Source organism: Hyla sarda, chromosome 5 (genome assembly GCF_029499605.1).
Source record: "Hyla sarda isolate aHylSar1 chromosome 5, aHylSar1.hap1, whole genome shotgun sequence".
In the NCBI taxonomy this organism is placed as follows: domain Eukaryota; kingdom Metazoa; phylum Chordata; class Amphibia; order Anura; family Hylidae; genus Hyla; species Hyla sarda.
Window position 1 is genome coordinate 159,834,912 of NC_079193.1, and position 72,089 is coordinate 159,907,000.

General features: G+C 43.0%; 1 long non-coding RNA gene across 1 annotated transcript; it reads right to left on the reverse strand.

Moving 5' to 3' along the window:
• Positions 1–13,873: 13,873 nt before the first annotated feature.
• On the reverse strand, positions 13,874–55,126 carry LOC130273556 (uncharacterized). The gene is made up of 3 exons (XR_008844041.1): positions 55,044–55,126; positions 15,912–16,159; positions 13,874–14,072 (listed from the first exon to the last, which is right to left on the reverse strand). It is a non-coding gene; the product is annotated as an uncharacterized LOC130273556 (long non-coding RNA).
• Between the last annotated feature and the right edge of the window lie 16,963 nt (positions 55,127–72,089).

Sequence of the window (72,089 nt, forward strand, 5' to 3'; positions counted from 1 at the left end):
GTCTGTGTTTCAGCTTGGACAAAGCCATTCTTTTATAAGCGATGATTTTTATAAAAAGAAAGTAAACATTTCTTATAAAGTATATTAGAAAGGTTGATATTTTGCCAAGATGTACAACATATAGAAAGTTTTTGAATCTGACGGTGCCCATTTAACGGCACATCTGTAAGCCTTAAACAGATTGATAAGTCTGATAAGCATATTACAGGGCAAGAGGAGCTGGTCAGATGGACATGAAAGTTATACAGATCCTTTTTCATAAAACTTTAGGAATCCAGTAAATAGCTTTTATAAATGGTTGACAGCCTTCCCAATATAAGTTTGCCTACAGAGATAAACTTGCAATCACTGCGAAGAACCACCCGCTTGACATCTAAACCTAAAATGAGCATGGATTTATGTTAATAAAATACTGAATGTTTTCCCTCAAAGTTTTTTATATGCTGTACCCTCCTCCTGCTCCATAACATACTACCTGCAGGTTGGACAGCTTTTGACTCTGAGGGGGTTACTTTACAACAAGTCCGTCAAACAGTCATGTTGTAGAGTAGCAGTAGCTGAGTAAATCAATATTTAGTTGTGGGAAGAGACTTGGTATAATTTGTAGTCCCCTCAGTGAATGTGCGAGCCAATATAATAAGATAGGTTTACTTTAAAGGGGTACTTTGGCCCTGAGACATCTTATCCCGCTGCTGGAAACCCCTCCAATCTTGTATTCGCCACCCATGTGTTTGAGCTGCACACCGCGGTGTCAGCTCACAAACAGCCGGGTGGCGATCACGGGGGCGGAGTCGTGACACCACGATACTCCGGCCCTGTGGTCGCCACCCGGCTGTTTGTGAGCTGACACTGCGGTGTGCAGCTCAAACAGGTGGGTGGTGAATACAAGATTGCGGGGATCCTCAGCGGCAGGACCCCCCTGGTGAAACATCTTATCCCCTATCCTTTGGATAGGGGATAAGATGTCTCAGGGCCGGAGTACCCCTTTAACTTGCTTGGTCTTTTCAGCAGGCAATGTAGTTTGCGCAGATCTGTGTTGTAGCAAGCTCCCACACAGAAATCTGATCTGAAGTCTATGGAATGGAAAAAAACTAAATATGTTACTGGGAAAACTAAAGTAGAGACACTAGAGGATAAGTGGAGGGAATGATGGACCTTGTTGTCAATATTGTTTCATTCTTTAATGAGATCTAATAAGGTGCATCTGGCCAGTTGTAAAAATAGCTTTCTTCTTCTCATTTATCTAAGCACTGAATTCTTCAATTTACACTGTATATGGATATTTTCAGGTGTGGGATTCAAATGATTAACAATAGGTTTCCTACTTAGACAACAAGCATATACCTGAGGGTGCCTGTGATGTAGCACGAAGAGAAAATGATTACAAATATCATTTTATAACAGAAGAGTTGTGCAGCATGTGCAGGATGCCACAGCAGATCTCCTAACTTTCTGATACCCCCCCCCCCCTTAATACAAACATTTTAAGTACATTTATAGAGAGCCATTAGCGTATATATATATATATTCGAAAATATATATATATATACATACACTGCTCAAAAAAATAAAGGGAACACTGAGTCTGCTGTGCTGTGCTGGGTCTCTTCATCCAATCACTGCAGGCTGATCTGTAACTTATCCTCTCTGTTTTTATGCTGCAGTCTAATAGGAAAGGAGTAAGCACAGAGGAGTGCTAGTCCCACACTCACTTACTGTAGCTGAACAGGATTATGTTCTAGATGGTATGGGGACCCCAAGTGGTCTTTTTTTTTTTTATAATGCCCTGATTTCTATAAACAGGAAATAAAATTTTCTTATGAAGTATAGTAGAAAGGTTAACCCCTAAGGACTCAGCCCATTTTGGCCTTAAGGACTCAGACAATTTAATTTTTACGTTTTCATTTTTTCCTCCTCGCCTTCTAAAAATCATAACTCTTTTATATTTTCATCCACAGACTAGTATGAGGGCTTGTTTTTTGCGCAACCAGTTGTCCTTTGTAATGACATCACTCATTATATCATAAAATGTATGGCGCAACCAAAAAACACAATTTTTGTGGGGAAATTAAAAAGAAAAACGCAATTTTGCTAATTTTGGAAGGTTTCGTTTTCACGCCGTACAATTTATGGTAAAAATGACATGTGTTCTTTATTCTGAGGGTCAATACGATTAAAATGATACCCATTATTACATACTTGTTCTATTCTTGTTGTGCTTAAAAAAAATCAGAAACTTTTTAACCAAATTAGTACGTTTATAATCCCTTTATTTTGATGACCTCTAACTTTTTTATTTTTCTGTGTAAGCGGCGGTATGGGGGCTCATTTTTTGCGCCATGATCTGTACTTTTTTTTGATACCACATTTGCATATAAAAAACTTTTAATAAATTTTTTATAATTTTTTTTAAAATAAAATGTATTAAAAAAGTAGCAATTTTGGACTTTTTTTTTTTTCGTTCACGCCGTTCACTGTACGGGATCATTAACATTTTATTTTAATAGTTCGGACATTTACGCACGCGGCGATACCAAATATGTCTATAAAATTTATTTTTTACGCTATTTGGGGGTAAAATAGGAAAAAACGGACGTTTTACTTTTTTATTGGGGGAGGGGATTTTTCACTTTTTTTTTACTTTTACATTTTTAAAATTTTTTTTTTACACTTGAATAGTCCCCATAGGGGACTATTCATAGCAATAAAATGATTGCTAATACTGATCTGTTCTATGTATAGGACATAGAACAGATCAGTGTTATCGGCGATCTTCTGTTCTGGTCTGCTCGATCTCAGACCAGAGCAGGAGACGCCGGGAGCCGGAAGGAGGAATGTGAGGGGACCTCCGTGCGGCGTTCTGAATGATCGGATCCCCGCAGCAGCGCTGCGGGCGATCCGATCATTCATTCAAATTGCGCACTGCCGCAGATGCCGGGATCTGTATTGATCCCGGCACCTGAGGGGTTAATGGCGGACGCCCGCGAGATCGCGGGCGTCGGCCATTGCCGGCAGGTCCCTGGCTGCGATCAGCAGCCGGGATCAGCCGCGCATGACACGGGCATCGCTCCGATGCCCGCGGTTATGCTTAGGACGTAAATGTACGTACCACCGCACCAGGACGTACATTTACGTCCTGCGTCCTTAAGGGGTTAAAGGAGTACCCAAGTACAATAAAATGTTCCTTTTCAAAAGATAGAGGATATGTTTTAGATTGCGGTGGGTCCAACCACTGTGACTGCCAGCGATATCCTGCACAACATCCTAGATAACACATCCTAGATCTGAATGAATGAACTAATTGTATGAAATACTTTTGTCTTTACATAGTTGAATGTGCTGACAACAAATTCACACAAAAATTATCAATGGAAATCAAATTTCTCAACCCATGGAGGTCTGGATATGGAGTCACACTCTAAATCAAAGTGGAAAACCACACTACAGGCTGTTCCAACTTTGATGTAATGTCCTTATAACAAGTCAAAATGAGGCTCAGTAGTGTGTTTGGCCTCCACGTGCCCATATGACCTCCCTACAATGCCTGGGCATGCTCCTGATTAGGTGGCAGATGGTCTCCTGAGGGATGTCCTCCCAGACCTGGACTAAAGCATCCGCCAAATCCTGGACAGTCTGTGGTGCAATGTGGCATTGGTGAATGGAGCGAGACATGATGTCCCAGATGTGCTCAATCGGATTCAGGTCTGGGGAACTGGTGGGCCAGTCCATAGCATCAATGCCTTCCTCTTGCAGGAACTGTTGACACACTCCAGCCACATGAGGTCTAGCATTGTCTTGCATTAGGAGAAACCCAGGGCCAACTGCACCAGCAGATGGTCTCAGAAGGGGTCTGAGGATCTCATCTCAGTACCTAATGGCAGTCAGGCTACCTCTGGCAAGCACATGGAGGGCTGTGCGGCCCCCCAAAGACATGCCACCCCATACCATTACTGACCCACCGCCAAACTGGTCATGCTGGAGGATGTTGCAGGCAGCAGAACGTTCTTCACGGCGTCTCCAGACTCTGTCATATGTGCTCAGTGGAAACCTGCTTTCATCTGCGAATTTGCCAATCTTGGTGTTCTCTGGCAAATGCCAAAGGTCCTGCACAGTGTTGGGCTGTAAGTACAACCCCCACATGTGGATGTCGGGCCCCCACACCACCCTCATGGAGTCTGTTACTGGCCATTTGAGTGGACACATGCACATTTGTGGCCTGCTGGAGGCAATTTTGCAGGGCTCCTCCTGCTCCTCCTTGCACAAAGGCGGAGGTAGCTGTCCTACTGCTGGGTTGTTGTCTTCCTACGGCCTCCTTCACATCTCCTGATCTATTGGCCTGTCTCCTGGTAGCGGCTCCATGCTCTGGACATTACGCTGACAGACACTGCAAACCTTCTTGCCACAGCTCGCATTGATGTGCCATCCTGGATGAGCTGCACTACCCAAGCCACTTGTGTGGGTTGTAGACTCTGTCTCATGCTGCCACTAGAGTGAAAGCACCACCAACATTCAAAAGTGACCAAAATATCAGCCAGGAAGCATAGGAACTGAGAAGTGGTCTCTGGTCACCACCTGCAGAACCACTTCTTTATTGGGGATGTCTTGCTAATTGCTAATTTCAGAGTTGTTTCCTGAGTGGACAGTGTGATTTCACAGAAGTGTGATTGACTTGGTGTTTCATTGGTGTTGTTTAAGTGTTCCCTTTATTTTTTTGAGCAGTGTGTGTGTGTGTGTGTATATATATATATATATATATATATATATATATATAGCACCAGAACCAAGTTCTGTAGTATAGAGAACAGTTGCTGACTTTTAACTTTTAAGTTACACCTCCCAATGTGACCTCCAAGGTCAATAGTAAGTAAAACTGAAAAGACAGGAAAAAAGAGGAGTGTTAACCTAATGTATTATCTCGGGTAGCAAAATGTATGGGAAATAGGAGATTAGTTGTGCTCACCAGAATTGGTTATGCTCAGAGCATAACATCTAAAACGGCATGTCATTTGAGTGGGTCAGCAGCCTTGGAGTACCCGATCCTCTCAGGATATCAACAATTAGCTGTAGTCTCAGTAAAAGAAAAAAATTCTCCAGTGCAGGCGCTTCTCCCATGAAATGGTTTTCTTTATTCCTTCATCATACATACAAACAAACGGTGGTAGCACTTTCAACGCGTTTCTAGGTCGGACAGAGCTCTTTATCAAAACGTGCATCCAGGTCTTGATAAAGAGCTCTGTCCGAGCTAGAAACGCATTGAAAGCGCTACCACCGTTTGTATGTATGATGAAGGAATAAAGAATATATATTATGGGAGACTAAAGTCAATAGTAAGGGTATTCTGGGAATTTTGGTAAGGAATGTTAGCAGCTTGACTTTTGCATGCCATCAGCAGGTTGGCATCATGACATCATTACAGTGCCTTTGTCACAGAAAAGGTGAGAAGTGGTGAGACAGAGAGGCAGGTCTTAATAGGATAATGCAAACAGGCAAAACACAATGCAATATAGAAGTATTGCCCCCTAGTGGTTTATAAAACATGTGCAATATAATTTAATAAAAAGTTAAAAATGTACAATCTGTGAATGCTGTAGAAAAAAAAAAAAAGAAAATTCTACCCTATAAGCTTTTTGTTGCACTTTAGTTGATGTAGTGTGCAAGAGTCGAGAGAGAATTTGTTTATGGTCTGAAGTTTATTATTTGTGTTAAGGATTTTGTACATTTAAATATGCATAGTGGATGAAAATGATTCACTCAATGCTATAATACATTTTATTAAAATTTCACAACCTTATTAATATCCAATATTATTATTGAAGAGCTGAAGTGGTCTTCTCATCTTGACATTCATAAAATATCCACAGGTTATTCCATTAATGTTGAGAAGGGAATAATACCCTTTGAAATCGTTAACTATGTAATTGTAAATGATTTAGGAACATTATCAACCAGTTATGTATGTGTAAATAATGATTCAAAATGATACTTAATTCGGCAAGCTATAGCAAAAGCCGCTATTACAATAGAAAAGGGAACATATTGAAAATTTAGGAATATCACAGATACAATAACACATAACAATTTTCATACAATTATAAGTGGTATGTTCTTAAAGGGGTAATCCGGTGGAATTTTTTTTTTATTTTTTTTTATATCAACTGGTGCCAGAAAGTTAAACAGATTTGTATATTACTTCTATAAAAAAAAATCTTTATCCTTCCAGGACTTTTTAGCAGCTGTATGCTACAGAGGAAATTCTTGTCCACAGTGCTCTCTGCTGACACCTGATGTCCATATCAGAAACAGTTCCTGACACGGACAGAGGTGTCAGCAGAGAGCACTGTGGACAAGACAAAAAAGAAATTCAAAAAGCAAAGAATTTCCTCTGTAGCATAGAGCAGCTAATAATTACTGGAAGGATAAAGATATTTTAATAGAAGTAATTTACAAATCTGTTTAACTTTCTGGCAATAATTCATGTAGAAAAAAAGTTTTCCACCGGAGTACCCCTTAAAATGGAGACCATGGTAGCATAGGACTGTGAAATAACAAAAGGTATTGTACTCACCTTGTCAAGTCAAGTGCTGCTGCTGCGGTCTGCCTTAGTATCACTGTTTACTTACCATGAAGAGGCACTCTCCCTTCTCTACTGATTCTAAATACACTGCAGCCAGTAAGTATTCAGTGGTACTGAGGTGGACCAGAGCATTGGCGCTGGATAGGGCGAGGTGAGTCTTTAGGTCTTAGGTAACAATACAGGTACAGATATTGGTGCAACCCACTGAGTGTATATGATATAAAGGAAGGACTACATAGAGTAACTTTGGCACGGCATTGACTTTAAGGCAGAAATAGAGGTGCTAATCCCAAAAGGAGGTTAGTTACAAAACATCAAGCAAATGATATTCGGGAGGCACTCATCAGTACAGTTGAACTGCAATCTTTATTATTCGTGCATAAAAAAAAGCAGCTTGGTTTAGCGAGGATGCAGCTTGGTTTAGCTGGACCTCCATACACTACTACCCCCAACATGGAACAGACTCTGTTCCATGTTAAGGTAGTAGTACAAGCACTACATTAGTCTCCCCAGCCGCCTGCATACTCTCGCAGCAGGGTGAACTACTATTCCTACAATGGAAAGGAGTATTTTCCATGATGGGAGTAGTAGTAGTCCTAGCTGCCGGAGTCTGTAGGGAATGGCATCCCTTTGCATCAGTTTGCATCCGTTAGTAGTATGCTCCGTTTCTGCAGTATTAATGGGAGAATACCAGGACGGGGGGCAACGGCCGTGTGAACCTAGACTTAATAAACAGAAGCACTGGGGCAGCCCGAAGCACTGACGCTGGACTGAGAAAGGTGACGTAAAGATATTTTGCCATTTTACAGCCCTAGCAGGCTGTAGTTCACTTTTAAATTAAATTCCCTTCAAATATTTATATATACGAGGGCCTGTCAGCTCTGTTGACATGTCTGTTGTAGTAAATATGTATATTTTCTATGAAATAACAATACTGGATCACCTATTCTCAGAAATTTGAGTTGTGCCATTCCTCTGCTAGTGCCTCTGAAAAGTGATAAGTTGGCAACATGGCATTATTATCCCACTGTTTTATAGCATTTGTCCTGAAACAGTCTGATATAGGTAGTAATGTTTATAGATTAGTGTGTGAGTCTACTACATGGAGTCCTCAATGGAAGAGCCTGTAGGTTCCAAAAGGACAAGATATTACAGATCGACAGTGCAGTCTGGTAGCTTAAGTCCTTCCAATCTATGTGGTTCAGAGTAGTCTCACACAAGGATCCACCAAGGTTTGTGGTATCCATAGCTTTCTATGACACCTAACCATGAGATCCTGATTGCAGCTCAGCTGGTTGGGACTCTGTAAAGAGGGGAAGAACTCCCCTCGAATGCAATGCACTAGGCTGTCTGCCCAATCAGAGAATAGAACCCTCTATTTAAATTCTAAATTAAAATGTTGTACTTTGCTGAGAACCTATTTCTTCCTTGTTTATCTTTTGTTTGATACAGCCTACGTCTGTCTTTTGTTTGTGACCCCCACTTAGCTTGTCTATATTGTCATTTAGTTTCCTTCATAGTTTTATTTTGTTACACTTTGTGCGACCTTGTACTTGTTCATGGCACTGGTACTTCTCCATTCTGACACTGACTACTTTTATTGACCATGTTAGGCTTTATCCTTCAGAGCTGAACTCAACTTAAAGGGGTACACCGGTGATTTTATTTATTTTTTTATTAACTGGTGCCAGAAAGCTAAACATATTTGTAAATGACTTCTATTTTAAGGACTTAATCCCTCCATTACTTATCAGCTGCTGTATGCTCCAGGGGAAGTTTTGTAGTTATTTCCAGTCTGACCACCTCTTTTCATGTCAGGAACTGTCCAGAGTAGAAGCAAATCCCCATAGTAAACCTCTCCTGCTCTGGACAGTTCCTAACATGGGCAGAGGTGTCAGCAGAGAGCACTGTGATCTGACTGGAAAGAACTACACAACTTCCCCTTTATCATACAGCAGCTGATAAGTACTGGAAGGATTAAGATTATTAAATAGAAGCAATTTACAAATCTGTTTAACTTTCTGGCACCAGTTGATCTGAAAACATTTGTCGGTGTACCCCTTTAATCTCTAATGACAAGGCTAGATGACTTTTAGACTGTCATTGCTTCTGGCAAACACTTGCTTGCATTTTTCTTTCTACTTCAGCTTCATCAAGGCTACCCAGAGAATCAATTATCAAATAAACCAACACACACTTGACCCAAGGTACGAGGGGCTCAAAAGGCGCAACATGCAATTTGAATTGATTCTTTCTATGGATATTATGGAACACGACTGCTTACAATCAGGCTTTCAATCTGTCATGTCATAACTCTGGTGAGTAATGTGATGTATAAAGTATTTATAGAATATAAGTACCGTATTTTTCTTCCTATAGGACGCACCGGCGTATAAGAAGCACCCAATTTTTAGGGGCAAAATCTAAAAAAAATAAAGATTCTGAACCCAATAGTGGTCTTCAACCTGCGGACCTCCAGATGTTGCAAAACTACAACTCCCAGCATGCCCGGACAGCCGTTGGCTGTCCGGGCATGCTGGGAGTTGTAGTTTTGCAACATCTGGAGGTCCGCAGTTTGAAGACCACTGCAGGAGGAGGTAATACTCACGTGTCCCCGCCGCTCCAGACCCGTCACCGCTGCCCTGGATGTCGCTCCATCGCTGTCGCCGTGTCCCCGTCGCTCTGGAACGTCTCTGCTGCCGGCCGGGTATCCACGCTCTCCGTCGCCGCCATCGCGTTGTTACGCACGCCGACGCACGTACGCGACGACGTGATGAAGGACGTGAGGAAGGAGAGCGCCGGCATACAGGGGATCCCTGAACGGAGAAGACACCGAGGAGGCAGGTAAGGTCCCCCCCGGTGTCCTGTAAGCACTAACCTGGCTAGTAAGTCGGGCTGTTCGGGACCGCCGCGGTGAAATCGCGGCGGTCCCAAACAGCCCGACTGAACAGCCGGGTTAGTGTCACTTTCCCTTCAGACGCGGCGGTCAGCTTTGATCGCCGCGTCTGAAGGGTTAATTCAGGGCATCACCGTGATCGGTGATGTCCTGTATTAGCCGCGGGTCCCGGCCGTTGATGGCCGCAGGGACCGCCGCGATAGGGGTGTATTCGCCGTATAAGACGCACCGACTTTTTCCCCCCAGTTTTGGGGAAGAAAAAGTGCGTCTTATACGGCGAAAAATACGGTATGTCATAATTCCAGGACATGCACAATAACCACAAGGTGTTATCTCATAAAACTGCAGATAGTTCTTATAAGCCATCCTCAAATATTATTTTCAATAATTGTAAATGGGATTATGCAGTGTCCATGACATCTAGCTGAAGACATATTATCAGATCTTAGTCTCTTATTTACAAATGCAAAAATGATGTGTCAAGCCAATGATTTAGTGTATCCAGAATTGCAATGACTGCATCCCATTGGGGCTGATTTTGGGAATCCTGCAAGCAGCATGGAGGCTGACTAAAGGTCATTTATGCACTGAGATGAAAATCACAAAACCATCAGTAACATTAACCTGCCTCAGCGGGCCCCAAGGATATTGAGTAGGTTTACTTTAGAGTATTGAAGACACGTTCTACATTTTTAATATGAATTGACTTAGGACGTCAGCAGATGAATAAATAATGACTATACTTCTGATGAGGCTAACTACGAAATCATTCTTTTTATATTGCATCATGGATCAATTCAATTCAATACTTTTTTTTTTTTTTATAGCACCATTGTCAATATTGTATAAATCTATTGGGCAAAGTGTCTTTACTTTTGCACACTTACTACTATACATTGTCAATACAGATTTCTTAAGAACTTTTTACAGCACATTTTACAGCACCTAGATTTTTGGAAACTAACATTCACGTTTGCCTTTTATATAAAAAAATGTTTGCAATCCAGTGAAGTTCAGTTGTTTTATTCTTTCAAGATGATTGATAAAAGTGCAGCTATTATAGTCTTAAGACAGTGGTACAGTTGAATACAGTAGTAGGGTTTGCCTGTCTAATGTAAAAGATGTATTGTCATCAGTCAGATCCATGACGTTCAGCTGATCAGGGGGTGAAAGGCTGTCCTGGCACTAGTGGGTATGGTCACCAAAGAGAAATTCATTATTACATGAGTAAGTGAAAAAATAATGTGTAATATAATATATTACACACCAAAAAACATACACTAACAAAATAGAATCCCAGCAAGCGGAGAAAGAAAAACTGTGGCGGCTCACCAACTTCAGTCTTGGCTTCCATATTAAATTGCGGGTGTACAGGCGGGTGCAAACTTACAATAACAGAGCGACGTACGTTTCACACAGAAATGTGCTTCTTCCGGCTCTACAAACATAGTCCACATGTCCCAGGTTATATACAGGTAAAGAGCTATAACGTGTGCTGAAACTCAGGCGCAGAGGGATGACGTTGTCATCCCCCGCGTCTAAGACAGCACTTAGCCATACAGGTTTGAGGCTCTGCCGTCACCCAGGCAACCCCTGGGCACCGCCGCTCCACAGGAACAAGCATACCTGTCCTGGGGCACGGCCGTCATACCCAGGAACGTCCACGAGTGGAGGGGCTCCTGCCCCTCCGTGTAACAGTAACCCACCGCTGTGTGCCACCTCTCTGCTCATCATCGCAAGTGCCCGGAGATGCTGAACCGGGCCCGATACCATCTCCAGGACCAGGAGCCCTCCGGCACCTTGCGGGAAGGAGACAGAGAAGATATGGACAGATACAGCTAGGCAGGTGGACACGATCGGGCAAAATGAAACCTAAACAGAGACATAGAACCTATACAGAGGGACATTATGGACAAAGTAAAACAATAGTGATAATATAAAAATGAAATAATATGTTACAAAACCATAAAAAACTATTACAATTTTACAAAAAAACACTCATATCCAATTTGTCGTTGAGACCTAGTGGACCCATCGCATTGGTCTTCAGGAACAACTTTGCCTCACGCTGTAATAAAGCTTTATTACGGTCACCACCATTTTTTGGACAATGGACCACTTCTATTCCCGCAAATGTTAATGCTCCTACATCTCCTTTATGGTCCTTCCTGATGTGTTCAATGAGACGTGGGCATCCAACTCCTGTGGCAATAGATTTGATGTGTTCTCTTACCCTGACGTATAGATTCCTAATCGTTTTACCTAGGTAGAATCTCCCACACGGGCATGTCAGGGTGTAAACAACAAATTTTGTTTTGCAAGTAATAAATTGCTGCACTTCCCAATCCACCCCACCCAATTTCAGGAATTTCGCTTCAAGGTTATGGCAGCAATATGCACATTGTTTGCATTTATAGTTTCCCTGCAATCTAAGCTGCCGTAGCCAATTATTGGTAGGGGTGGAAAACTGGTTGGAGCCCAACAAACTGCCTAGTGTCTTGTTTCTACAGTATGAAAAAAGAGGTTGATTTAATGCTATACTCTTTAAATCTTCGTCATTTTCAATTAGATGCCAGTGCCGTCTGATCGCATCCTGTACGGTGGTATCCAACGGGGAGTGGTTAAAAGGGAAGACAAGCCTATCCTCTCTTTGTTTCTTTTTGAACTTTGTGCCTTCCCAGTCTCTCGCTTTCCGATAAACTTCCTCCACCAGTTTACCAGGGTACCCTCTGTCGATCAGACAACCTGTAAGTTCTTTTGCCTGCAGATCAAAAGATTCAGAGGTAGTATTCAATCTTTTAAGCCTAACAAATTGGCTGTTAGGCAGGGATCTCTTAATGTGAGGGGGGTGGAAACTCTCATAATGGAGTAAAGAATTAACTGCCGTGGGTTTTCTAAAACCCCTCGTGATCCATTCATGGTCTCCCACTTCCACCCTCACATCAACAAACTCCAGCGACGAGCCCCCAAAAACCGAGGTAAATCTCATATTCATGTCTTTGTTATTGTTGAGGTATTCAACAAACTTTTCAAATTGCGCCTGTGTCCCTGACCAGACAACAAAAATGTCATCCATATAGCGAGAGATGGCAGTGACAAGACCCACAAACGTGTTTTTTACGGTAAAAATTTATTTTTTCTCAAAACCAGCTAGGTATAGATTAGCAAATGAGCATGCCACCGGCGTGCCCATTGCCGTTCCTGAGTCTTGTCGGTACCATCTCTCGCCAAACGTAAACGCATTGTGGGACAAGATAAACTCCAATGACTCACACATAAAATTGGTCAGTTCTTCATCCTGTTTGAGGTTGACTAGAAAGTCCCTAACCACCCTGACTCCCACAGACTGTGGGATCCTGGTGTAGAGACTTTCTACGTCAATGGAGGCTAGACTTAAACCTGAATGACAAGGGACTGATTTTAAAGTTTCCAAAAATTGACTCGTGTCCTTTAGATAGGTTGGTAAACCCTCCAGCAAGTGCCTGTAGATCCAATCTATATACTTCGACAGACCTTCAGTCACCGAGCCAATCCCCGAGACGATAGGTCATCCCAGGGGTTGGCTCAGTGACTTGTGGATATTCGGAAGGTAATATCAATAAGGACGCTTCGGGTATTTTGGGAATAATCTAACTGCTGTGTTGTTGGAAATAACTCCCCTTTCCACGTATCTCCTAAGTAGAGATTGCAGCTGTGACTGGTATCTAGAGGTGAGATCATCTAGAGGTGGGATCTTCTTGCAATATAGTATACACCCGTGAGTCATTCAGTTGTCTCATCGATTCCTTCCTATATTGCTCCCTGCTGAGCACTACAATATTGCCTCCTTTATCTGCTTTGCGGAAAATTAATTCACGATGCATACGCAACCAGCGGAGGGCTTTCTGTTCACTAGGGAGCAAATTAGGGTTTACCTAGGGGTAATGTAAAGATTTAACATAATTTGTAACTAATTTAGTGAATAGGTCCAAATTCCCCCCCCCCCCCCCCCCCCCCGAATCTGTGGGGGGAGGGCAGAATGTGGACCTATTCCCACCCCTAAAGGCCAGTTCCTTCTCAGACACCTCTAACTCCAAATTAGAACCTTCTACCTCATTAAGACTGAACAACAATTCTCCATCCGTAATGAGATCATCACTTAAATTGGTAGTTACACTGAAACCGAGGGGGCCCACATTTAGTGGTTTTCCCCCGGGTTTCCTAGCCCAGTGGGTTGTTCATTTTTGGAGAAGAACTTTTTAAGTCCCATTTTTCGGACTGATTTGAATAAGTCAATATAAAAGTTCAACTCGTCAAAGGCTTCAGTTACACAAAAAATCAGGCCTCTATTCAGGAGGTTGACACAGTCTTTTGGTAAGACAGTCTCAGTTAGATTGATAATGTTATTTATAATTTTCTTACCCTCTGTTACTGCCGCCACGAAACTTGTTTCCGCTGCTGGGATCTTGTGGCTCGGGCAGGTCTTTTTTCTGCCTCCTCTCCTAATGCGCCTCCTAAAGGGCTGGCACTTTTCTGGGTCGTGACTTTTTCTCCAGAGGGACCAGACTGGTCGTCAGAGCGACTTGAGTGGTCCACAAATCGTTCGGCTGTTTTCTCTTGGATCTATTCTTGCATATAGAATAAAACACAATTATCGTTATTATCACAAACATATTTAAATGAACAACAAATATGCACTAAAATGGTGCCAGCACACATAGTGGACATAAAAAAAGAAAATTCCATATACAACGTATCTGAGTATAAGATATATGAGAAAATGTGTGTGGGAAATCAATATAGGTGTTAGGATTCGGCAGGCTGGATGTGGATCCTCTGTGTCAGCGAGGGATTGGCGTGGACCGTACCGGTGGACCGGTTCTAAGTTGCTACTGGTATTCACCAGAGCCCGCCGCAAAGCGGGATGGCCTTGCTGCGGTGGTAGCAACCAGGTCGTATCCACCGGTAATAGCTCAACCTCGCTTACTGCTGAGAAAGGCGTGGGACTGAAGGACTAGACAGAGGCGAGGTAAGACGTAGCAGAAGGTCAGGACAGGCGGCAAGATTCGTAGTCAATGGTAACAGCAGAAGGTCTGGAAACACTGGCAAGGCAATCACAGGAACGCTTTCACAAGGCACAAGGCAACAAGATCCGGCAATGCTGGGAAGGGGAAGTGAGGTTATAAAGGCGTGGAGCAGGTGGGAGCTAATTACACAGATTGGGCCAGGCACCAATTAGTGGTGCACTGGCCCTTTAAATCTTAGAGAGCTGGCGCGCACACGCCCTAGAGAGCGGAGCCGTGCGCGCCAGGACGTGACAGCTGGGGACCGGGACAGGTAAGTCGATTGGGATGCGATCCGCGAGCGGGCGCGTCCCGCTGTGCGAATCGCATCCCCGCCGGCAGTGTCAGTGCAGCGCTCCCGGTCAGCGGGTCCGACCGGGGCGCTGCAGAGAGGAGAACGCCGCGAGCGCTCCGGGGAGGAGCAGGGACCCAGAGCGCTCGGCGTAACAATAGGTAAAGCTATTGGCCCACCTATATGTACATTATTATTTTGTTGTTTGTGGTAGGCTGTATATATATATATATATATATATATATATACCACCAGGCCAGAAGTTATCCACCCCCTGATGAAGCGCTCAACAGCGAAACGTGCGTTGGGATAGGAAGACGTGAGTCTAGCCCCACATGGTTTACATCTATTCTATGGGTTTTCCCAGATTTATTTATGCATTTATTTATGCTTTTATTTACTTGCATGTTGCTATCTTATTGTTATATAGTGTTGCTATCAGCACCATTTTGTGGTTTACAAATAGCTGTTCACCATGGAGGCGAACCTCAGGTGCTCAAAACAACAAGAGGAGCTCAAAAATCACATGGTTACCACTGTGAAGGGTTAATGTATCCAACTGTCCTAGCTAATAGGAGTTACATCTCACATCAAGGTTCATCATAAATTTTTTAAGAAATAAACAGTTCTCTTGCTTGAAGAGGACATTTTTTTATGCAGTTAGCTTGGCGGGAACTCAAGGAAATGGAAATCCAATTTCCTCTCTTCATTTAGGATTCTTTCTGCCTTAATGGTGTTAGTCGTGTAGCCTCAGTCTGTCATCACTTCTGGGAAGGAGATTGATGTGATTGATATTTTTTTTAGCTATCTGAATTGTGTGGATTGGCCTATCAGTAGAATATAGGCCTGCAGCCAATCTCTCTGAAGTGTTTTATTGTGGGATCATATGACAATCCCACAATTATATGTAAGGCCAGATTTATTAATTTGTCTGCGCAAAGCATGGTCATTTTATAGCGAGTACATGCATTCACTAAAACAGATATGACATGAGAGCTGACAAGTCACTCTTCACCCCTTTCAGCCGTGCACTGAAAATGTATGGTGCAGTGTGTGGGTAGTTTGCATGACCCAACATACATTTACAATACAGTGATCAGTCTGCACCTCCAATAGAGGCTGTCAGCCACAACATTCAGCTGGCATCTTGCTGGAATGGCTAGTCTTAGCACCTGCTTCAGTCTTGGTCATTTAACTCTTACTGTTGGTGGTAAAAGTCATGGTTAAAAGAGACTATGGTATCTAAATGGGTGACAAAGGAGGGAACTTCCTCTGTATCCCATCGCCTCCCATGTCAGCTCAATGGATTAGCCAGACAGCTTCAAATGATCCAAATCTCTGCCATGAATGGAAGCCTATTAGATAAAAAAGATTTAAAAAAAAAAATAGTCACTTATTATAATAAAAAAAAAAAAAAAGCTGGTCTTGGTCAACCTGGCAACTAAGAATATTATATAATTATCAAAAAAAGTTGCATGTACCTTAAAATGTATTAATAATAACTACAGCGGATTCCACAAAGAACAAGCTTTGACACAGCTCCACTATTTCTCTTTTTAAAGTTATTTTGTTACGCAAACGTTCCAAATTTATATACATTTGGTTATATAGGAATTGTTTTAACTCTCAACCCAACATTAACATGTCATTTATACCACATAGTGAATGCTGGGGCTTTCCAATGTACTGTGCCCCTTGGGTCCAAATCTAGTTGAGATAGCGTGATTACAGCCGCAGCAGATTGGACTAGGTGAGTATAGCTTCCTACCCTGGGTACTACTTATGGGGCCAGCAGAGCACACTTTCAAACTGTATATCCTCACCATCCCTGCTGGCAGGAATGTCTCCCGGGGATAGTGAGGAAGAAGATTATAGCCTATATAACCCGTTGCAATGCATTATACAGTAACCCCCCGACATGCGATGGCCCCGACATATGATAAAATTGACATACGATGGCCTCTCAGAGGCCATATCATGTCGATGTCAGCATCGACATACAATGCTTTTATATGTTGGGGCCATCGCATTAACTGCTATCCGACAGCGCAAAATGCTTAAGCTACTGTCGGATAGCAGTTTAAGCAACCCGGACAGGTTCGCTCACCTATCCCTGCTGCTCCGGGTCCACTTTGCAATCCTCCGGCATCTTCTGTATCTTCTACAGGGTCCGGGCCTCGCTTTCCGGCGTCGTTATTACGTCACTATGCACGCCGTGCCGGCGCAGCAGCGTAATAACGTCACCAGAAAGCGAGGCCCGGACCCTGCAGAAGATGCGGAAGAAGCCAGAGGATCCCGAAGAAGACACCGGAGCAGCGGGACAGCATCGGGAGCCCCTGGGACAGCATCGGGAGCGGTGAGGACGCGGTCCGGAGCGGCGGGGACAGGTGGGTATAACTTCCTATACTTTGCATTGCACGGATCCCTCAACATACGATGGATTCGACAAACGATGGGTCGTTTGGAACGAATTACCATCGTATGTTGAGGGACCACTGTATATGGTAAAATATGATGACAGGTCCCTTCACCCCCTTATAGGGTTACTCCACTGGACAAAAAAAAATCAACTGGTGCCAAAAAGTTAAACAGATTTGTAAATAACTTCTATTTAAAAAAATCTTAATCCTTCCAGTACTTATCAGCTGCTGTATACTACAGAGGAAGTTCTTTTCTTTTTGATTTTCCTTTCTGTCTGGCCACAGTACTCTCTGCTGACACCTCTGTCCATTTTAGGAACTGTCCATAGTAGAAGCAAATCCCCATAGGAAACCTATCCTGCTCTGGACAGTTCCTAAAATGGACAGAGGTGTCAGCAGAGAGCACTGTGGTCAGACATAAAGGAAATTCTAAACGAAAAGAGATAGCTGTGGAATGTACAGCAGCTGATAATTACTGGGTTAAGATTTTTAAATAAAAGTTATTTATAAATCTGTTTAACATTCTGGCACCAGTTGATTTATTTAAAAAAAAAATATTCCAGGGGATTTTACCCCTTTAAGGACCCAGCCCATTTTGGCCTTAAGGACAAGGACAATTTTCATTTTTGCACTTCCATTTTCCTCCTCCCCTTCTATAAATCATACCGCTTTCAATTTTGCACCTACAGACCCATATAAGGGCTTATTTTTTACATCACCAATTGTACTTTGTATAGACATCACTGATAACAAAATCTGCAGCAAAACCATAAAAAAAATTATTTGTGGGGTGAAATAGAAAAAAAAAATGCAATTTTTCATAATTTTTGGGGGCTTCCGTTCCTTCACAGTTCGCCTTTTAGTAAAAATGACACCTTATCTTTATTATGTAGGTCCATAGGATTACACGGATACCCAATTGATATAGGTTTTATTCAATTTTACTACTTACATTTTTTTTAACTACATGCACCAAAATTAGTTTCTGTAAAATTGTCATTTTCTGACCCCCCCCATAACTTATTTTTATTTTTCTGCATACGCTGATGTATGAGGGATCACTTTTTATGATGTGATCTGTAGTTTTCATTGGTACAATTTTTTTTTGATGGGGGGTGGGGGGGGGGGGGGGGATTCAAACTTTTATTAGGGGAGGAGCTCATTTTCATACGCTTTTTTTTTTTTTTTTACACTTTTTGGTCGGATGGGGAGGAGACTGGTAAGGGCCCTCCCACCATCCACTCAGCTGATTGGGCCCCACAATTTAGCCGCTCATCTCCCGTTCAGCTCCCTGAGCTAATTGGCAAAGTCTTGCATTTAGACGCCGCTATCAACATTGATTGCAGCATCTAAAGGGTTAAAGCCAGGCATCGGCCCAATCGGCGATGTTTGGGATTAACCATGGGTCCTGGCTGCTGATTACAACCGGGACTCTACGGGTATGAAACCTGCTCAGCTCGTAAGCAAGCTTCAACCTGCGGAAGTGGGACCAGGGCGTACAGGTATGCCCTTGGTTCTTAAGTACCAGGACAGAAGGGCGTACCTGTGCGCTCTTCGTCCCTAAGAGTTTAATGGTTACATTTTTGCTTAAAATTTTCTTATGAAATAATATATCATATATTTAGCATTAATATATTTGTTGAAGCAATTATATACAATACACCTTGCACATTTTTGTTAATATTTTATTATATATTTTGATGTGACAACACTGAAGAAATGACAATGTAAAGTAGTGAGTGCACAGACTGTATAACAGTATTTAAAGGGGTACTCCGGTGGTTAAGATTTTTGGCTATATTGCATCTTCTTTTAATGTTCATGTTTTTTGCAATTGACATGTATTATGTGTTTGTGTAGCATGTGTCGTTCATGGGCTAGGAAATTCTGCAGTTCTGTGTTGGATCTCTTACTGTTGTCCACAACGTCAGGCATGTTAGGATTAGGCTGTGGACAACATGTCAGGGCTTTTTCCTTCTCTGTTCTTTCAGAACTGTATGAGAAAAAGAAGCCACGCCCCCTCATCTCCCCCTCCCGGAGGATGCAGGTCTGCATGAGAAAAATAAGCCACGCCCCCTCATCTCCCCCTCCCGGAGGATGCAGGTCTGCATGAGAAAAAGAAGCCATGCCCCCTCATCTCCCCCTCCCGGAGGATGCAGGTCTGCATGAGAGAAAGTAGACAGAGCAGGGGGAGAGAGGACATACTTCTGAGGACGCAGGTCTGCACTGAAAGAAGACAGAGAAGATAAGAGGGTTATCTGAAGGGGAGGATAACAAAGTGCACAGGCTGGGGATGTATAGATTGCAGGTGAATAAATCTCGGACTGGGGATGATTTCTATGTGTGAAGGAGGGGGGGGGGGACTCCTGAATGACACATGCTGGGAGTTGTAATCCCTGTTATGTGTGTGTGTATGCTAGTGTTTGTGAGCTGGCACCGTGGCGTGCAGCTCAGAGAGGTGGGTGGCGAATACAAGATTGCGGGGGTCAACAGTGGCGGGACCCCTCCGGTGAGACATCTTGTACCCTATCCTTTTGATAGGGGATTAGATGTCTCAGGGCCGGAGTACCCCTTTAAAGAATTTTGACATTTCCACTTCCACTCAGGTTTACTTACTTTTGTTGTATAGGGTTAATCCGGCCCTAAGACATCTTATCCCCTATCCAAAGGATAGGGGATGAGATGCCTGATCGCGATGTCTTAGGGCCGGAGTACCCTTTTAATGTCTGTGTGTTCAGTTATTTTAAGGGGACACAACGCTAAACCTTGTTATACAGGCTGTATTCTTTACATTGCAGCAGATTTCTTCAGATGTCATTTCTTCATTGTTGACATATATAATAAAATATGCACAAATGTGAGGGCAAACTCACTTTTGTTACATACTGTATATTGAAACAAATTCTACTTACCGTATTTTTTGTCCTATAGGACGCACCAGCGTATAAGACGCACCCAATTTTTAGGGGCAAAATCTAAAAAAATAAAGATTTTGAACCCAATAGTGGTCTTCAACCTGCGGACCTCCAGATGTTGCAAAACTACAACTCCCAGCATGCCCGGACAGCCAACGGCTGTCCGGGCATGCTGGGAGTTGTAGTTTTGCAACATCTGGAGGTCCGCAGATTGAAGACCACTGCATAGGAGGTAATACTCACGTGTCCCCGCCGCTCCGGACCCGTCACCGCTGCCCTGGATGTCGCTCCATCGCTGTCGCCATGTCCCCGTCGGTCCGGAACGTCTCTGCTGCATCACGTCATTACGCACGCCGACGCACGTACGCGATGACGTGATGACGAGGAAGGAGAGCGCCGACATACAGGGGATCCCTGAACGGAGAAGACACCGAGGAGGCAGGTAAGGTCCCCCCTCCGGTGTCCTGTAAGCACTAACCCGGCTATTCAGTCAGGCTGTTCGGGACCGTCGCGGTGAAATCGCAGCGGTCCCGAACAGCCCGACTGAACAGCCGGGTTAGTGTCACTTTCCCTTCAGACGCGGCGGTCAGCTTTGATCGCCGCGTCTGAAGGGTTAATACAGTGCATCACCGCGATCAGTGATGTCCTGTATTAGCCGCGGGTCCCGGCCGTTGATGGCCGCAGGGACCGCCGTGATAGGGGTGTATTCGCCGTATAAGACGCACCGACTTTTTCCCCCCCAGTTTTGGGGAAGAAAAAGTGCGTCTTATACGGCGAAAAATACAGTACATTGCTGAATGATCCATCTGTGTATTTTTAGGTTAATAAAATCTGAACTTATAAAGGATACTCTGGAAATATTTATTCAAGATATCTAATACCTTCGATAAATGTCATGCAGGCAAGTAATGTTACCTACATCATACCAGGTGAAGACAGCGAGAGCCTACATAATTCATTCTTCTCCAGCAGTGGATTTATGCACAGCTTACGGTATAATTTAAAATCCTGAATACTCAATATTGCTGAGTAAAAATAGAGAAAGGCTTATAAATAGCATAATTATTACTATTTGACTGAAGGAAAATGTCACTTAAAGATTTGTCCACTTCTAAGTAAATTAGGCGTAACTTTTGTGTAATTACAAGTTATGCATCATTTTAATTTTTTTTTTTTAGACTTAACTGTATAGTAAAGTTTGTTGTACAACAGTAAAAGTCAATTAGCCATGCATTACATTACAAACACATCATCACAGTGGCCATATAACCTGTAGTTAGCCACTATAGAGGAAGATATAATAAGAAAATGCTGATGTCCGTAAGGCAAAAAGAAAATATATACAGGCCAAACAAAACACAGAAAAAATTGTAAATAACCAATATGGCATAAGAAAGGATGGGTGATACTGACCTAGGATGCCTGATCCATGATGTAGTTTTACTTATTGATCCTAAGCTATAGGCATATGTGGTGAGATGTAATGTAATTCGTTGTTAACGGATGATGAGGCTGGGTTCACACACAGTATTTTGGTTAGTGTTTTGATCTTTATTTGTAGCCAAAACCAGGAGTGGAACCGATACAGAGAAAACTGAAAGATTTGCAGTTTTAGACCCACTACTGGGTTTGGCTAGAAAGTTATCTTTGGATCACAGCATGATGTCTTGTTGTCTTGAGATCTTTGGGCCTACATCACAGGAGTACTCTGGGATAAAAAAAAAAGTATCCCCCATCCTAAGGATAGGGAATAAGTGTCAGAACTAGAGGTTGGACCCCTCGCGATCTCTTGTACAGGGCCCTGGATCTCCTTCTGAATGGAGTGTATCGACCCCTGCACAAAGTGGCAGCCGACATGCCTCCTCCATGTGGCTCTATGGGAGAGCTGAAGATTCCCAAGTGCTGGGCTCCGGCTCTCCAAAAGAGCTATATAGAGAGGGCGTGTCGGCCGCCATTTTTTGTGGTGGGCGACACACCCCATTTAGCAGAAGAGCTGGGGCAGGTGGGAAATCGCGGGGGTGGGGGGGGGGGTGGGGGGTGGGGGGTACCAGCGGTCGGACCTCCCGCGATCCAACACTAATCCCCTATTCTTAGGAAAAGGGATACGTCTTAATACTATCCCAGAGTACTCCTTTATGTGATCAGTATTCAGGCGTGAGTGTGACAAGTGAAATTGTACTCAAACTCAACTTCCAAACGCTTTGTGGTGTCTTGGTGGGGGTATAGGGTAGTTGGGGTGTTGCTTTTTCTGAATTATAAAGGGCGCTGTTAACCCTTGTCACTCGTGACGCCAGGGTGTGGGTTAAATACTGTAATGGTGCTGGGCCTATCGCCACCCTTCCCAAGAACGATAGGTGAATGCGTAATAAATGGATTGTCCACAACCACTGTCAACTGAAACTTGCAGGAACTTTTTACTGAAGATTTTCTGAAGCAGACAATAGCAATAACAGTCCATGAACAAAGTCTATTTGTATTTGAGCAGCGATTGACAGTTGGTTGGGATCTGATAGGCTCAATTTAGCTTCAGGAAGATTCCGTTGCATAGATCTGCTGGATTTAGGGGTACGTTTAGGTCCAGTGATCTTGCGGAGAGTAGCGGGGAATTGTATATCTATAACCGCTGTGGTGTAGGCCGAGGCCGCAAGGCTTTGGCCTAGTAAACGTACTTGAAAGTTGTGGAGGTCCTACCTCATTCAGTGACAGCAACCCAAAAGAGCGATCAATGACCGCGGCTCCCTCATATGGGCAGGGGCGGGCCGTTTTGGATTGGTCCAAAACAACTGTCACTCACCGTTACACGGCATTATGGGTGAACACGTGACTTAAGAACCACCCAAGGTCCTTCAACATACCATAGAGTTCTGAACCATGTCACATGACCCGCAGGTCCTGCGACGCTAAAACAAGTGAGTAACACAATATACATATTTACAAAGATAATATTCATAAATATCAAGTTACTAAGGGGTGACTATGGGCTAATTAGGGAAGCGAACCCCGCTAGTCCTAGGGAATCTGACTTTGGGGACTAATAACCAAGGCACAGTATGAAATACGGTGCCGGGACACCACAAATGTGAATAGCCACAGTAAATTCATGATTTAGCAAGGGGGGGGGGGGGCAATTACTTTTTAACATAGGGCTATACCTGAAAAAACATTGTGTGAACACAGTCGTAGTCAAATTGAGTAGGATCTGAGGCTCAGTATCATAAAAGTAGAACATAACATGTTGATAGGATAGAAGGAAGAGGGGGGGGGGGGGGTGAAGGGAAGAATAATCTATGGACCCTTCTGTGGTACAATTAGTATGTGTAGTTTAGTTAAATGGGAGGGTAACCCTGTAGCTCTTGTTTCAGGTACCACGTGGTGGTTTTAAAGTGTGTCTTGAGTTTGTCCTAAATTCTGGGAGGGAGCAAGGGAACATAGTAATGTAGTTTTCCCAAGTGACATTAGGCACTCAGGTTTCTTTCAGATGGGTTGTGTCAACCCAATCCATTCTAAGAAGGAAAAACTATTTTTGTATGAATAATTTGTGAGGGGAGAGGTAGGTGGGAGATACAAGTTTATAAAATAGCCTTTCTCGCAACCGCTGAGACCATGTTTAAAGCGTACCTGTCATAGTGCAAAAAAAAAAAAAAAAAAAAAAGTCATATGTTACTCAGTACCTAATCCTGATAGAGTGCATATAATTTGTATGTGTCTAGGACCTATATATCGAGAGAAAAAAGCATTTATCTGCTGCTGAGTTACTTTTTCATCTTGCTGGCTGGAGGGGGTGTGTCTATCTGTCTCCCTCACAGTGATAACTCATCTGCTCTGAGTCTTGGGAGCGAGCCTGGACTCCTCTTTACTCTGTAACCCTTTCCTTTCTGGGTGTGTGTGTATGTACATTCCTATACAGGTATGGGTATATGCAGAGCATTGCACCCTTGTCAGTAGTACAGAATAGGGTGCAATGCTCTGCACATACCCCCACCTGTATAGGAATGTACATACACACACACTGCTATACACATTGGGGGGGGGTTGTGCAGACTGCAGAGCATTGCACTTCAGTGTCTGTAGAAGACCCTAGGGTGCAATGCTCTACAGTGTACACATATCCCCCCCCCCATGTGTGTGTATGTAAATTCTTATATAGGTGGGGGTATGAGCAGACTGCAGAGCATTGCACCATAGGGTCTGTGAAAGACAAAAACTCCAGTAGGGCCCGTGAATTTTTTCCGCACTGCCTGTGTGTTCGCGCTTCCTGTGCTCGTTCACAGGCAGTGCGTGCCCGCACATATACTCTACCTGATACTGCAGGGATCGCCTATACTGGATATCGGCACGCTTTACGGCCGGTATCCAGGATGTTGCAAAATCTAGACTAGTCTGTCTGGCTAAAAGAAAGGCGACCCATAGTGGCGGCAATTTTGAGCTTTAATTTCGGGTGAAAATTTACATTTTGTATACAGTTGTATATTGTGAAATGGCATATTATAATGAGTCCCGCAATATATCAAAAGTTTTCAACAATGACAGTGCCTCTTTAAGAATTTCCTGGTCCTGCTAGCTCATTGATCTTTTTTGGTGTTTTCCAATCCAAAGATACTCCTTTATGTGTCAAATTGTACATACTCCTTAGTGATAGTGTATAACACCTTTAGTCATGAATTACTGTAAGTTTTTGAAAGAGCATTCATAAATGAAGTCAGAGATATCCAAATCAGGCATCGTTTGGATCCAATTTGTATCTGTAAAAATGGGAAAATTTGTCCCTAGGGAGGTCTTATCTCATTGAGATGCTGGTCGGAGATTATGTTATGTCTGGATATTTCAAACTGAGTGTTTTTAGTGTATATGGTAGTTTTCTTTAATTTTTTTAATCTTTGTACTAAGATTTCCATAGGAAAAAAATACAGGCTCAAGGCACCACATGATCAAATAATCCAAAACTAACAGATTAACTGAAAACCTCAAACCTAGGCTCTTGATCGTTTGGTGCCACTCCTTTTATTCTGAGGAATTTGACCTGGTCCCACAGGTCAAACATCCACTAATCACAAGGTCATGGCATATTCTAATTGCATACTATCACTTTATAAGATGGGAATGGCCCTTTGGGGAATGTGTGGTGCCTATATCAGAGCATAACTTAATAATGCCCTTGTAATGGTACTCTTTGTGCCATGGTACTACCCCTAGCTGCATTAAAAGGGATTTAAAGAGTATTTTAAAAGACAGGGAGCCTTCTGCGATCTCCTTAGCTCCAGGTGCTCCTGTGACCTTCGGAACATCTCATCTAAGTGACCTCATGTAAACTCTTGCTCCACACATCAACAAGTCACATCTCTGTGGACAACACAATCACTATGGCTTCCGCTATTGGAAAACTTGACCACGTGGACTTTTGTCACACGACTAAAATATAACAGAGTCCAGGGGAGTCGTGGAGACTGATGGCAGTTAATTATCTTGACTTTTCAAGTTTTTAATTTTATTAGAAATGTGTGTTAACCCACACAAATCCCATAGTCTAGTCTATAATTTACATGTAACATTATACTAAAAGGGAGATGTGAACAACCTATGTCACACCACTTATCTATACATAACATGCTGATCGTAGATTTATCACTTACTGACACCTCGATGAAAATGTCAGGATTGCTACCCTTTACTTAAAAAGGTGGGGAAGGTTCATTTTGCTGTATACCATATTTTTTCCCCCTATCGCGGCGGTCCCTGCGGCCATCAACGGCCGGGACCCGCGGCTAATACAGGACATCACCGATCGCGGTGATGCCCTGTATTAACCCTTCAGACGCGGCGATCAAAGCTGACCGCCGCGTCTGAAGGGAAAGTGACACTAACCCGGCTGTTCAGTCGGGTTGTTCGGGACCGCTGCGATTTCACCGCGGCGGTCCCGAACAGCCCGACTGAATAGCCAGGTTAATGCTTACAGGACACCGGGGGGGGGGGACCTTACCTGCCTCCTCGGTGTCTTCTCCATTCAGGGATCCCCTGTATGGCCGGCGCTCTCCTTCCTCATCATCACGTCATCGCGTATGTGCGTCGGCGTGCGTACCGACGTGATGGCGGTGACGGAGAGCGAGGATACCCGGCCGGCAGCAGAGACGTTCCGGAGCGACGGGGACATGGCGACAGCGATGGAGCGACATCCAGGGCAGCGGTGACGGGTCCGGAGCGGCGGGGACACGTGAGTATTACCTCCTCCTGCAGTGGTCTTCAATCTGCGGACCTCCAGATGTTGCAAAACTACAACTCCCAGCATGCCCGGACAGCCGTTGGCTGTCCGGGCATGCTGGGAGTTGTAGTTTTGCAACATCTGGAGGTCCGCAGGTTGAAGACCACTATTGGGTTCAAAATCTTTATTTTTATAGATTTTGCCCCTAAAAATTGGGTGCGTCTTATACGCCGGTGCGTCCTATAGGACGAAAAATACGGTATTTTGCTACAGTAAAATAATACCTCAAAAAATATTTGGATTATTTTAGGCAAAAATGAAATTCTACATAGAAATTTCCAGAAAATTAACCCAGAGACAATAATGACTCTCTTGATCACTGCTTTATGTAATGTAGAAATAAAACAACCACACATACCGATGGCAGATACTAGCCTAGAAAAGACGCATAAGGCCATTGTAACAAACCACTGAGGCAGTTGAGAAATAATCTGTGTGTAAATCAGACCGCCAATTAGGGTATCCTAAACCGCACACAATGATCTGCTGCGTGTCCCCTCTGGCATTCTGTTGTCACTTGCTGCCTGGGGACTAATTAAACCAGATTGTGACATACTATGTTACCGATGACAGAAATAGAAAGCGTGTCAAGTGTATTATAATAGAATGGGCAGATATTCCAAGGATGATAATTTGTGTGGAGAACCTCTCACTTCTGAATCTTTACTCGTATCCACTAGAGAATTCATTTTCTTAGTGTCAGCAGAATGGGCTTTCCAAGTCACATTTCTTACAATACTCGGTTACAAGCTCTGGTCTTGAAGGCGCACTGACTCTTATTTAAAAGGACTATTGAAGAATTAATGGAAATTGGTCCTCAGGTCCCTTATTACATTTTATATGCTTCACTGAACAGTTCATTATGCACTGCGTAGCTAGACATAAGGTTTGAGGGCTTCACAGGATTTTAGCATAGGACAAGTCTAGATAAAATCCACCAGTAATGAGTATTTGACCAATATTTGGTCAACAAAACAGAAATCTCAGTCTTGAGTGGAAGTCAAGCAATGATTAAAAGTGGTCTCAATTCTCCATTCTGGGACAACAGGATTACCTTAAACTTTTTTTCTTTCTTTCTTTGTGTATTTCTCAATTAGTAAAATGTTCAATATAATCATAGAGTAATAAATAACTGGTTGCGTGTAAAAGTTCTGTGTTTATAAGCTGTTGTTCCTCTAGACCACTTTGGCTACTATGTGCGGAGGATAGAAATTTACCTCACACGTTGTACAGGGATATTTTTGTTAGATTTGTACACACACTACAGTGTCACAAGTCAATTTACAAAATAAAATCATAACAACTACATTTAACAAAAAAGTATCTGCAAATGCGGCAGCTGATCTCTCTAAGCTTTTCCTCTAGTAGATTTATATAGGATACGACATAAGACTGTCATAGGGACATATATAAATGTGGACATAGTAGATGTCGGTGTTGCAATGTAATACAGGTCTCTTCTCAGTTTAGTGCAGTCCAGGCTCCAGTCCAGGCTCCAGGGCATGTAAAATGGCAAATCCACAGGTGAGGACATGGGGCACAGAACTCTGGGAAGGCGGGAACAAGGGTAGGCGGGATGACCCTGAATCACATGCAGTATGCAGCCTATCAGCAGCCAGCCACCCCTGTGATGTCACAGCCCTGTACAATCGGCAGCCATCTTGCGGCCAGTCACTTCAGCCTTTTATTGCAGAGAGAGGGACCGACAGCGCTGTGTGTTGCACCGAAAAGCATTTTTCCAGCAGTGATTAACCTTCCAGTCACATCAGTGTACTATTTTGTTCCTGTTAAAGTCTTAAGGGCCTAGATACTGTGAAAGGCAAGCCAAAAGTACACACCTGCTGGTGCTGTAGACAAATGCTGTTTTAAGCTTAGTGGAGCGCATTGTCCTTTCATAGTCACTTTCAGGACTGCCACCATATTTCATTCTGCCACCATATGTTCTCCTCATGCTGATGCCAGCTCCGGCTGTCTCATTCTGCCACATGTTCTCCTCATGCTGATGCTTGCTCCAAGCTGTCTCATACTGCCACTATATGTTTTCCTCATGCTGCTGCCACCTCCAGGCTGTGTCATTCAGCTACTATATGTTCTCCTCATGCTGCCACAAATTCCGGGCTGTGTCATTCAGCCACTATATGCTACCGCTGACTGCAGGCTATGTCATTCAGCCACTTTGTTGTCTCCTCATGCTGCCGCCAACTCCAGGCTGTGTCATTCAGCCACTATATGTTCTCCTCATGCTGCCACCAACTCCAGGCTGTGTTATTAGCCACTATATGTTCTCCTCATGCTGCCACCACTTCCAGGCTGTGTCATTCAGCCACTATGTGGTCTCCTCATGCTGCCGCCAACTCCAGGATGTGTCATTCAGCCACTGTATGTTCTCCTCATGCTGCCGCAAACTCCAGGCTGTTTCATTCAGCCACTATATGTTCTCCTCATGCTCCCGCAAACTCCAGGCTGTGTCATTCAGCCACTATATGTTCTCCTCATGCTGCCGCCACCTCCACGCTGTGTCGTTCAGCCACTATATGGTCTCCTCATACTGATGCCACCACCAGGCTCTGTCATTGCGCCACTCTGTGACAGTGATTCTAATAGTGACACCTCTGATCTTCACGTCATACTGAATAACCGTATTATTTCACTAACTCAGCAAGGCAAAGTGTTCTACACCCCTAATGAGCGATTTGTCGCAAATAAATTCTTATCAAACCAAATTTTGGGGGTAAATTTGGCGAATCGGCCAAATCAAATTTTTCTACAATTTGCTCATCTCTAGATAGGACAAGAGACCACAGAGGAGTGCTATCAGACAAGAGATAGCACAGAGGAGTACTAGCCTACCCTCACTTACTGGACTTTTTCCATGCCTGTGCTTCAGCTTGGACAAAGCTGTGATTTTATAAGGCATAATTTCTATGAAAAGGAAATAACATTTTCTTATGAAGCATATTAGAAAGGTTAAAGGGGTATTCCAGGCCAAAACGTATTTTTTTATATATCACCTGGCTCCGGAAAGTTAAACAGATTTGTAAATTACTTCTATTAAAAAATCTTAATCCTTCCAATAGTTATTATCTTCTGAAGTTGAGTTGTTGTTTTCTGTCTAACTGCTCTCTGATGACTCACGTCCCGGGAGCTGTGCAGATCCTATGGGGATATTCTCCCATCATGCACAGCTCCCGGGACGTGACATCATCATTGAGCAGTTAGACAGAAAACTTCAGAAGCTAATAACTATTGGAAGGATTAAGATTTTTTAATAGAAGTAATTTACAAATCTGTTTAACTTTCCAGAGCCAGTTGATATATATATAAAAAATGTTTTGCCTGGAATACCCCTTTAATGTTTTGCCAATATGTACAACATATAAAAAGTTTTTGTATCTGACAGTGCCCATTTAAAGACCACTCTGTGCATGTTCTTGAGTGGTCAGCATAAACCCTAACTGAACCCAGTCTAACATTTCTGGAAAGACTTAAAAATGGCTAATCTTAGAGAAGAATGACAGAAAATCCCCAAATCCAGGTGTGCAAAACTTGCTGCATCATATTCAAGTAGACTGAAGGCTGTAATTTCTGCCTTCAACTAGGTACTGAGTAAAGAGTCTGAATACTAATACATTTTTCCTTTTTAATGAATTAGAAAATATTTATAACATTCAAATTTCACTTTGTCATTTTAGTCCAATACACATAACAAATGTGGAAAAAGGGAAAGGGTCTGAAGACTTTCCGGATGCATTGCATGTTTTTGATTTGTGCATTCTGATTAGTGTACATTTACAGTAGTCTATTTAAATGCAGGTATCTACGTTTTTTATTGAAGGAGAACTATAGCCAAAATAAATTACCTTTTATATAGCTGCATATGTTAACATTTTGTAACTTTGTAATGTATAAGTGTAATCTTTGCTGAGCACATACCCTGTTTCTCTCAACTTTTCTTCCAGGCAGAAAGTCCAGTAGCTCTTATCACACATAATGACTGTTGTCTACATGTAGATGACACATCACTTTGCAGTGTCAGACTCCCTCTTTCTCAGCTCTCAGGGAGCCGAGAGTAATTCAGTGTGTGATTGCCCCTGATTGGCTGAAGCACACACACCTCCCTCATCTATATTTACTGCTTCTCTAACCATGTGACCTGCTCAACTCTCTGAAAGCAGCTCCTCCCAGCAGCTTACACAGGAAACAAGCACAGGAGCTGCTGGTCTGCAGCTCTCCACTTCCTTCACAAACCAGGAAGTACCTGGATTTTCACAGGCTGTTTATGTTAACTTATTTAAGTTTTAACCTCTTCAGGACATAGGGCGTATGGATACGCCCTGCATCCCGAGTCCTTAAGGACCGAGGGCGTATCCATACGCCCGTGGGAATTCCGGCCCCCACCGCTAGCCGGTTGGGGACCGGAGCCGGATGCCTGCTGAAATCGTTCAGCAGGCATCCCGGCATATCGCCCAGGTCATTATGCCCCCCCATGTCGGCGATCGCCGCAGATCGCTGGACAATTCAGTCCAGCGATCTGCGGCGATTCCGGGTCAATCGGGTCTCCAGTGACCCGATGACCCGGAATTACTGGCTGTTCGGGGCCGTCTCTGACGGCCCCGAACAGCCAGAGCCTGCAGGGGTGAGGTGGCACTGGTGCCACCTCACGATCGCCCTGATTCGTCGGCCGGATTACCGGCCGACCAATCAGGGCGCCTGCTGCGGGTGTCACTCCCGCACCCGCTCCGCCCCTCTTCTGGAGGACGTGAGGAGCGGGTGCGGGACGTGCACCCCGGGTGCTGGGGACCCCGATCCCCGGCGCCCCTGTTGGGATCTGGGCCCCAGGAGCAGCTGCGGCGGCGGGACTGACCTGCAGCGTCTGGATCGTTGGAGGTGAGTGACAGCCTCCTGCTGTTGCTTAGCAACAGCTCCCAGCATGCAAAAAGGGCATGCTGGGAGCTGTAGTTATGCAACAGCAGGAGGCAGACCACCACAACTCCCAGCATTCCCTTATGGGCATGCTGGGACTTATGGTTTTGCAACAGCTGGAGGCACATTCTTTCTATGGAAAAGTGTACCTTCAGCTGTTGTATAACTACAACTCCCAGCTTGCACAAACAGCTAAAGTGCATGCTGGGAGTTGTAGTGGTGCATCTGCTGGTTGCATAATTACAACTCCCAGCATGCCCGTTGGCTGTCGGTGACTGCTGAGAGTTGTAGTTTTGCAACAGCTGAAGGCACACTGGTTGTGAAACTCAGAGTTTTTTTTTACCTAACTCAGTGTTTCACGACCGGTGTGCCTCCAGCTGTTGCAAACTACAACTCTCAGCAGTCACCGTACACCATGCACCGTACATGCTGGGAGTTGTAGTTTTGCAACAGCTGGAGGCACACTGGTTGTGAAACACTGAGTTAGGTCACAAACTCAGTGATACATAACCAGTGTGCCTACAGTTGTTGCAAAACTGCAACTCTCAGCAGTCACCGACAGCCAACGGGCATGCTGTGAGTTGTAGTTATGCAACAGCTGGATGTCTCCCCCAATGTGAACATACAGGGTACACTCACATGGGCGGAGGATTACAGTAAGTATCTGGCTGCAAATTTGAGCTGCCGCAAACTTTCTGCTGCAGCTCAAATTGCCAGCGAGAAACTACTGTGAACCCCCGCCTGTGCGACTGTACCCTAAAAACACTACACTACACTACCACAAAAAATAAAATAAAAAGTAAAAAAACACATATACATATACACATACCCCTACACAGCCCCCCTCCCCTCCCCAATAAAAATGAAAAACGTCTGGTACGCCACTGTTTCCAGAACGGAGCCTCCAGCTGTTGCAAAACAACTCCCAGTATTGTCGGACAGCCGTTGACTGTCCAGGCATGCTGGGAGTTTTGCAACAGCTGGAGGCACCCTGTTTGGGAATCACTGGCGTAGAATACCACTATGTCCACTCCTATGCAATCCCTAATTTAGGCCTCAAATGCGCATGGCGCTCTCACTTTGGAGCCCTGTCGTATTTCAAGGCAACAGTTTAGGGTCACATATGGGGTATCGCCGTACTCGGGAGAAATTGTGTTACAAATTTTGTTTTTTTTTTCTGCTTTTACCCTTTTTAAAAATGTAAAATTTTTGGGAAAACAAGCATTTTAGGTAAAAAAAAAAATTTTTTTTACATATGCAAAAGTCGTGAAACACCTGTGGGGTATAAAGGTTCACTTAACCCCTTGTTACGTTCCCCGAGGGGTCTAGTTTCCAAAATGGTATGCCATGTGGTTTTTTTTTTTGCTGTCCTGGCACCATAGGGGCTTCCTAAATGCGGCATGCCCCCAGAGAAAAATTTGCGTTCAAAAAGCCAAATGTGACTCCTTCTCTTCCGAGACCTGTAGTGCGCCAGCAGAGCACTTTTCACCCCCATATGGGGTGTTTTCTGAATCGGGAGAAATTGGGCTTCAAATTTTTAGGGGTATTTTCTGCTATTACCCTTTTTAAAAATAAACATTTTTTGGGAAAACAAGCATTTTAGGTAAAATTTTTTTTTTTTTTTTTTACATTTGCAAAAGTCGTGAAACACCTGTGGGGTATTAAGGTTCACTTTATCCCATGTTACATTCCCTGAGGGGTCTAGTTTCCAAAATGGTATGCCATGTGTTTTTTTTTTGCTGTTCTGGCACCATAAGGGCTTCCTAAAGGTAACATGTCCCCCAAAAACCATTTCAGAAAAACGTACTCTCCAAAATCCCCTTGTTGCTCCTTCCCTTCTGAGCCCTCTACTGCGCCCGCCGAACACTTTACATAGACATATGAGGTATGTGCTTCCTCGAGAGAAATTGGGCTACAAAAACAAGTAAAAATTTTGTCCTTTTACCCCTTGTAAAAATTCAAAAATTGGGTCTACAAGAACATGTGAGTGTAAAAAATGAAGATTGTGAATTTTCTCCTTCACTTTGCTGCTATTCGTGTGAAACACCTAAAGGGTTAAAACGCTGACTGAATGTCATTTTGAATACTTTGGGGGGTGCAGTTTTTATAATGGGGTCATTTATGGGGTATTTCTAATATGAAGTTCCTTCAAATCCACTGCAAACCTGAACTGGTCCCTGAAAAATACTGAGTTTGAAAATTTTGTGAAAAATCGGAAAATTGCTGCTGACCATTGAAGCCCTCTGGTGTCTTCCAAAAGTAAAAACTCATAAATTTTATGATGCAAACATAAAGTAGACATATTGTATATGTGAACCAAAAAAAAATGTATTCGTAATATCCATTTTCCTTACAGGCAGAAAGCTTCAAAGTTAGAAAAATGCAAAATTTTCAAATTTTTCATCAAATTTACGGATTTTTCACCAAGAAAGGATGCAAGTATCGACAAAAATTTACCACTATGTTAAAGTAGAATATGTCACGAAAAAACAATCTCGGAATCAGAATGATAACTAAAAGCATTCCAGAGTTATTAATGTTTAAAGTGACAGTGGTCAGATGTGCAAAAAACGCTCCGGTCCTTAAGGCCAAAATGGGCTCCGTCCTGAAGGGGTTAATGTTTGCCACTTTTGGCCCAAATTATACTTTAAGCTAAGGGTTGAAATAAAGCCTGAAATGTTTAAAGGGGTACTCCGGTGGTCAACGTGTTTTTCCGTTTTTGACTTACCCTATTTGTTTTGTTTCATTTCTAATCTTGTTGTGTAGGCTACTCTATTTCCGTTCTTTGTTGTCTTTTTATCCTCCACTTTGTTTTCCTATCTTTGCTTCTATTTCCTGTTTCTTGCTGTGCTGAAAACTACAAATCCTAGCTTTCCACATGCCTTGCTGGTTTGGGGCGGCTCCTTTTTTTTTTGTTTGTTTGTTCCGCTGTTTACCCACCCTACTATTTTCCCGGGTCGGCCCCCTTATACACAGCACACTAATATAATCATCCCTGGTTGGGAGATACTGGCATACACACACACAAAAGGGACTACAACTCCCTGCATGTGTCAATCAGGAGTCTTCAGTTTGTGGTATAACATCAGCATGCTGCCTCTGTAGTCTCCTGGGGGTTGTAGTTCACCACACCTCTGTAGGGCATACACCAGTGTTTCCCAACCAGGGTGCCTCCAGGTGTTGCAAAACTACTACTACTAGGGAGTTGTAGTTTTAAGACACCCTGGTTGGGAAACAATGCACTTTGTTTGTAATATACTGAATAGGCTAGGCCAGTGTTTCCCAATCAGTGTGCCTACAGCTGTTGCAAGACTACAACTCTCAGCATGCCCAAAGACTGTCAGGGAATGCTGGGAGTTGTAGTTTTACAACAGCTGGAGGCACACTGGTTTGGAAACACTGGTGTAACATGATGTGTATACTGAATAGGCTAGGACAGTGTTTCCCAATCAGTGTGCCTCCAGCTGTTGCAAGACTACAACTCCCAGCATGCCCAAAGTCTGTCCAGGCATGCTAGGAGTTGTAGTAGCTGGAGGCACACTGGTTTTTAAACACTAGCATACATACACATAACAGGGATTACAACTCCAGGCATGTGTCATTCAGGAGTCCCCCCCCCCCCCTCCTTCACACATAGAAATCATCCCCAGTCCGAGATTTATTCCCCTGCAGTCTATACATCCCCAGCCCATGCGCTTTGTTATCCATCCCTTCAGATAACACTCTTATCTTCTCTGTCTTATTTCAGTGCAGACCTGCGTCCTCAGAAGACAAAGCAGGGGGAGGGGAGATGAGGAGCTGTGTATGTCCTCTCTCCCCCTGCTCTGGCTTCTTTCTCTCATGCACACCTGCGTCCTCCAGGAGGGGGAGATGAGGGGGGGGTGGCTTATTTCTCTCATGCAGTTCTGAAAGAACAGAGAAAAAAAAAAAGCTATGACATCTTGTCCACAGCCTTATCCTAACATGTGGACAACAGTAAGAGATCCAACACAGAACTACAGAACTTCCTGGCCCACAAACAGGTAAGAAAAAAAGACACATGCTACACAAACTTATAATACATGTCTATTGCAAAAAACATGAACATTAAAAGAAGATGCAATATAGCCAAAAATCTTAACCACCGGAGTACCCCTTTAACAACAGCTTGTCTTGTGTATAGATTTTAAAGGAATGTAATATAGTTCAATTATTTATTTTCCATTGGGAGCTGGATTTACCTTTTTTTTTTTACTTTGTGTGTTTTTCTTAGTGTTTATCCTTACATGGCCTTCCACCTACCTGCAGTCCTGTTTGTTGGGAGCACACTACTAGCAATGTTTATATGGGACACTGAGAACAGTTTTTTTTTTTTTGGGTGATTACTGCTGGCACTACTTATACAAAGCACTGTACTGGCAGCATTTCGTATATGAGAGCTTTATTCTACCGGTAATGTTCATTCTCTTGGTGCAGTTTATGGAAGCACTTTATATGTCATTGTAGATACAGGGCCTATACTGATACATGATATGCAGAAGCCTTGGCATAGCAACTGGAATGCACTGAGAGACAAATGAAAAGATTCTAGCCCTTTGTATTCCACTGTTGATTCTTATTCTAGCCTAGGCCATTTCTTATAGATGGTGTAAGCCTTCCACCAACCTTTCATCTCTACCCCTCCCTGCCGTTGGCTGGAGTCTTTACATTGCTTTTGATATGCATGATATAGGAACATAATCATTTCAAATCCTGCAATATTCACAACCTTTATGGGTCATATTTTTATGTATTTTATGTATTAATAGAATAGAAAATCATGCAGTTTTCTAATCTGCTCACATGCTTTTCTTATTAGATATTAGTGCAGTAGTGTGTGTATTTATGGTATAACATTTTTGCCTGTCTCAAGGTAATGTTGTCATTATGTTACAAAAGGAAGGCCTTTCCAAGGAGAGCCGAGAACTGCTCTGTGAAAATAAGTGGGCATTACAGGTACATTCCTGTGCCCATATTATGGCCAAGTATCCTGGCTTGCCCACAGGTTTTATGACCAGAACTCACAGCATCCTTGTAATCTAGGTTTGTTGCTGTCATATGGATACCAAAATAAACCCATATTACACTTTTGTGAAACTGGCTTTAGGTCAATGCTATATGCCAGATGATTGAGATATGGCAGCAATACAGCTGAAAATTGTGCCATCATGCTGTTTGCTACAGTTTGTAATTAAAGGGGTATTCTAGATTTTTTTTTCTTTTTGACTATGCTACAGGGGCTGTGAAGTTAGTGAAGTTCATAATATAGTGTCTGTACCTGTGTTTGATGGTGGTCTCCCAATTCTTCTGGGATTTTTTGTCCCAATGGTTATTTTTAACTGTATACAAAATGAGTGTCATCTCAGGTTTTCCCAGTTTGCAGTGCGGCCTGAGACATTACATCACTAGTCAGGTGTTCAGAGGGAGCCAGCCTTGCTTCAATGGGTGGAGTGACCGCTGGAGATAATTCTGCAGTGAATTGTAAGTTTGTTGATTTTATCGATAATAATGTTTAAAGTGAACATGTGACCAACCAAAAACTAGATGCTACAAAAACTAGATGCTACGCCCTCCTATTTCCGATATACAGTATGTGGGTTTATAATATAACAATTCAGGGAATTGGTGTGAACCTAATTTTAATAATGGGAGTAAATATCGGGTGATGGGTGTAATTATACAGTCAGGGTGTGTGTGTGAGACATACATATCCCTCAGTGTAAAATATTCCCAGTGTATACCACTGAAAAGTGTAGTGTGCTGCGCTTTTCAGTGAGACCCAAAACTCGTATATGTTTGGAATGTTACCCGAACGTAGCCACTAGCTGTGCGGATCCAAGCACAGATAGGTTGGCAGCTGATATTGAAGATTTTGCCAACGTATTCATGCCTTGGACTACAAATCGTGTTGTGAACACGGCCTTAGCATATATTTTGTGGTGCGGTTTCAATGTAGTTTTCAAACCACTGTGAAAAAGTGCACTGTCAAAGATCCCGAAGGTGTCTTAACCTGGCCTTATGCAGAAAGTAAGCAGTGAGTTCCTAGGATGATGTTTCACAGTTTTCCTGGTGCCAGTTGTAATTATCAGGGAATCCCAACAGCTAGCCAACACCTGGTCTGTCCACTGCTTATCTCCAGGTACGGCTTGCAAGGATCATTAACACAGCATGAGTCTTGACTGCTAGTGCTGCGTGTAAGAGCAGCTTGATGCAGTTTTGAAGACAGGTCAGGTGTGAATCATAATAATTTAGTCAATATAAAGAACAGATACTACTACTTTTTTTTTTTTCTTTACTAAATCATTCCACACCAGGGATAAACTAAAACAAATAGTTGAAGTAGCTCCTGTTCTTTTATATCATCTAATCATCTAATTCATTATGATCCAACCCTAGTTTTGGTTTCAAAACTGCATCACAATAAGTTACTGTAGTGGAAGCAGGAAAAATTGGCAGCAATAATTATCTGAACAACAAGGGTTGAATTGTGATGGCTAGATGAGGAGTCGAAAAAAAGGAAGGCCCTGTATGCCGATTTGTGTACTTAGCAAAAGTGATTCAAGAAGGGACATAAGCTGTACCAGCATTCATTGCCACCTGAAACTTATTTCTGCAAGTGGGGAGCTAAGGCTAGGCTGTCTGTTTCTATCCCATTCTAGTGCTGAAAATGTTATTGATAGAAAAGTTGAAAGGTGTCATTAAGCATAGTGCACCTAACTATGCTGTATATGGGGCTCCATAACTGTTGTCAAAGTTTCCATGCTGACCCCTGTCCACCATTGGAAGCATCTACATAGGAATGTGAGCATCAATCCTGGACTATGGAACAATGAAAGAAGGTGTCCTTGTTGAAAGACTTATGTATTCATCTGCATTATGTGGATGCTAGGATGCATGTGCATTGTTTACCTGTGGAATAGATGGCCCCAGGATACAGTATGAGAAGATCATTATGGTGGAAAAACAAGTCATACCTATGTAGGTTTTAACCTGCAACCTATAGAATTTAAAGGTCCTACTGCTCATGTCTTGGTGCCAGATACTACGGGACTACTTCAAAGGGCTTGTAGATTCAGGGTTGCTGCCCTCCTCTTAACTGAACCAAAAATGAAAGACAGACCACATTTTTGTTAACGCCCTGCCATTTTTTGGACACAACATGCCATGATATGCCTGCGACAGTGTCATGTAATGGGCCTGGTCCCAAGGAAGAAGGTGGGGCCCGGGCCTAATACATGACACTGCTACTCAGCCTATCACCGGCCAAAGCTGGACATTGCTGCGGCTGGCAATAAGCCGAGATGCAGTATGATGTGTCGGGCCCCAAAATCTACAAAAAGACCAGGGCCGAGAGACAGGAGACCAATTCCAGCGGGATTGGGGGAGCGGCAGGAGGTAAGTTTAGGTTTATTCAGTTTGAAAGGGATGTGAAATTTAGGCTCAGGGACCATTAGAATAATGAGATTTAGATTCACATCCTCCAAGCCTCATAAAATTTTAACAATGGATATGATTAATTATTAAAAGTTAATGGTGGGGCAAGTCCTCGAAGCTTTGTAATCCCTCTTACATATGAGGGAATACTGTGTTATCCCTAACAGCTTCTGTATTGATTTTTCATGCTGATAATTGTCAATATATCACGGCATGATGCAATCTGCCTATGCCACTTATAGACTATATAATAACAGTCACCTGAATTACATGCTGTGTCTATGAGTCAGCATCAACTGCTCCTCGCACTTACTTAGAGTTAATAAAGAATCTTATTAATAAGAAGAAAGGTCATAAATAAATGCTTATTTCTGTTCATAGCAGGTTTATAGTACATTAATACTCATAAAATGCTGTTCTGAAGAATAGGATAAATATTTAAAGGGACACTGAGCTTTCAATGGCATGTTAAAAGTTTTTATTGGTCGGTCTCTGAACACTCAAGCTACTACAGATCACTATAGTGAGACGGAAGAAAGTGAGCACTAAGCACATATAGTGAGACGGAAGAAAGTCCGCACTAAGTGTGTTCTCCCCTGGCTCCCTGTCACATGAGTGGAACAGAATCCCAAGTCTATGGGGCCTCTTGCTCACTTATGGGGACATTCATCATTGTATTTATACATTTTTTTGCTTACAATTGGCGCATGAAATGTCCTACGTGCGCCTAAGCACTTTTTTTGTGACTTTTTATGATACCCAAAAACCTGAAAACAACCTTTCAAAAATCAATATCAGTTTTTATTTTGCAGTGGTAACACATTTATCACAAACACCTCACAAACACCACAGATTTACTCCAGACCTGGCTTGTAAAACTGCCTTTGGACAGCATGTTTAAAACACATGTTTTTTACACATTTGGCGCAACAGCTTGAAAAGTTGCAAAAAAAGTTGCAGAGAGGAAGCCTTAAAAAGAGATGTACTGCCTTTGGTATGGCATTTGGTCCTCAGAAAAACTATAATAGAAAGATTTGCATCTTTTTATCTGTCTTGGTTCCACTCCTAGCTTTTGCTAAAAATACTGATAAAATAGGCTGCAAATTGAGGACCAAATACTGGCCAAAATACTACATGTAAACCTCAGCCTTTAAATAAAGCCAAAGTGTTTATAGGGTATAATGTAAAGGCATGGCTGTATAGGGCTTTTCCCCCTGAATCTGTACAAATTTGTACAGCATAGCATTGCTCTGTATAAGCAACCCAATGTTTGCTTATACTAGTCCCTATGGGCTTAAAATAATAAAAATATGTTTTTAACAATATAAAAAGCCCTTCCCCTTCACAGATTGCGGTGCAAAAAATAAGCCCTAAACAGTCCGATAGACAGAAAGATAATGAAAGTTATAGGGGTGCAAATAGGGTGATTGTAAACATACTTATTTTGTTGAAAAAGTGGTATAATAAAGGAAAAAAATAAATACTGGTATCGTTGTAATCATATTTAGCCAAAGAATAAAGATAACACATCAGTTTTACAGTAAAGTGCACTGTGTAAAAATAAACCCCCCAAAAGACCCCCCATAGATTTTATGATAAAATGAAAGGTTTCATTGCACAATTAGTTTTCACACTGAGGAATCTCAGTTCCTTAAATTCTAATCTGGAATACTGCTTGGAGATTCCATCTTTCAAATGGTATGACCGTTTGGGCCTGTGCTATCACCATTGATGGCAATGCAGTGCCTGCGTAATTCCACTGAAAGAATGAACAAGTTCATTCTTTTGGAGGATCACATTCAGCTGCAGATTCTCCACCGCTGAAATACCATAGTGTGAACGGGTGTCATGACCGACGGGGTGGACAGTTGTCCCTAGAAACACTCTACTCTCCCTGCCTACTTGCCCATCATCCCTAAACCGCAGATTGACAACAATGGTGCTGGTCCCTCCCTGCGCTAAAGTGCATTGGGCGTAAAGGTACACAAATAATACTGTACATAGTCGGGTACAGGCCAGAAACATAGTGGGAAAATAACCAAACAACCAAATAAACCAGACAGGATATAAATATACAAACAGGCCAGGAAACTAGAATCAGGATAAATGACAGTTATGAATAAATGAACAAGACTAGATGTGGAATAAGTATACAGCAGAAACCAGGAGATGCAGGGGTTCAAAATAGAACACGGTTCACACTGGACATAGAACACTCTACACAAACAGATAAAAGTTCACAAGACACAGATCAGTGATAAAGTACAGAGAACACTATAGACCAATGATAATATACAAAGGACACTCTACACAGTAATCTTGTACACTATGATCAGTGCATGTACTAAAAACACAAAGATCAGAAATCATGAACTCGCTAGACTCCCAACTCCAAACATGGAGGGACATCAATACTAAAGCCAAATAGAATACTAGCCAGCGGGCAAACTCCACCGTGTGATCAGGATACTGGCCTAGTAGGAAACAGAAATATAATACACGGAACACAGGACTGGAAAATGGATGAGTCGGAACAGATTGCACAAAAGCCAAACTCCAAAACATGGAGGAATACAGGTCAGAATACAAAACAGGAAAATACAAAGCCAAACTCCATAACATGGAGGAATACGGGTCAGGACTCTAAACAGGAATACTAAATACGGAGTACAAGCAAGACTCACAGTGTGAATACAGACTGAGATAACAAGGTTAAAGCAGAACGGACATAAATAATCCTAAAAAACGACAGAAGTACTTAAAACTAAGAAGACTAAAATCTATCATAAACAGGCATAATAACCATCGTTAAAACTCAGATATAAACAGATAGACTAAAACAGTCAAGTAAGAACTAATTACCAGCTCAGAGTTCCAACAGAGCTCGGGCTCTGAAGCCACACCCGAGTTGCTATAGGGTGAGAGCATTAAGTCTGGGAAGAATCAGCACAGAAACTGCCCAGACACAAAAACCAGTGTCTGAACAGAGCCCAAGACAAAAAAAAAACAAAAACACTAAAACAGATATTACAATGGGTCTGTGGGTTCAGCGGAATTCCTGGGTGCAATTCTGCGCACGGAAATTCCATAGTGTGAACATAACCTAAGAGGTGTTGAGTTTAAGGAAAATGGTTTTGTGATTGGGTGTGATTTCTTTTTTGATTGGGTGACAAAGATAATAGACATTGCTTATATATATTTTAGTAAGTTATTTTTGGCACTGTCCCACATAGAAGACATCAATAAATTGCAGTCTTTGAGCTTGGACTCCCATATTGTTGAATAGATTAGCCATTGACTGAGGGTTGTAGTCAATGGAGTCTATTCAGAGCAAGGTCTTGTTACCAGTGGGGTACCTCAGGGATCTGTACCTGGACCATTTTTGTTCAACATTTTTATTAGTGATATTGCAGAAGGTTACATAGTTACATAGTTAGTACGGTCGAAAAAAGACATATGTCCATCAAGTTCAACCAGGGAATTAAGGGGTAGGGGTGTGGCGCGATATTGGGGAAGGGATGGGATTTTATATTTCTTCATAAGCATTAATGTTATTTTGTTCCATGAATGTATCTAATCCTGTTTTAAAGCTGTTAATTGTTCCTGCTGTGACCAGTTCCTGAGGTAGACCGTTCCATAAATTCACAGTCCTCACGGTAAAGAAGGCGTGTCGCCCCTTGAGACTAAACTTTTTCTTCTCCAGACGGAGGGAGTGCCCCCTCGTCCTTTGGGGGGGTTTAACCTGGAACAGTTTTTCTCCATATTTTTTGTATGGGCCATTAATATACTTATATACGTTTATCATATCCCCCCTTAAACGTCTCTTCTCAAGACTAAACAATTGTAACTCCTTTAATCGCTCCTCATAGCTAAGATGTTCCATGCCCCATATTAGTTTAGTCACACGTCTCTGCACCCTTTCCAACTCCGCAGTGTCCCTTTTATGGACAGGTGCCCAAAACTGAACAGGTGAGGCCGTACCAATGCTTTATAAAGGGGGAGTATTATGTCCCTGTCCCTTGAGTCCACGCCTCTTTTGATACATGACAATATCCTGCCGGCTTTGGAAGCAGCAGCAGCCTGACATTGCATGCTATTCTGTAGTCTGTGATCTACAAGTACACCCAGATCCTTCTCTACCAGTGACTCTGACAGTTTAATCCCCCCTAAGACATACGATGCATGCAGGTTATTAGTACCCAGATGCATAACTTTACATTTATCCACATTGAACCTCATTTGCCAAGTGGATGCCCAGACACTTAGTCTATCCAAGTCATCTTGTAACTTATGCACATCCTCTATAGACTGTACCGTTCTACAAAGCTTGGTGTCATCTGCAAAGATAGAAACAGAGCTGTTAATACCATCCTCTATATCATTGATAAATAAATTAAACAACAGCGGGCCCAGTACTGAACCTTGGGGTACACCACTAATAACCGGGGACCAATCAGAGTACGAATCATTGACCACCACTCTCTGGGTACGATCCATGAGCCAGTGTTCAATCCAGTTACAAACTAAAATTTCCAAACCCAAAAGGTCTTAATGGTAAGTTATTAGTCTTTTGATTTGTAACAGGGTTGATGTTCCTGGAGGGATATGCCAAATGGAAAAGGATTTAGGTAAAATGGAAGGATGGTCAGAACTCTGGCAACTGACATTTACTCTGGAGAAGTGCAAGATAATGAATTTTGGGCATAAAAACCGGGAACAGAGAATAGAATTTGTGATACAGTGCTATGTCAGTATCTGAGGAAAGGGATTTTGGGGTCATTATTTTAGAAGACTTAAAGCTAGAGAAACCATGTAATAGAGCAGCAGAATGCTTGAGTATATAGGGAGAGGTATTAGCAGTAGAAAGAGGGAAGTTCTCTTGCCGCTGTACAGAGCACTGGTGAGACCTCACTTGGAGTATAGTGCACAGTACTGGAGGCCATATCTCCAGAAGGAAATAAATATTTTGGGTAGAGTTCACAGCAGAGCTACTAAACTAGTACATGGGTTGCAGGATAAAACTTACCTGGAAAGGTTAAAGGACCTTAACATGTATAGCTTGGAAGAAAGAGGAGACAGAGGGGATATGACACTGCTCAAAAAAATAAAGGGAACACTTAAACAACACAATGTAACTCCAAGTCAATCACACTTCTGGGAAATCACACTGTCCACTCAGGAAGCAACACTGAATGACAATCAATTTCACATGCTGTTGTACAATGGAACAGACAACAGGTGGAAATTATAGGCAATTAGCAAGACACCCCCAATAAAGGAGTGATTCTACAGGTGGTGACCACAGACCACTTCTCAGTTCCTATGCTTCCTTGCTGATGTTTTGGTCACTTTTGAATGCTGGCGGTGCTTTCACTCTAGTGGTAGCATGAGACTGAGTCTGCAACCCACACAAGTGGCTCAGGTAGTGCAGCTCATCCAGGATGGCGCATCAATGCGAGCTGTGGCAAGAAGGTTTGCTGTGTCTGTCAGCATAGTGTCCAGAGCATGGAGGCGCTACCAGGTGACAGGCCAGTAGATCAGGAGATGTGGAGGAGGCCATAGAAGGGCAACAACCCAGCAGCAGGACCACTATCTCTGCCTTTGTGCAAGGAGGAGCAGGAGGAGCACTGCCAGAGCCCTGCAAAATTAGCTCCAGCAGGCCACAAATGTGCATGTGTCCACTTAAACGGTCAGAAAGAGACTCCATGAGGGTGGTATGAGAGCCCGACGTCCACAGGTGGGGGTTGTGCTTACAGCCCAACACTGTGCAGGACGTTTGGCATTTGCCAGAGAACACCAAGATTGGCAAATTCACCACTGGTGCCCTGTGCTCTTCACAGATGAAAGCAGGTTCACACTGAGCACATGTGACAGACGTGGCAGAGTCTGGAGACGCCATGGAGAACGTTCTGCTGCCTGTAACATCCTCCAGCATGACCGGTTTGGCAGTGGGACAGTAATTGTGTGGGGTGGCATTTCTTTAGGGGGTTGCACAGCCCTCCATGTGCTTGCCAAGGGTAACCTGACTGCCATTAGATACCGAGATGAGATCCTCAGACCCCCTGTGAGACCATATGCTGGTGTGGTTGGACCTGGGTTCATCCTAATGCAAGACAATGCTAGACCTCATGTGGCTTGAGTGTGTCAGCATTTCCTGCATTGATGCTATGGACTGGCCCGCCCATTCCCCAGACCTGAATCCGATTGAGCACATCTGGGACATCATATCTCATTCCATCCACCAACTGCACCACAGTTGTACCACAGACTGTCCAGAAGCGGATGCTTTAGTCCAGGTCTGGGAGGACATCCCTCAGGAGACCATCCGCCACCTCATCAGGAGCATGCCCAGGTGTTGTAGGGAGGTCATATGGGCACATGGAGGCCACACACATTACTGAGCCTCATTTTGACTTGTCTTACGGACATTACATCAAAGTTGAATCAGCCAATGGTATGGTTTTCCACTTTTATTTTGAGTGTGACTCCCTATCCAGACCTCCATGGGTTGATAAATTTGATTTCCATTGATAATTTTTGTGTGATTTTTTTTGTCAGCACATTCAACTATGTTAAGACGAAAGTATTTCATATTAGTTCATTCATTCAGATCTAGGATGTGTTATCTTAGTGTTTCTTTAATTTTTTTGAGCAGTGTACATAAAGGGAATTAACACAGTAAAGGAGGAGAGTATATTTAAAAAAAGAAAAACTACCACAAGAGGATAGTATTATTAGGAAGTATTGGAAGTAGTGGATGCATGGAATGGCATTGGAAAACCTAGAGGCCTGAGAAATTGTAAAAAAAAGTATTGTCATCGATGCTAGACTAGCCAGGCCAGGATTTCATGAACCTTGTGGAGTTTGCAGGAGTTCCTATGGATGTCAGAGGGGTCAGAGAAACAGGCAGTACACAGTTAAGCAAACTACAACTGACTACAATACTAGTGCTGCAGTTAATGTGTCTGAATGCACAACTCATCATTCCATAGCATAGATGGGCTGTACAGCAGATGACCAGTTTGAACACCATCACTGTCTAAGGGATACAGTAAAGCAAGACTCTAGTGGTGAAAAGTGCAGGAAAATGTGATCACTGAGCAGTAAAAAAAAACATTGCCTGTTAAAATAAATTCCTCATTTCTGCACCATGCTGATGGAAGGTCCAGAATTTGGTACAAACAGCAAGAATACATGTACCCTTCCTGTCAGATGTCAACAGTTTTATGGCCACTGTCATGACATTTTTTTTTTTTATATGTTGTAGTACTTAAGTACTACAACATATCTCTAATATACTTGTATTAAAAAAAGGCTTTTAAAACATTTTAACAGCAATTTGAAATTCGGCCACTAGGGGTCGCCCTCCTAGTGGCCGAATGCAGTGCGTAGTGACGTCACTGCAAAATTCCGACTGATTCCGGCAGGGCACCAGTCGTAATTTTGCGCAGGCGCAGGAACATCCAGGGCTGCGCATCGGCTCCCCGCACTCGCCAACGGCCCTGCTGCAAGGTACGGGGGAGGGTTGGGTGGTACTCACCGAGCATCAGGAAGAGGCTCCCCCGCACCCGTCCCTCCCGCATCGGCTCCCGGCTCATTCCTTCCCCCCATGAAGCTCCTGACCTGGGCGGCGGAAGCCAGCAGAGCCCCGGGCGGGGGGTGGGCCTGGTGCAGGGAGAAGCGCAGCTGGAAGGGGCTCCGCACGTCCTTCTTCGGCAGCCACCTGAGGGGAGTCCGGGGCTCCAGGGGCCCCTCCGGCTCCACTCCGGTGTAGCTGCCGCCTTCCATGGCCGGGCTCCGGCTCAGCTCCAGCTCCCAGCCACTGTCCGCCCGGTACAGAGCCACGGAGGTTGCCTTCCAATACAGGGTGCCTCTAGTTGTTTTACCACTACAACTCCCAGCATGCCCTGACAGCCAATAGATGTCAGGGCATGCTGGGAGTTGTAGTGGTGAAACAGCTGGTGGCACCCTGTTAGAAGAACTAAGGTCAGAAGTTGGCGCCCCCAGCAGGCATCAGTGACGTGGTGCCTGCTGGGGAAGTCTGCCTGGTAGTGAGCACACTACCAGGCAGACTAAATGCCATTTTTAAAATAGTAAAAAAATAAAATAAAGGCAGGGAGGGTGTTAGGGCTAGAAGGGCAATAGGCAGGGACAGGAAAAAAAAAACATGATGGTGGGAGCTACCCTTTAAGGCCAGTGAAGGCGCATAATGGTGTGAGGAATGTTATCTTGACACACTCTGCGTCCTTTGATACCTGTGGTTGCGGCTCTAAATCCTAATTCTATAGAGCATGTCTGGCACAAGGTAGATCAGCCTGTTTAGAGCATGTCAGTAGCTTTATCTAATGTGTGGCAAAGGAGCTATCTTTTCCGACTTGGGCTAATATTCCTGCAAAAAGATTTCTACACCTAAGGAATTGTTGCGGTTCTGAGGGCCAAAGGAGCAAAGTATGTTCAGTTTGGTATAAAATGGGTATCCCTAGTAAAGCGGCTATTCAGTGTAAATGGGAAAGAAATAGTCTGATGTGTCTTACATCCATGCATAAAAAACCATAAGGCTAAATCAATAATCTATAACCTGTTAAAGAGTACCTGTCACCACAAAAACTTTTAATATTTTGTTAATCACTGTATTAGAAACAACTTTGTAATTACATGCGATTAACAAAAATGTATCTTTATATTTTTTTTACTTTTGAAAAAACGACCTTTAGGGGTTTCCCTACATGTCCCGGGGCATAGAGTTCAGACTCATGCTCCTGCCATGGCCAGCCGTGATAATGAATTATTCACCCCTTAAGGACACAGCCCATTATGACCTTAAGGACCAGAGAATTTTTTGCACATCTGACCACTTTCACTTTAAGCATTAAAGGACATCTGTACTACATGAATTTTTACATAGTACTGTGCCTGGGCTGCAAAAATAAACAAAATAAACTTTAACTCACCTACGTTCCCCCGTTGCTCCGGTACTGGAAGACATCAGAGGGATTTGAGGGGCCTTCATATTAGAAATACCACATAAATAAAAACTGCACCCCTCAAAGTATACAAAATGACATTCAGAAAGTTTAACCTTTTAGGTGTTTCACAGGAATAGCAGCAAAGTGAAGGAGAAAATTCTAAATATTTTTTACACTAACATGTTCTTGTAGACCCAGTTTTTACATTTTTACAAGGGGTAAAAGGAGAAAAAGCCCTCCAAAATGTGTAACCCAATTTCTCTCGAGTAAGAAAATACTTCATGTGTGCATGTAAAGTGCTCTGTGGGTGCACTAGAGGACTCAGAAGGGGTTGGAGAGTGAATTTTTCTCAAATGATTTTTGGGGGGCATGTCGCAGCCCCTATGGTGCCATAACAGCAAAAATAAATAAATAAAAAAAAAACACATGGTATACTATTTTGGAAGCCACACCACTCAAGGCATGTAACGAGGGGTAAAGTGAGATCGGATGTGTAAATGAAAAAAAAAAAATTCTCACTAAAATGCTGTTTTTTCCCTAAATGTACAATTTTTACAAGAGGTAATAGGAGAAAATGCCCCCCAAAATTTGTAACCCCATGTGCTCTGCAGGCGCACTACAATACTCAGAAGAGAAGGAGCCACATTTGGCTTTTTGAAAGCAAATTTTGGGGGGGCATGTCGTATTTAGGAAGCTCCCATGGTGCCAGTACAGCAAAAAAAAAAAAAGCCCTAAAGGAGTACTATGATGCAGAATTTAGAACCCCCCAAATATTCCCCACAGCTGTACCTCTCTATCCATGTTATTCATTTTTGAATTGATCCAGCCGTTCTCCCGGAGCGGCGGCGCATAGTTCTCGCCACTTCCGGGTTATGGTGGGGTGGAGGATGACGTAAAAATCGTCATCCCCCATGCTGCCTTGCTCTGATTTCCTGTGCCTCCGTGCCTCTCTACTCCTCACCCCCTCCCTTCCTATGAACTCCCCTCCCCTGTAATTACAATAATCACGCCCCCCTGCTGCCGCTTGGCATGTGAACCCAGCACTATGATGTGTGTCTCCCTCCCCCCACACCAAAAAAAGTGAGCTCCGACGCTGTACTCGGCTCACAGCGGAGATACAGCTATTTGAGCACACGCTGCTCTCATAGCTATATCTCCCTGGTGCCTGAGAAGCAACAGGACACAGCCTCACTTCGGTAATAAAGTCCTCCCCTAGCCCCCTCCCCTATCAAGTGCATAATACAGTGTTTCCCAACCAGGGTGCCTCCAGCTGTTGCAAAACTACAACTCCCAGCATGTCCAGACCGGCTGGGAGTTGTAGTTTTGCAATTGCTGGAGACACTCTGTTTTGAAAAGATATATATAACATAAGAGAGAACATGTTTGTAATACATTGTTTTACTGTTTGAAAGGGTATTCTGACGCGTTTGCACAGCCCAGCCAATGACGGCTGTGCAAACGATGAGTATATGAATATGTAAAGGATGGGAGTGACGATTGCAGGGAGAGGGGCCGGCTGAGAGAGGGGAGGAAGATGAGAGCGGTGACGTTTCGTTACGAAGATGGCCGCGGTTGGCCGAACACACAGGGAACAAAATTCATAATTGTGGCAGACAGGCTGTACTTCGGGATATCGGCAAAGTCGGGGATGCATACAAGTCAGACAATGGAGGCAATTGACTTTCTTATAACTTCTTGCTGTCTTTACAATGCCATAAAATAACTTTGCTCCAGAGTACTCCTTTAACACCCCACAGGTATTTGACAAATTTCCGCTAAAGTTGGATGTGAAAATCAAAAACTAGATTGTTTTCACTAAAATGCTGGTGTAACCCCAAATTTTTCATTTTCACAAGGGATAATATAGGTGTAAAAGCCTCCTAAAATTTGTATATGTAGAAAAAATTGCAGCACAGCACTCACCTTTTTGAAATCAACAAAGTGTGGTTTATTCAAGCAATTCCATCAGTACAGTGGATCGTGGGGAGAAGAGAGGAAAGTGGGCTCACCCGAGCCCATGCAGCGACGGTGCCGATTCGAGGTCAAACTGCTTGGTTTCAAAAAATTTTTCTATTTATTTATTTTGCACCTGTGTCTCAAGCGCTACACACCTCCCGTACAATCAGTACAGTATCCTCAATATAACTACATGCAGAGTAATAGGTATCCGGTGCCGAGCACTCCTTTCTCTACCAATCAATTTGTCTCCTAAAATTTGTAACCACATTTCTTCTGAGTGTGGAAATACCCCATATGTGGATGTAAAGTGCTCTGTGGGCGAACTACAATGCTCAGAAGAGGAGGAGCGCCATTGAGCTTTTGGAGAGAGAATTTGTTTGGAATGAGGACCATGTGCGTTTACAAAGCCCCCGTGCTGCCAGAACAGTGGACCCCCCACATGTACCCCATTTTGGAAACTACACCCCTCACAGAATTTAATAAGGGGTGCAGTGAGCATTTACACCCCACTGGCATTTGACAGATCTTTGGAATAGTGGGTTGTGCAAATGGAAAATTACATTTTTCATTTTCACAGACCACTGTTCCAAAAATCTGTCAGACACCTGTAGGGTGTAAATGCTCACTGCACTCCTTATTACATTATGTGAGGGGTGTAGTTTCCAAAATGGAGTCACATGTGGGGGGGGGGGGGAGTCCACTGTTCTGGCACCATGGGGGCTTTGTAAACACACATGGCCTTCAATTCCGGACACATTCACTCTCTAAAAGCACAATGGATCTCCTTCTCTTCTGAGCATTGTGGTGTACCCACAGAGCACTTAACATCCACATATGGGGTTGCATATTTAGGGTAACACCGGCCTTTTAGTGAAATTTTTTTTTTACATTTTCAAATCCAACTTTAATGAAAATTCATCAAACACCGGTGGGGTGTTAAGGCTCACTATACCTCTTGTTACATTCCGTGAGGGGTGTCATTTCCACAATGTGGTCACATGTGGGCATAAATTTTTTTGCGTTTATGTCAGAACCGCTGTAAAATCAGCCACCCCTGTGCAAATCACCAATTTATGCCTCAAATGTACATAGTGCGCTCTCACTCCTGAGCCTTGTTGTGCGGCTGCAGAGAATTTTACGTCCACATATGGGGTAATTCCAGACTCAGGAGAAATTGCGTTACAAATTATTATTTTCTTTTTTCCTTTTACCTCTTGTGAAAATGAAAAGTATGGGGCAACACCAGCATCTTAGTGTAAAAAATGTATTTTCTTTACAATAACATGCTGGTGTGACCCCCAACTTTACCTTTTCATAAAAGGTAAAAGGAGAAAAAGCCCACCAAAATTTGTTAGGCAATTTCTCCCGAGTATGGAAATACCCCATATGTGGCACTAAACTGTTGCCTTGAAATTCGACAGGGCTCCAAAGTGAGAGAGCGCCATGTATATTTGAGGCCTAAATTAGGGATTTGCATAGGGACGGACCGGGATGCAAGCATTACCCTACATTTCCCAAACAGGGTGCCTCCAGCTGTTGCAAAACTCCCAGCATGCCTGGACAGTCAATGGCTGTCCGGAAATTCTGGTAGTTGTTGTTTTGCAACAGCTGGAGGCTCCCATTTGGAAACCATGCCATACGAGACAATTACATTTTTTATTGGGGGGTTGTAACTCTGTAAGGGTGTGTGTATATGTAGTGTTTTACCCTTTATTTTGTGTAGGTGTAGTGCAGTGTTTTTAAGGTACCTTCATAGGGCGAGGGTTCACAGCGGGTTTCCCGCTGAGTGTTTGAGCTCCAGCGGAAAATTTGCCGCATCTCAAACTTGCTGCGGGAAACTCACTGTAAATCCCCGCCCGTGTGAATTTACCTCGGCAAACCTCCAGCTGTTGCAAAACTACAACTCCCAGCATGCCCTTTGGTTGTCTGTGCATGCTGGGACTTATAGTTATGCAACAGCTGAAGGCACACTGGTTGCAAAACACTGAGAGTTTGTTACTTAACTCAGTGTTTCGCAACCAGTGTGCCTCCAGCTGTTGCAAAACTACAACTCCCAGCATGTACAGTCTGTCCATGCATGCAGGGAGTTGTAGTTTGCAACAGCTGGAGACATGCTGGTTGCAAAACACTGAGTTAGGTAACAAACTCTCAGTGTTTTGCAACCAGTGTGCCTTCAGCTGTTGCACAACTACAACTCTCAGCATGCACGGAGGGCATGCTGGCAGTGGTAGTTATGCAACAGCTGGAGGCACACTACTACAACTCCCAGCATGCCCTTTAGCTGTCCTTGCATGCTGAGAGTTGTAGTTATGCAACAGCTGGAGGCACACTTTTTCATAGAAAAAAATGTGCCTCCAGCTGTTGCATATCTATAACTCCCAGCATGCAAAGACAGCCAAAGTGCATGCTGGGAGTTGAAGTTGTGCCTCCAGCTGTTGGCTGTGTATACTGAGAGTTGTTTTTTAAGCAACAGCAGGAGGCGAACAGGCCTCACCTCCTGCTGTATCCTTCCGCCACCATTGCTCCTGTCACTGCTTCTGCCTCTGCCATTGCCGCTTCTGCCTCTGCCGTTGCCACTTCTGCCTCTGCCGTCGACACTCCTGCCGCTGCCACCGCCTGAAGGGGCTCCTGCTGACCTCCGGACAGGTAAGTGAGGCCCCGATCGCCGCCCCGATCATGGTGATCACAGGACAGTGATTGGTCGGTCGTTCCCGGCATTACCGGTTGGTTACCGGTGATGAACGGAAACATCCAGGGTGTACAGGTACGCCCTGGGTCCTTAACCACTTACCTGTATGCACGTACCTGTACACTCTGAGTCTGCTCCCTTTCTATAACGTGGGGCCACGGCTTCATAGCAGGTTGGGCCCAGCCGGGACCCGTGGCTAATAGCTAATTAACCCTTTAGATGCTGCGTTCAAAGTTGATCGCCGAGTCTAAAGTGGAATTAAACTGCTCCCAGCTAGCTCAGTCAGCTGTTCAGGACCGCCACGGCGAAATCGCGGCATCCCGAACAGCTGGAACATACATGGAGGGCCCCTACTTTCCTCCTACATGTCCGATCCAGGCATAAGCAGTCAAGCGGCAGAATCATTGATCAATGGTTTCCTATGAGAAACCATTGATCAATGTAAAAGATCAGTGTGTGCAGTGTTGGGGGCTATAACATTGCAAAAAAAAAAAGTGGAAAAAAAAGTTAATAAAGATAATTCCCTAATAAAAGTTTTCCCATTCAAAAAAAAAACTGTGTAAATAAAAATAAACATGTGTGGTATGGCCACATGCGGATATGTCCGAATTGTAAAAATATATTGTAAATTAAACCACATGGTCAATGGCGTACGCGCAAAAAATTTCCAAAGTCCAAAATAGCGTATTTTTGGTCACTTTTTATATCATGAGAAAATGAATAAAAAGTGATCACAAAGTCTGATCAATACAAAAATGGTACCGCTAAAAACTTCAGATCACAGCACAAAAAATGAGCCCTCATACCACCCCATACGCTGAAAAATTAAAAAGTTATAGAGGTCAGAAGATGACAATTTTAAACATATTAATTTTCGTGCATGTAGTTATGATTTTTTCCAGAATTACGACATCAAACCTATATAAATAGGGTATCATTTTAATCGTATGGACCTACAGAATAAAGAGAACGTGCAATTTTTACCGAAAAATGTACTGCGTATAAACGGAAGCCCCTAAAATAACAAAATTGTGTTTTTTCTTCAATTTTGTCGCACAATGATTTTATTTCCGTTTTGCCGTAGATTTGTGGGTAAAATGACTGATGCCATTACAAAGTAGAATTGGTGGCGCAAAAAAAATAGCCATTATATGGATTTTTAGGTGCAAAATTTAAAAATTATGATTTTTTAAGGTAAGGAGGAAAAAATGAAAGTGCAAAAACAGAAAAACCCTGAGTCCTGAAAGGGTTAAGTCATAGGATGGCAGGGCGTACCTGTACACCCTGTGTCCTGGATGGGTTAACCCGCTTATGGACTTCCTACAACAGACTCCAGCTGACTACTACGGGACGCAGAGCGCACCAGTCCCGACATGCTGCTGCACTAACTCCCCTTGCTGGGGGAGCGTGATCAACGCATTTATGATTTATATGACAGATCTATTGTATTTAAGTTTACACTGTGATATTGAAGAGAGAGAAGGGCGGAAGTGCGCCCTGGCAGGCTTCAGGTGACGTTGCGCCTGCCGGGCCACGCCCCCTTCCTTCCTCACTCACGGCAGAAGCCTGATCAGCCACAGGGGATGATATTTATATGGGGTTTTAGGTAAAAATAAAGACAGGGATAGAGTCAATGAGAGTCAGGGACAGATGGAGGGGGTGGGGGGGATTAGGAACAGTTTAGTTGATGATAGGTACTCTTTAATCTGTATAAGGATGCCAAGCAGAGAGAGGTAATCTTGTGCCTAGGGAAAACCTTTGAGCTGCTCTCTTGTCCTCATTAAATGAACAACAATAATCTGTATTCCAGGATGTAGGAGAAATGGCAGGATTATATAAATAATGATTGAAGGTCCTTGATGGACACTGCTTAGTATAAAGCCCAGAGGGCTGTATTTGTGGGAGGGGCTGTACATATATAACTGTACATATATAAACCCCGGTCTTTCATTCCCTCAGGGCGGGTGTGGCATTTTTGTAGTTTACCTTTGTGTGGCTGTAAGTGAGCTCACTCGTCTCCTCACTTCCGGTTCAGGTGTTCGGCTCCTGTGATTCGCATGTTACAGCAGTGTGGTGTTGGTGGGTAAGTGCCGGCTTGCCGGCATCTGTAAGTCATGTAAGGTATTTTTATGTATGGTCGGGGCAAGGGCATGTTACCCACTCGCTCTGCACCATAACAGGCTGCCTTCCGCTGCAAATTGCTCTGCATTTATTTTCGTTATGTTAGGTGTTATGACAGCTGCTCACGTCAGAGCTAGAATCAGGTCTGCCGCCAGTATGGTTTAAATTTAAAGTAGGAGTATAAGTAATTTCTTGGGGTATTTTGTTTAAACAGTACTAGGGTTTATATGTATTTGGGGGATATTCCTAATAAACAGGGGCAACATTTGAGATTGATGAGGGCAGGTGTAGTATGGTGCAGGGGGCGGTTTAGAGGTAATCCGTTGGGGGGTGGCATGCATGCTCCGGGCCTCTTGCCCGTCAGGTTATGCATGGGGGCAGCTAAGTCCAGGGGGTCCTGGGGCATGTGTTCACGTTTCCTGGCAGAGGATATTATGGCTATGGATATTAAATAAAAAAAATAAAATTAAAATTTTATGTGGAGATAATACATAGAAATCTGCTACGGCTATTTTTCACGATATGCTTCTATACTCACATCTTTTATTTACGGTCAGGTTTTCATTTAGTATTGCAGGTCCGGTGTCGGTCGTTGTTTCAGTTTAAATACCTGTGCACCCTAGGTAGGTGTATAAAAAAAAACCCAAATGAAAAAACCAAAAACAAAAAAACACATCTGCAACAATTATAATCTAGCCACATGTAATTATAACCAGTGCAGACTATTACATGTGTGTTTCACGTATTTCCGGGCTCATCCCCTTTCACTGTGTTGAATAAAAGGTGGTTCTTCCTATCTAGGTGTTATCCAGACGAATGTATTGAAAGGGTATCTTGAGCGGAATGGGTACATTGGCTGTTGGATGGTTTCAGTAGCGGTTCAGTAGTGGTTGTGGCTTTGCTTTGTAGGAACTTGTTGTCGGCAGCCAATGACCCCATGATGGTATCAGAATGACTAAATAGGGAAGTGGAGAAGGGTTACATGATATGTCCTTTTCCAGTACCTCCTTCCAGGCTTGGCAGGAAAGCCCTATTGGTATTGTTACGGGCAAGTTCAATAACGAAAATCGTTTGATTTTTGATTTATCAGCACCACATGGGTCAGTCATACCTAGCATCAATTCGTTGATTCCTTCATGTGACGTTGCTATGAAATATTCCTCCATAGATCAAGCAATTCAGATGTTGGTAGTGATGGGATCAGGTGCCTGGTTGTCTAAAGTAGAAATAATGGATGCGTTCAAGCTTCTGCCAGTTAAAAAGAAATTTTGGCAATGGTATGTAGTCAAGTGGCAACAACTATATTATTTTGCGGCTAAGCTGACGTTCGGTTCAAAATCCAGTCTATGGCTTTTCGATCAATTAGCTAGTGCCTTGCAGTGGATTTTACAGCACTCAGTTGGCTGTACCAATGTTATCCATTACCTGGATGATTTCCTGTTGATTGAGCCCCCTCAGCAGGAACCTTGGCAGTTGTTGGAAACACTAGAAGCATTTAAGCTATTAGGAGTCCCAGTATCCCCTACAAAGGTGGAAAGTCCAACCAGATTTTTTTTACTTTTCTTGGGATAGTCTTAGACAACCAAAAAATGGAGCCCCGGTTACCTGCAGACAAGCTAAAACGCATCCAAGACATGGTGGGCAAGTTTGTAAGATCCCTGGTTACAAGTAAAGCAGAGTTACAAAGTCTCCTGGGGATGCTGGCATTTGCGATGAGGGTAATTCCACAGGGTAAAACGTTTATATCAAGGTTAGTGGAGTTGCTAGCATCAGCACCTCATCAGGACAGTATTGTCCGGTTTGCACAATCAGCGATGGCTGATCTGCTTATGTGGCAGCAGTTTCTGGTTAATTGGAATGGGGTGTCCTTTTTTCTACCAGTGGTCTTCCCCGAATCCCCCTGAATTTTTACTGATACCTCCTCCAGAGTTGGCTTCGCAGCTATATATGGCTCATGATGGATAGCAAGCAGGTGGCCCAGTCAGGTGGATAACATTCCCGGGTTCGCCGATAGCTCCGCCACTTTTGAAATTGTCCCCATTGTGGCTGCAGCACAAGTCTGGGGGGATAGCTGGCGTAATAATTCAGTGGTATTCATTTGTGATAACTCTGCCACAATGGATATCATTAATAAAAGTAGATCGAAGTCACTGGAAGTTTTTGAGGAAATTAGTATGGATTGTCTTACAATTTAATTTTCATTTCGTGGCAGAACATATTGAAGGTGTAAAAAATGTAGCAGCTGATGCACCGTCTAGGTTAAAATATGACGTTTTCTTTCAGGTGATGCCAGGGGCAGACACGCACGGTTCTCCACTTCTACAGTTCCATTTGCTCAGCATGGATTAGAACAATACAAGCAGCTGGCACGTAAGCTGATGATGAGATCATTAGCACCCAGTGCTGCTCGCTCATACAATTTAGCTTGGGGTATATACAGAAAAATTTTTGCTGACTTTTCCAGTCTCTCTGAAGATTACATTTCTAATTTAGTTTGTTTTGTGACTTTTGCCATCAAACAATGTCAAATTATCTTACAATACGATAAAGGTATACTTGGCAGGTATACAGCATTTCCAGTCAATGGGATATCCAAGCCGGCCTTCACTATTTTTGTTTCATGCTGTCAAATTTGTGCTTCGTGATGTACGTAGCACCCCGGCTTCACCCCAGTTTCAGGTGACATATTCAGGAAATTATCTGACCTATTAGATACAGCAACATTTGGGTTTTGCGAAGTGCTTTGAAAAAAAAAAAACAACAACAACTATGTACTTAATTTTTTATGGTTTCCTAAGGCTAAGTTTCCACTTTTTTTTTTGCAAAACGCAAAGAAAAACGCCAATTCTGCAGCATGGCAGTGTTTTTCCCATAGTAAGCAGAGTTTAGCTTTTATTTCTGGATCTGCTCTGCAAAAAACTTAAAGACCCAACATTTCATTAAGGCTAGGTTTCCAATAGTTTTTTTTTTTTTTTACAAAAACGCCAATAAAAACACCCATTCTGCCGCATGGCGTTTTTTTTCTGAAAAATGCTGCGTCCAGATGTTAGCTGTAAGTCAATGAGAAATCGCAAATTTCGAATTCCACTTTGCGTTTTTTCACTTTTTCTGCGTTTTTTTCCGCTCTTTGGCGTTTTGAAAAAAACGCTGTAGTTCCCTCAAACTGGCGTTTTTTGTCAAAATCGTGGCGTTTTGCTCCAATAGAAGTCTATGGGAGTGAGAAAATGCCAAGAAAAACGCTATGTGGATTTTAACTTTGGCGTTTTTGCAGGCGGTTTTTAATCTTTTTTGGACTTTAGCGATCCAAAAAAGTGATGTAGATAGCTGTTTTTAATAAAATTTTGTAGGGTACCATTAAAAAAAAATTTCCAAAAATATACAGTAGTGAAGGAAAAAATTGTATCTAACGAAATGTATATTATTGAAAAAAAAAAAAAACTATTACTTTTTAAACAGGGATCAATTTATGTGTGCGGGGAAATAAAAATGTTCCATGTTAATAAAAAAATTTCCATCACTGCTGCATCCTTCTTTTTTTTTGGTACCCAAGAAATTTTGGGTACCAAAAAAAAAAAGACGCCAAGGTGCAATTTCCACACAAATGAAAAAAAATGCAGCAAAAAACGCCAGAGAAACGCAAGAAAAAACGCATGATGACGTCACTTGCACTGGCGATTGTTCAGGCGTTTTTTTAATCCCTAAAAACAGTGCAAAAAACCAAGTGGAGACTTAGCCTTAGGCTGGGGGAAATTACTCCCAGTTCTGGAGGTGCTAAACCTGTACTAATGCAACAATTGTCTCGAGTCGAAGACAGATATGTTTTATCCCTGTTGGGCACCAAGACATCCAAATCTGAGGTGTTGGTTACATATTTCCCCACAGGTCATAAGTGGTGTCCAGTTAGGGTGTTCATGGCAAGTACAAGTGGGGTGGGTTCTGGTTTGCCTTTATTGTCGTTAGGCACTTCTCCACTTTTAACTAGTTTTTTCACAAGTTCGATCCGTTCTTTGCTGACTATGCTAGGCCTAGATGTACAGAATTTTCTGGCCACTCTTTAAGAATAGGGTCTGCATCGGCTGCTTCCAAGCATAAGGTGCCCGGTCATATTATCAAGAGGTTAGGTCGATGGAAATCATCTTGTTATACACGTTACATTCCAAACCCAGAGAAAGAAATGTCTTTTGCCCTCTATAGGCGTGCCCTCATTAACCCCTTAAGGACTCAGGGTTTTTCCGTTTTTGCACTTTCGTTTTTTCCTCCTTACCTTTTAAAAATCATAACCCTTTCAATTTTCCACCTAAAAATCCATATTATGGCTTATTTTTTGCGTCGCCAATTCTACTTTGCAGTGACATTAGTCATTTTACCCAAAAATGCACAGCGAAACGGAAAAAAAAATCATTGTGCGACAAAATCGAAAAAAAAACGCCATTTTGTAACTTTTGGGGGCTTTCGTTTCTACGCAGTGCATATTTCGGTAAAAATTACACCTTATCATTATTCTGTAGGTCCATACGGTTAAAATGATACCCTACTTATATTGGTTTGATTTTGTCGCACTTCTGGAAAAAATCATAACTACATGCAGGAAAATTTATACGTTTAAAAATGTCATCTTCTGACCCCTATAACTTTTTTATTTTTCCACGTATGGGGTGGTATGAGGACTCATTTTTTGCGCCGTGATCTGAAGTTTTTATCGGTATGATTTTTGTTTTGATCGGACTTTTTGATCACTTTTTATTCATTTTTTAATGATATAAAAAGTGACCAAAATACGCTTTTTTGGACTTTGGAATTTTTTTGCGCGTACGCCATTGACCGTACGGCTTAATTAATGATATATTTTTATAGTTCGGACATTTACGCACGCGGCGATACCACATATGTTTATTTTTTATTTTTTTTACACTGTTTTATTTTTTTTATGGGAAAAGGGGGGTGATTCAAACTTTTATTAGGGAAGGGGTTAAATTACCTTTATTAACACTTTTTTTTTACATTTTTTTTGCAGTGTTATAGGTCCCATAGGGACCTATAACACTGCACACACTGATCTCTAATGCTGATCACTGGCGTGCATTAACACGCCTGTGATCAGCATTATCGGCGCTTGACTGCTCCTGCCTGGATCTCAGGCACAGAGCAGTCATTCGTCGATCGGACACCGGGGAGGCAGGTAAGAGCCCTCCCGGTGTCGATCAGCTGTTCGGGACGCCGCGATTTCACCGCGGCGGTCCCGAACAGCCCGACTGAGCAGCCGGGTCACTTTCACTTTCACTTTAGAAGCGGCGGTCAGCTTTGACCGCCGCTTCTAAAGGGTTAATACCGCACATCGCCGCGATCGGCGATGTGTGGTATTAGCCGCGGGTCCCGGCCGTTGATTAGCGCCGGGACCGACGCGATATGATGCGGGATCGCGGCGCGATCCCGCTTCATATCGCGGGAGCCGGCGCAGGACGTAAATATACGTCCTGCGTCGTTAAGGGGTTAAACGCGGTTGTGGCACACCTCAGACCGCTTATATTATAGAGGTCAGGTAAGTACATGTTCCAGTGGGAAGCCATGACCACAAGTATAAAGCCCAGAGGGCTGTATTTGTGGGAGGGGCTGTACATATATAAACCCCGGTCTTTCATTCCCTCAGGGCGGGTGTGGCGTTTTTCTTCCCACCACGTGTTCCAGTGGGAAGCCATGACCTCAATAGCAATTGTTTGATATGTGTGAATGTTATAAAACAGTTTGGGTATCATGTTCATGAGTATCATTCCACATCTCATGTATCATATGGCTTATGCCGTATAGCAGATAGTATAGCATTACTCTGCACAAATAGAAGAACATGGGAGACATTTATTATTGTTTGCTTTGGTGAGTAAGTTCTGAAGTTATTTTTTTTGCTTTAGTTTTGCTTATGTGCGACATATTTATCATACTAAGGCTCCTTTCACACTGCCGTTATTACACGGCAGTGTGACGCCCGTCAGGGGAGCCGGGGAGAATAGTCTTTTTCTCCCACCATTCCCGTCAAGAAACAATGGCACCCGACAGACCCCATAATAGTAAATGGGAGCCGTCAGGACCCATTGTTGTCCATTGTGCCCTGAGAGAGATAAAATAAAATATGAAGAAATCTAAATCTGGTATTGCTGTAATTATACTGAACAGCATTACATTATCAAGCCTCATTTATCAATAATGTGTAACAGTAGAAGTGTTTTTCCCATAGTAAGCAGAGTTTAGCTTTTATTTCTGGAACTGCTCTGCAAAAAACTTAAAGGCCCAACGTTTCATTAAGGCTAGGTTTCCACTTGTTTTTTTTTTTACAAAAACGCCAATAAAAACGCCCATTCTGCCGCATGCCGTTTTTTTTGTGAAAAAAGGCTGCGGCCAGATGTTAGCTGCAAGTCAATAGTAAACTGCAAACTGCCAAATCCCCTTGGCATTTTTCAGTTTGGCGTTTTTTTTTTTATCCTTTTGGCGTTTTTGGGCTCCTTGGCAGTTTTTAAAAAATGACCTCTTGTCGAGACTTTGGCATTTTTTGGGGAAAATCTTGGCGTTTTTCTCCCATGGAAGTCTATGGTAGTTAAAAAACGCCAAGAAAAACGCCATGTGGGTTTTAACTTTGGCGTTTTTTCAGGCTGTTTTTATTCTCTTTTGGACTTTAGCGATCCAAAAAAAGAAATTGAGATACCTTTTTTATTAAAATTTAGTAGGGTACCATTAAAAAATAATAATAAAAAAGATACAGTAGTAATGGAAAAAATTGTATTTAACGAAATGTATCTTTTTTTATAACAAAATTTTAATACATTTTTAAAAAGGGATCAATTTATGTGGGAGGGCAGGGCACTAAAAATGTAGCCGACAATAATAAAAATGTAGTGTGTGTGTGTTTTTAACTTTTAATTATTTTTACATTTTTTAGGTAGTACTACTACTTCCAGCATAGAACACACTGTTCCATGATTGGAGTAGTAGTTACCTGTACTAATTGACAGATCACCAAGGTTCGTTGCGATCCTCATGTATAATGTATAGATGCGGCAGCCGCTCTTCTATGGTCCCCTGCACTGCCGTATATATACACATATTCATATTTCCCGCAGAGAGCTGTGATTGGTCAGATGGTTCCAGCCAATCACAACTCTGTGGGAAATAGGAATATGTGTATATATATGTCAGTGCAGGGGACCATAGAAGAGTGGCCGCCCGCATCTATACATTATATAGGAGGATCACAGCGGGTGTCAGGAGGAGTGTGCTCCATGTTGGGAGCAGTAGTACCTGCAGTAAGGTACAGATCACAGCGGATGCCCCTCCTCCTGACACCCGCTGCGATCCTCCTGAAGTGACTGTCGGGACTCAGCTGTTCTCAAGGCTACAGAGCCGGGAGATCAGCTGATCCTGAGCAGTATATATACTTCGTATACATACTGCCCAGCAAGAACTTACAGTGAGCCTGCAATGTATGTACGGTATACACATTGCTGTCTCACTTATCCCCTTGCTGAGCTGTGCGCTAAGCCCGCCCGGCAAGGAAAGAGTTAACTTACACTGCTGGACAGTGTAGGTTAACCCTTTGGGCGGTATACACTATATACAGCTATCTATAGATAGCTGTATATAGTGTATACAGAAGATGAAGTCCCCTTACCTCCGTCCAGTCCCCGCATGTTCGTGTAGCTCCGCCCCCTAGTGATGTCATTACGGGGCGGAGCTACAGACGCGATCCAGGCTGGCAAGGGTGTAAGGCTCTGTTAACTTTGTCCTTATTGGATAATGTGAACAGACCCTTCTGCCAGTGTCTACCCAGACAGGGAGACTCCAGCTGTTGCTAAACTACAACTCCCAGCATGCCCAGACAGCCAAAGGCTGTCTGGGCATGCTGGGAGTTGTAGTTTTGCACTAATTGGAGGATCACTGTTTAGGTAGACATTGCATTATGGGCGCTCTCCCCTGCAGAGAGCGCAAAAAATGTCCTAACCCATTTTTTTGTGGTTTTTTTTCTTCTTGTTTCAGATCCGTGTATGCAGAGGATTACAACGGATTCGATGGATTACGATGGATGAATTTGATTTTTTATATTTTAATAAAATGGTTAATGAGGGCTGTGGGGGAGTGTTTTTTAAAATATAATCATTTTTCCAATGTGTTGTGTTTTCTTTTTTATTAAATATATAGGCTTAGTAATGGAGGCTGTCTAAAAGACGAAATCCATTACTAAGTCAGGGCTTAGCGTTAGCCCCAAAAACAGCTGACGCTAACCCCCAATTATTACCCCGGTACCCACCGCCACTGGGGTGCTGGGAAGAGCCGGTACCAACTGGCCCGGAGCATCAAAAATGACGCTCCTGGGCCTAGGCGGTAACAGGCTGGCATTATTTAGGCTGGGGAGGGCCAGTAACAATGGTCCTCGCCTACCCTGATAACATCAGGCTGTTGCTGCTTGGTTGGTATCTGGCTGATACTAAAAATAGGGGGAACCTTATGCGTTTTTTATTTTATTTTTTTATTTATTTGTGAAAAAAACACATGCTGGGAGTTGTAGTTTAGCAACAGCTGGAGTCTCCCTGTCTGGGTAGACACTGGCAGAAGGGTCTGTTCCCATTATCCAAAACGGACAATGTGAACAGAGCTTCAGACTAGCCTGAATCCCATCTGTAGCTCCGCCCCTAATGACGTCATCACTAGGGGCGGAGCTACACAGACCGTCTATAGATAGCTGTATATTCTGTATACCGCCCAAAGGGGCTATAGGAGCAGGGAGTCTGGTCAGTCTGGTGACAGGATTCCTGCCTCCTGTACAGTATACACGGGTACACTATTCACCCCTGTATACTATACAGCCGGGGGAGGTGAGTAGTGATGCTGTATATACATCACTCCTCATCTCCTTACACTCTTTGGACCGGGCGCTCAGCATCCGACCCACAGAGTGGTACCCAGAAGGGCAGTGAAAAAACTGCCACAGGGGACAAATTTGGCTGTTTCCACACACCAGGGAAAACGCCAGAAAAAACGCCAGACAAACTGCCAAAACTCAGGAAAAAACCTGTGGCAGTTTTTCTGGCATTTTTGCTGGCGTTTTTTTAGGTGTACAAAAAAAAAAAAAAAAACAAGTGGAAACCTAGCCTTATACTGCTCAGTAAAAACAAATTGTGTTTTCTTTCCATTCCACCCTACATAACCGTTTCATAATACATTATATGGTAAAATTAACTATGCTATTAAAAATACAACTCATTCTGCAACAAACAAGCGCTTGAAAACCCAAACCCAAATTGAATTTCCACAATTCAGAAGTGTGAATGGGAGTGCCTAATCCCATAGAAGTCAATGAGCTTTAATTGAGGCGGACTTCAACAAGCAAAAATTCTGCCGTGTGAATGGACCCTAAGGCTGCATCTGCGTTTTAGGAATTATAAAGGGAATTATAAAGGAAGAATTTATACTTCGCATTACCTATGGATTCATTTCTGGCTTTGCCTCAAAAACTGCAGCGGTAGTTTAAGAATAAAAATGCCTAGTGGAAACCAGCCAATACTGACAGAAGAACACCTACATAACAGTTGTGTTTCTTGGGCATGTGAAAGTTTGTAATTGACGCTCCTTTACCTGTCAGTGTCTTTTTATTCTTATTTTGAATAGGCATTTCAGTTTATAAAATGGATAGCCTACCTTTACCTAAACCCCTAGAATTAATAGGAACTGTTCCCATTTTCATTCCTGTATGTGATTCCTATGTTATGACAAAAACCTCTCTCATTTTTATTTTAATTTCATTATTGCTGCATGAGTAGGAACAACTAGTGTGCTGTAACATAAATCCTCTGTATAGCTGTTATTACGAGATAAAAGCACTCACTGAATAACCCCACTATTCATACAGAATGAATGCATATGAGTGCAGAACAGCAATGTATATGTTTACAGGTTTATAACCTCTATAGAAGAACAACTTTCTGCATCTCTCTTTATCTGAATTGTATTAGGATTTCAAGCAATGCCTGTACTGGGGATTTATGATTTCTTATATATAGTCACATAAAGCAGATACATACAGCCTTTACTATACTAACAGTCCTTATATCCCGATCTAATATCATATAACATATGCAGGTCTGAAAAAACATGTGTTAACCGCTATCACTCTACATCAGGCTGGTGCGTGCATGGTTTACCAGAGAAACACAGAAATATACATTTACTGGTACAGATGCGCTGGGTCACAACAAAGCCACATATTTAACAAAAAAAAAAAAAAAATTGGTCAGCACATCCTAATACACAACTATCGTGTGAAATAAGAATACAGGTGCACGCTGCTGCGGCTGAGCTACAAATACAAACAAGAGGATACCAGCAGCATACTGCTACCGCTACTTTGCAATACTGCTTTGGTGGAAAAAAAGACCATTTTTAAAATGTTATTTATTTATTTATATAGCGCCTACAGATTCCGCAGCGCTTACAATTATGGGGTACAAACAAAGACAAGTATCAGACATAAAATTACACAATAACTATTCAAACAAGAGGTGTGGGGATATATTGAGGATATGTTGGGGATATGTTGGGGATATGTTGGGGATATGTTGGGGATATGTTGAGGATATGTTGGGGATATGTTGAGGATATGTTGAGGATATGTTGTGGATATGTTGGGGATATGTTGAGGCCAATTAGAGACTGTTATAGGCCTGTCTGAAGAGATGTGTTTTTAGGCCACGTTTGAAACTATGGATGTTGTTGTTGAGTCTGAGGGATTGAGGGATAGCATTCCAGAGAACCGATGCAGCACGAGTGAAGTCTTGGAGACGGGAGTGAGAAGTTCAGATTATAGAAGATGTTAGTGTGAGATCATTAGCAGATCGGAGAGAACGTGTAGGATGGTAGACAGAGATGAGAGAGGAGATGTAGGGAGGTGCAGCATTGTGGAGAGCTTTGTGTGTGAGACTGAGGATTTTGTACTGTATTCTGGACTGAATTGGTAACCAGTGTAGTGACTGGCACAGGGAGGAGGCGTCGGTGTAGCGGCTGGAGAGGAAGATGAGTCTGGCTGCGGCATTAAGGATGGACTGGAGAGGAGAGAGTTTGGAGAAAGCAGCATATGTTACATATGTGGAGGGAGTGGCTGCCTATATGTTGTTTGTGCACTCCTTTCATTCCACTAGATGGCCAGACTACATGGCCAGAAATTGGAGGTTCAGTGCAACCTAGGAGAGGCATATGCATATTGTAGGGTCCGTCCCAAATTACTTCCCCTTATCATGGTGGGATGGTACACACTATTTGGCCAAATAGTTGTAATGTCTGTTTATCTGTATTTTGCATTTTTCTGCTTTGGGTCCTGTTCAGATATTACGTTTATGTCTGAACATTTTCTTTGTTTATTCTCCCTGGTTTGGGAAGAGTTAACCTTCCAGCCCCTCAGCACTGGGAGTGTATATAAGGCTTCTTCAGGTGCTGCTGTGGACTGGTAATTACACCTGTTAGGCTAGGTTCAGACTACGGAATCTCCGGGCAGAAAATTTCCGCCCGGAGATTCTGACTCCGAGTTCCGCCTGTGCCGACTGAATTAGTCGGCGCTAGGACCGCGCGGACACTGCAGTCTCCTATAGACTGCTATGTGTTCCGCTAGGATTTCCGCCTGAAGAAAGAGCAACCCCTTTCTTCAGGCGGAAATTTTCTAGCGGATTTTTCATCCGGATTTTCCGCTTCACAAATTCCGAAGTGTGAATTTGTGAACGGAAAACCATTCACTACACCATGCATTATAGTAAGCAGAATTTCTGCCGGAAATTTCAAAGCGGGAAATTCCGTAGTCTGAACCTAGCCTTACTCCGACCATGTCTCTTTATGCACCTTTGTCTGCCTGAGCACATTTCCTGAGTTTGACCATGGTTATCTGTCCTGTCTATGTTTTTGATTTCTGGATTTTTTCCTGCTTTGTTTAGTACCTTGTCGGATTTTAGTATTCTTTCATTGCATATATTTAGTGTTTCTTGTTTAGACCTGTGTTCAGATTGTATTCTGTTTTACCAGAGTTTTGTGTATCTTAGTCTGTTTTTTTTTTACATTATGCCTTTTTATATTAGTCCTGTTTGACCATGTTAGATCCTGGATCTCCTAGGATAGAATACTGTTCCGAGCTTTGTGCTAATTCATCTATCTAGGAGTATGTTGGAGTCTGTGCCCGTGTTTCTTGTATTTTTATTTCCTTCTTGGCTGGTATCCGTTCCTTACTGTTGAGGGTGCCGCTAGCAAGGAGTCCATTTGGAGTTATTATTGCTGTCCACTCCTTTTTTGAAGTGCAGTGTGTTTCTTGTTCTTAGTCCAGTGTGAACAGTGCTCTTGATTTCTTGACCTGTTTAGTGTTCTGACATTCAGTTAACCTGTTCATCCCCTGCATTACCTGGTTTTGTCTGCTGTATAAATATCCTCATATCTGGTCTTGTTCATATTGTCATATCTGCCGTTAATCTTGATCCCAGCTTCTGAACTGTATGTTAGTATGCTGTATCCTGCCTGGTATATCTGTGTGTAGCTTTGTAGCATCCCCATTATTGTTCTGACTTGTTTTTTGGGCAATAGGAAGGGACAGCGGTTGTAGGGACAACTAGGGCTCACTAACTCCCTGCTGCCCCCTATTTATGACAATAATAAGCTAAGAACCTCTTTTTTCACCATAGCAGTACTGCAAAGTAAAACAAGTCATATTTCACACATAGCTTAGTACTAGCAGTGTGCTGCTGTTATCCTCTTGTTTGTGTATGTATATATATATATATATATATATATATATATATATATATATATATATATATCAATAGAAAAAAATTGCACCACTACTCAGCTTATTCCAAAAATGGTCGGGTGCCAGCTCCAAAACAACCTGATCAGGGTCCTCACAGCTATTTCTCCACAAAGAAGGTGCAGCACTCCATATAAATCCAAGGTGCAAATCTATTCTCTTCATGTCAAGCAGCAAACGTTTCAGATCACACAGGATCCTTTTTAATGCTTATCAGATACACATTCAGGGGTAATATATACCCATGTGAACAATTAACAATCAAAATAATTCCTAGTGCCAATCAATTCTATATTCATATAAATTGCAAAAAATTTGCATAGTCATGTATGTAAACAACAATAGTGCATAAATATATATACAGTGCCATATACATAATGAGTTAAATATGTACACCTGTACATCATTAAATAATCATATCCATGTATTCAAAATATAATCTAAGAAGGAGGAATGCTCACCTGCTCTCAGATGCAATGGATAAAATCCACTGCGCAAGCGCATAGTATGATGACAGAGTACGTGCAGGGCCGTCAGCTGACTATCCCGGTCACATGACTCTCGTCAACTGATCTGAGCTGGTCATATGATCGTTGCCATTGAAAAAGCTGACGCTCTCACTCAGCCTTCCTACAGCATCTATCATATAGCTATATAGCTGTACTAAATCAGAGGAAATGCATCCAAGTGTAACCAGGGATCAAAGAACTTCTACTTATAAGATTTAACAGAAATATGTGCATGAATTTAATATATATATATATATATATATATATATATATATATATGTGTGTGTGTGTGTGTGTGTGTGAAACCGCAATATGAATGGACATTTCAGGTATGTGGATGGAGAGAGACACACTCCATTGCAAAAAACAAAACATGAAAAAGTAATAAAACAAAAAATCAAAGATTAATGAAAAAAAATACATGAAAAAAATAAGATAAAATAAAAAAATGAAAAGATTATTTCTAACATGGATAAATAAATCAAAATAATAAATAAAACGTAAATATGATTTTTTTTTTATATATATATATTGAATTCTTGAATAGTCCAGATATAGTGGTTGTACAACATCCCTACTACTCTATTCTCAACATTATTTCCTTAATGGGGACCTTCACAAACACTGTATAATATATGCTCCTAGCACCACAGGACCTATATCAATGAATGTACTATCAGCACATCTCTTATACTGGTCACAGGAAGGGCCTATTTGTCTGAATCACTAGACCCTTACTCTATCCACTGTGGCCTAATTATGGAGCACGCCCACTTATTCAGTAGCGCAATATTTTAATGCCAAATAAGGTCACCCTATGTAGCACAAAATACCAAAAAAAGTTAAAATAATAAATAATAAACAATAATAAAAAAAAATAACGAAGAAAAAAAATAAAGAAAATTTTAAGATTATATCACCCTCTAACCCCCACATAATTGAGTGTCCATTATATTGCGGTTATAAAATGTGATCGATAAAATATAAAGATATGAAAACAATCTATTTGTTAGATCCACAAGTTATACAGCATGTTTGTCCTCTAATATATTTATTGATAATTAGTACCCGGCGTTGCCTGGTTTTTCCTTCCTAATCCTTGTTGAGGAGGAAAATCTAAAAAGGAGGAAGCTTTTGACTTCATATCCCATCCTGATATATTATTGTCATATCCCAACCCTATATCCTGTCCCTATGTCATAACCTCCTATCCCAACCTCATATCCCGTCCTCATATCCCGTTCTCATATCCCGACCTCATATCCCGTCCTCATATCCCGTCCTCACATCCTGACCTCATATCCCGTCCTCATATGCTGTCCTCATATCCCGACCTCATATCCCATCCTCATATCCCAACCTCATACCCCTTCCTCATATCCCGCCCTCATATACCATCCTCATATCTCATCCTCACACCCCTTCCCCATATCCCATCCTCATATGCTGTGCTCATGTCCCATCCTCATATCCCGACCTCATATCCATCCTCATATCCCGACCTCATATCCCATTCTCATATGCTGTCCCCTCCAGTGCCACATCATTCCTTCCCTTTTATCAGTCCCTGTGCCACATTTACCCCTCTCATCGCCACCCCCCATGTCTCATCATCCCCCCTTGTCTCATCATTTCCCCCTGTCATAGACCACCACTAGCCATACGGACATTAAGCATTTAGTACCTCCCTACCATCATTTCCCCCTGTCTCATCATGTCCCCCATCATTCCCCCCTCATCATCCCCCCACCCTGTCTCATCATCCCCCACCCTGTCTCATCGTGTCCCCCATCATTCCCCCCTCATCATCCCCCCACCTTGTCTCATCATCCCCCACCCTGTCTCATCATGTCCCTCATCATTCCCCCCTCATCATCCCCCCACCCTGTCTCATCATTTCCCCCATCATTCCCCCCTCATAATCCCCCCACCCTGTCTCATCATGTCCCCCATCATTCCCCCTCATCATCCCCCCACCCTGTCTCATCCCCCCACCCTGTCTCATCATGTCCCTCATCATTCCCCCCTCATCATCCCCCCACCCTGCCTCATCATCCCCCCTCATCATTTCCCCCTGTCTCACCCCCCCATCATTCCCCCCTCATCATTTCCCCGTCTCATCAACCCCCCCATCATCCCCCCCCTCATCATTTCCCGTCTCATCATTCCCCCCCCCCCCTCATCATTTCCCCCTGTCTCATCATCATCATCATGTTCCTCCTATGGCATCCAGTGGTCTTCAACCTGCGGACCTCCAGATGTTGCATAACTACAACTCCCAGCATGCCTGGACAGCCAACTGCTGTCCGGGCATGCTGGGAGTTGTAGTTTTGCAACATCTGGAGGTCCGCAGGTTGAAGACCACTCTTCCCCTTTCCTTACTTGTCTGCGCTTCGGCTGTCTTGCGGGGTCAGTGAAGCAGATGAGTTACGTCCTCTCCCGGCTTCTCTGTGCGGCATCAGTGATGTCACTTTTCGGCGGCGACTACAGGAAATGAAAAGTGACGTCAGTGATGCCGCACAGAGAAGCCGGCAGAGGACGTAACTCATCTGCTTCACTGACCCCGCAAGACCCTCCGTCTGACCTGCCGAAGCGCAGCCAAGTAAGGAAAATAAGCAAAACTATAAAAATCAGGAAAAGGGGGAATGATGAGGGAGGGGGGAGGTTCTCCCGCACTATACACAGGTACTGGTGGATAGTGCGGGAGACGCTGATTAAAAGGTAGGGCAGATCCGGACAAGGTTGGGCTCATTTTAATCAGTGTCTCCTGCACTATCCACCACACCAGTACCTGTGGATAGTGCGGGAGAAAACAAGTGACAGAGCGGGGAAGAGACGCTGCTGGTCACTCATTTAAAGTGGCCGTGGCTGTGCTGTTAACACTTAACAAGCAGACGCTGCTGCGGCCGCTTTAAATCAGTAACCAGAAGACTTATTGGCGTATAACGCGCAGGCAGACTTTTTGCCTTAAATTTAAGTTTTAAAAGTGCGTGTTATATGCCGATAAATACGGTATGTAAGAAACACTTTAAAGTAGGTAAATTTCCATGACCAATAATACTGGTATACAAGGAGTAAATATATACCACCACACAATAACTGAATAATACCGCCATACTGTACTGAATAAAACTACTATACGCAGACCAGTATACTATAAAGAATCTGTATACAATATAAGTGATTATATACAGGACCATATGGCGGTAGATATCAGCTATACACAGGATGTGTACACCATATAAGCGATTACAGTTACATTTTGGGACTCACAATTACGTCTTTTCTGATCAGCCGCGTCCTCTTTCCTTTTCTTTTCCATCCGGATAAGACCGCCATGTGGATCTCTTAACATCTGCAGGAAAACATGTCAGACTCTGCATATATTCAGTGCCCTCCTCTACACAATCTTTTCATCTATAGGCCCACAAACTAATAATGCCCTCCTTGATGTCCTGCACAGTAAAAGGGCAGGTAGGTAGGTAGCCAGGTGACCCCCTCTTTCTCATAGGTATATGCAGAGTTACACCCTCCCCTCTTTCCCATAGGTATATGCAGAGTTACACCCCCCTCTTTCCCATAGGTATATGCAGAGTTACACCCCCCTCTCCCATAGGTATATGCAGAGCTACGCTACACCCCCTCTTTCCCATAGGTATATGCAGAGCTACGCTACGCCCCCCCTCTTTCCCATATGTATTTGCAGAGTTACAACCCCCTCTTTCCCATAGGTATATTCAGAGCTACACCCCCCCCTCTTCCCCATAGGTATATGCAGAGCTACACCCCCCTCTTCCCCATAGGTATATGCAGAGCTACACCCCCCCCTCTTCCCCATAGGTATATGCAGAGCTACACCCCCCCCTCTTCCCCATAGGTATATGCAGAGCCACACACCCCCTCTCCCTCCCTTTCCCATAGGTATATGCAGAGCACCCCCCTCTCCCTCCCTTTCCCATAGGTATATACAGAGCACCCCCCTCTCTCCCTCCCTTTCCTATAGGTATATACAGAGCACCCCCCTATCCCTCCCTTTCCCATAGGTATATACAGAGCACCCCCCCCTCTCTCCTTCCCTTTCCCATAGGTATATACAGAGCACCCCTGTCACGATCACACCCTATCGGTCCAGCCAAGACGTTAGAGAGAGTGTGATGGTGCAAGGGTTAAAGCCGCCAGACCTCTGGGTATCCACTACTAGTCCCAGCAAGTCACCAAATTAACCCTTAGATAAACGTGTTTCACCCAAGCTGCCTTC